The 72,089-nt window shown below is 41.6% G+C and overlaps 1 protein-coding gene across 2 annotated transcripts; it reads right to left on the reverse strand.

Annotated features, from left to right (window-relative positions):
* Positions 1-11,799: 11,799 nt before the first annotated feature.
* On the reverse strand, positions 11,800-52,580 carry fbxl16 (F-box and leucine-rich repeat protein 16). Of its 2 annotated transcripts, XR_004571111.1 has the most exons (8): positions 52,163-52,580; positions 34,267-34,975; positions 31,608-31,850; positions 29,954-30,219; positions 27,928-28,012; positions 27,553-27,616; positions 14,370-14,963; positions 11,800-14,289 (listed from the first exon to the last, which is right to left on the reverse strand). XR_004571111.1 is itself a non-coding variant. In XM_034236813.1 (7 exons), exons 2-7 carry the CDS (start codon positions 34,966-34,968, stop codon positions 14,815-14,817), a joined length of 1,509 nt encoding a protein of 502 aa, XP_034092704.1. In that variant the 5' UTR covers positions 34,969-34,975; positions 52,163-52,580; the 3' UTR covers positions 11,801-14,814. The 2 variants fall into 2 exon arrangements, 1 of the variants encoding a protein (XP_034092704.1); XM_034236813.1 differs by having other exon boundaries at positions 11,801-14,963.
* Between the last annotated feature and the right edge of the window lie 19,509 nt (positions 52,581-72,089).

Raw genomic sequence — 72,089 nt, forward strand, 5'->3', positions numbered from 1 at the left:
CAAACTGTGAAGTCCACTGAGACAAATGTAACATTTGTGATATTGGGCTATATAAATAAGCATTGATTGATTGACAAACACTTGCATCAGTAACATGTATTTATGGGGAATGAATGCATATAAAAAAGGGAATGATGGAAGCCATTAATATACTTAGTATAAATGGAAATAATCATGGTCATATAGGGGCGAAGGACACTGATGGGAGGCTTACACTTGTGTGGCCCGTCTGTCCTTCTGATGTTGACCACCACGTTCATCCCTCTGCATAGGGGGCACTGGATCCTCTTCCTCAAATGTTGTGGAGTACTGCACACACTCCTACAACCTTGGGGGAAAAGGTGTGATTGCCTTCCAGGGCCTTGAAGAAGATCCCTCTCCACCTCATCATCCCAAAAGCCCTCTCGATGACCGATCGGGCTCTGGTGTCGGTTAAAGCGCGCCTCCACTCTACCCCTCAATGGTTCCCGGTGCGGTGTAATGGCGTTAGAGGTTCGCTCAGGCATGGGTAGTGCTGCGTACCGGTACGCCGAATCGGTACTTGGACTCGCAAAAAAACTAGCACTTACGTATATTCTGGTGTCTGTGGTTATTTAAACATTCCCTGATAAACGTTATTCAGCGTCAATAAATGAGTGCTAATCCCAGTGTGCTCAGTGTACAACATCACATGTCATTTCACCTTCGATTCACGGTTTGAAAACGTAGCATTTCGCCACATGCTAATGCTTACCGGAAGTGAAGAATTTTCAGAATACAAGTATGAAGTTAATAGTGTGAACTTCCGGTTTTTTCAGAATAAAACTGATTTAAATTAAATAGTGTATTTAATTCAAAATTACGCCATATCAACATTGATTTTAATTTCTAACAGTATGTATGTACATCACTATGTATGTAGTATGTACTGTATAATGTACACATGTAGAGTTGTAGAAAATACATGGTTTACAGACAGTACAGTACACTCTGACTGTACAGTCACTACAGTGTAGCCTATACTGTATAGTAGGTGTGTAACAGTGTAATGCGTATAGTCTACTCTACACTCTACCTTTCAGCAACGTTTTAGGGATTTAGGCTGAGTCAGCTCAGGGACTGTTTGGTTACTTGAAATAAATGTTTGAACTTTGTAGTAGTTCACTGTAGTTGCTGTCATAAGTCATTTGTAGACTAAGTGGCAAAAAGCGTTTTTTTTACATTTGTACTTTGTAGAGAAATGTAGACACAAGTTGGAAGGGAGCGCAATAAACCTGATGAGTTTGAATTTGAGTTGATTATGAGTTAATTTTCAATTGATAATTAGCTCACAATAAGTTCACTTTAGTTACTCACACAACTTGACACAAGCCATGGGTTCAGGTCCGGACTTATAAATCCGGACCTGAACCTGAACCTCTGGACTTGAGTCCGGACCTGAACCTGAATGTGAGTCCAGGTACGCAGCACTCGGCACGGGTAACCTCCATCCCCCACAATGAAATGGCCAGCTGGTGGGTAAAAGCCCCTCACAAACACTGGACTGTTCCTGAGCACCCTGGTGTCTTAGACCGAACCAGGGTAACCCACACAAATGTCTAGAAATGTGCCATTGCTGTCAGAGACACCCTGAAGCTGGACAGAGTAGAATACTTTCCTGTTCAGCTAGTCCTGGGCATGGTGTGTATTGGGAGCCTTTCTCTATATAGTGTATATTTTGAACAGAGGGACATGATGGTTGGGGTTAGCGTAGAGTTTGATCCTCTCCTGTAGAAGACCAAATAGGTGTAAATAGTAAAAGGTGTAAATACATTAATATTGTGTTTTCTTTTTTAAAAGAATGATTCATATTTGTTGTGTTAGCACATGGGAGAAGATAGCCTTCAAGATAGCCTTCAAGGTTTCTAGAAATAACACAAACTAGAAATTGAGAATGTTTGTTGGCTAAACCGTAAGACAATTTACCTAAAGCCCTGAAAGCAAACTTCATCCAGGTATACGAATGAAATATTACAGAATTAATTTCACCTATACTCTTGATAGTATGTTCAATGTAATGCTCTGTAATCTATGATTTAAACCAGTTTCAGCATCCACTTACCGTTTGTGACCGCAGTCATGCTCCGCTCCTCTGAATGTTTCTTCTGTTCTTTGGCAGTGTGAGCCACACAGCAACCGCAAGCTCCATGTCTGCCATTCTGCTCTGAAACTGTGATACTGCCACCTGCTCTTATATAGGACACTAATAGGGTCATTGAGCAACATACTACTCAGTTGGGTGATTGTTGGTTATTCCTTGAGTGCAGCAGTGTTGGGCCTGTGGTCATTTGATAGTAATATGTTTGGGTAATTCACAGACTGTAGCAGCCATTAGAACTTAAAATCAATTTGAGACTTTATTAGGCAATTTTTTTATTCAACATGTTCTAAACTACAGCAAATGTGTAGGTCTAACACGCCTTTCATAAATTGCTTTGTATGTTTTGCTTATATTTTATAATGTATTACATATCTAATTATTTTTAACACACTCATGCTCATCGCAGTCATGTTAATCAATACGAGTTGCCAGGAGTGTGAGCAACAGTTTCCAATGTGACAATTTCCTTTCACTTTACTATTATATTCCAATTACAACCTTAATGAAGAATATCTTTTTCACTGTTGTCCACATTCATAAAGCATACAACAACACAATAACAGCGCTTATAAATGATGCACAGTTATCCATCCAGTTAAACCGTTTGAAAGAAAACTCCAGTTGTCAGTTTTACTGAAGTCTCTTTACTTGGTGAAACTGTAAAGACAATACAGACATAACAGTTTATTATTGACTGCCCGACTGACGAGCTAAATAAACAGAATACTTCACACAATGAGCTACGGCGCATAAACTGAGAAGCTAATCAGCCTAGCCGCTAGGAGCTTAGCCGCAAGGAATACTCACTGCATTCATACAAACATAAACATTTTACATACAACATATTCCCATGAAGCCACAGCCTGTCGGACAATAACACTCACAGACGATGTGTGAACCAGCGGGAAATACGAAGCACAGCCCATGGAGAGCAGACATCCGTTCCTGAAACAACCCAAGCTACATGTGGAGCACACTTGGAAACAAACACGTTTGGTCTCCTTGCAACAGGAATCTAATAAACCACTAGAAAGCAGCAGTGTCAACCAACCACCACAAGGTGGTGCCAAAACACAGCCAAGAAAACACATACACGACAGATATACACCAAAAACACACATCAAGGACAGAACACTCCCGCCTGGGTTTTTTAAACCCCAGATAAATCAACAAGAATCAGTCTTTGGAGACAGAAGCTGGATCACTTCTGTAACAGAACGAGAAAATATCCTTTTGATCTTGTCCTTGGAGATCTCTACCTCGATCTTACGAACCAGTCCATCCCTGGTGATGGTGGCCATAGGCCATTCGTTTCTCTGAGCCTGATTGTCTTTCAGGAGAACAATGTCCCCCTCTTGAAGGTTTGACCTCTTAGACCGCCACTTGTGACGAAACTGCAGAGTCTTGAGATATTATTTTCTCCACCTACTCCAAAAGGTGTCCACCAGGCTCTGAACTTGCTTCTACTGCTCTTTAAAGAGGTCTGCCTCTTCAAAGTTACCTGGAGGAGCTGGTGTAGAGCCTGCTTTGAGGGTTAGGAGCATTGCTGGGGTGAAGATGAGAGGTGACTCTGGATCTGAAGATACTGGAATGAGTGTTCTAGCATTGATGACTGCTGTCACCTCAGCCATGAGCATAACCAGAACTTCATGCATCAAAGAAGACTTCTTCTGTTCAAGCAGCAGATAGTCAAGAATGCGACGAGCAATGCCAATCATCCGTTCCCATGCCCCACCCATGCCCCACCCATGTGGGACGCATGTGGTGGGTTGAACACCCATGTGCAGTTCTGCGTGCTCAGGTACTTCTCTACATTGTTTCCACTGGGATCTGTAGTCTTAATTTGCAACTCTCGAGAAGCGCCAACAAAGTTAGTGCCGCAGTCAGACCGTTTTGTTTTGCTGTGACACTGATAGTGAAGAATCTCCTTAAGGCATTAATGAAGCTGCCGGCACTCATTGTTTCAATGACTTCAATATGGACTGCCCTTGTAAACATACATGAGAACATCACTGCCCATCTTTTTGAGTTTAAATAACCTCCTCTTGTGCGTCGTGAGGCAACTTCCCATGGCCCGAAGACGTCGACACCGACGTAGGTGAAAGGAGGTGCTACTTGCAGTCGTTCGGCTGGTAGATCCGACATCTGTTGATGTTCTGTCTTTCCTCTCAGCTTACGGCAGGTTACACATTTGAAGAGCACACTGCTGATACTGCGCTTTTCTCCTACCAACCAGAACCCTGCAGCTCGGACAGCTCCTTCGGTGAAGCGCCTTCCTTGGTGCTTCACTGCCTGGTGATGGTGATGGACCAGCAGAGTTGCCAGATGGTGTCAGCCGGGAATGATTATGGGGTGAGCTTCGTCTGAGCTCAGACTTGAGTGACGTATGCAGCCTCCTACTCTTAGGAGTCTGTCGTCCCCCACTACAGGATGCAACTTCCACAAATTGCTAGATGAAGCAATGTTAGATCCTGATCTCAAACATTTGAGCTCCTCTGCATAACTCTCGTACTGGACGCTCTTCACGATGCATACCTTGGCCTTTGTCAGCTCTTCCTCTGTTGGATGGCAGATGTGCCACCTATGACACTTGTCGTTAACAGAACGGGAGAAAGAGCGAGCTACATGTATCAAGCGTGCTACTGCTGTGACAAGAGTGATGTACTTTGAAAAGCGTTCGAATCGTTGAGGGTGTACCACATCTCTGGTGACACATGTCAGACTTGTTGTCACTTCAGGACAAACCTTAGAGTCAAGAACAGGGTTGATGAGGTCACAAGTTTCTTCCAACTCAGGAGGATGCATGGATGCATCCTTGAGAAAGGCTGTTCCTGTGAGCCATGTTGTATTGTTTAGGAGAGCTGGCGACACAGATCTGGACCCGATGTCTGCTGGATTGAGGTCTGTACGCACGTATTTCCACTGGCCAAGACATGGTGACTGATGAATGCACCATGAATGCGTCTTTGTACCCTGTTGAGCACAAAGACATAAAATCTCCTCGACTGGTTGTGGATGTAGCCTAGCACAACTTTACTGTCTGTAATATGTGATGTTTTCGAACTACATCCATCTCTGCAACTATCAACTCGGCGATCTCTACTGCGAGCACAGCCGCACACAGTTCAAGTCTTGGAATAGTGTGTCCAGGCTGAGTAGCCAACATTGTCTTCCCAAAGATGAAGCCTTCCTCGGTTTGACCTTCATGGCTGGTCAGCTTGATATAGGCCACTGCTGCGATTGCTGTCACTGAAGCGTCTCCGAAGACACAGAGTTCTCTTGTTTTAGCACCTGCAGTAGAAAAGGGTGCATAAGGGCGTGGTATATGGAGTTCTTGTAAGTCTTGTAGAGACTCCTTCCATGTAGTCTAGTCGAGCTCCATGTCTTTGGGGAGTGGTGCATCCCAGTCGTCTGCTTGCACGGTGAGCTTTCGGAGTATTATTTTCCCGCATACTGTTACTGGTGCGAGGAACCCAAGGCTTCTGGTCGTTTGCAATCTGAAACATGAAGGCATCTGTGCATATGTTCCAGGACAGACCGAGGCTTCGTTGGGTAGGGAGCTCATCGGTAAAGAGGTCTAGGTTTCCAACATCCTTTGAACGATCCTCAGGTGGGAATGCTTTGATGACTCTTGGGCGGTTTGATGTGACTTTGTGCAACCTGAGATTAGAGTCTGCAAGCATTTTCTGCGCTCGGCCGAGTACACTGATGGGTTCTTCTTCGGTGTTGAAGGACTTCAGGACATCATCAATGTAAAACTCACGGTCAACAAGGCTTCTTGTATCACTGCCATAGTTGGTCTCTGCTTCTTTAGCTGCTCTCCGTAGACAAATGCTCGAGGGTTCAGTTCGTATTATCTGTTCTGTCCAGTTTTTACCCTGCCTGGCTGATTTTGAGCCTTGAGTTTCCTACCTGCCCCCTGATTGGATCAGTTTGCTTGTTTGCCTGATCTCCTGGTTCTGAGTCCCATTCAGCCTTCCCCCTTTATTGGCTTTGGTTGCCTAATTCCTGAGTTTCCTGGTTTTGACCCTGCCTTAAGGCCCGGACACACCGATCTGACAACAAAGAACTGACACAGACGGACCCCGACTGTTGCGTCGCCTCGCGTCTCTGCGTTTTGGCCATGTGTCGCACTGGAACACACCGCAAAGACTTTAACCGACGGCCAAGAAGCACGTACGAACGATCTCAGATTTTGCCTTCTTAATAGTTTGTTTGGGTCCCTCACTTCCGTTTCGCTTCTCATGCACTGATTCGCTAGCTGAACAGCCAATCAGAGTGATTTATTTTGCTGACTGCCTTTTGCCGACTGTCGGTTTTCGGCCGAAAAGGCGTCGGCTCGGCTGAAAAGACCCGACGGTGCGGGACACACCAATCTGAGTAGGGTGTGTCGACGCTCATCGCCGCCGATAATCGGCCTGGTGTGTCCGGGCCTTTAAACCGACTTGAATTAAACTGACATTTTAGAACATTGTCTGTATCTGTGTTCATTTAATCAAATAATCTGTACCTGTGAACATCCCAATTGTATGACATTATTGAGTTAAATTCCTTTTTTAATCAGGCCAGGTGCAACTTTTTTAAGGAAATTATATCATTATTAGATTATGCTGGTTGCTCTCTGCTGATCTTTTTTTTGTTTTGTTAAAGTTGTAAGTGTTGGTCTGTTTGTGAATATCCTGTACACACTGCTCTTGAACACAGATTACCCTCTTCTTCCTGTTTACTGCCAACCAGAGCTAAGTTCAAGGCCTAGGTCTTTTGATGGGTAACCTGATGTGTTGAGGAAACAAACGCTGCAAATGCAATAAATGCTGCAAGAAGCTCAAAATACTACGGAAACCAGGGGACACTAAAAAGTGACGCACACTGCTGGGACCGGAGCACTTGGTGACGTTCAGGATTACAAAACTGGACAACTGTCTCTGTTGTTGGAAATTTACCTAAAATGTTTTATCGGATTATTTTAACAATGTTATCACATGATTCCTTCTGATATTACTGCAGATCTGCTGTAAGCTAGCTAGCTAACGTAGTCATTTCAGATATTCTGTGAACACTTGCCATTATGAGACAGACTAACTCTGCGAGTGTTGTTACGCCCGGCCACCGTAGATGAGAGATCCAGAAAAAAGTAATTTATTTGATGTGTACTCATTGCCTTTGTTATTTAGTCCACCCCGTACTTTACAACGTTACATTTTATTTGCTTAATACTAGAACCGTCAACGGGTCAATTCTACCCGCAGCTGTTTTTTGATTGTATGTAACTTTTTTTCAATAAAATAGTAAAGTCTCCCAGTCCGTGACTTTTCCTGAAAGTGTGTTATGTAGCACCCTCTGTTGTAAAAATTGTCAATATGAAGTCAGATATTGGGTAATATTTACCTCATAGAAATAGCAGCGTAAACATGACATGTTGCTATAGCAACGCCTTTTGTCTACTGTGGTTCCTTATAGATAGAGAGATAGATTGAGAGATAGATAGATAGATAGATAGATTGATAGATTGATTGATTGATAGATTGATTGATTGATAGATGGATTAATAGATAGATAGATTAATAGATTGATTGATTGATAGATAGATAGATTGATTGATTGAGAGAGAGATAGATAGATTGATAGATTGATTGATAGATGGATTAATAGATTGATTGATTGATTGATAGATAGATGGATTAATAGATAGATTAATAGATTGATTGATTGATTGATAGATAGATAGATTGATTGAGAGAGAGAGATAGATAGATAGATTGATTGATAGATGGATTAATAGATTGATTGATTGATTGATTGATTGATTGATAGATAGATAGATATATAGATTGAGAGAGAGAGAGATAGATAGATTGATAGATAGAGAGAGATAGATTGATAGATAGATAGATAGATAGATAGAGAGAGATAGACAGATAGATAGTTATAGATAAATCGATAGATAGTTATAGATAGAGATAGATATTTGTACCTAAACAAAACAAAAGTCTAACACCAAGCGTTTAAATCAGCACTGGTAGCTATATTCTATACCTCATGCTATCTGCACAAACTATATCATATGAAATGCTGAGAGTCCACAGATTCTATTGGTATAAGTTTCATCCCTGTGCGATCAAAACTCACTGTTCTACATGATAAATAAAAGAACATTGTACCTTGAAAATCAATAGCGGGTAAATTTGACCGGTTGGCGGTTTTAGGTATACAGCGACCTCTGGCGGTTCTAGTGTTAAGAGCTGCAGGAAAACTAATCATACATATTGTGACTGGATCCATCCTTTTTTTGCAACATTTCATCTTTCCATTAAAAATACTGAACATATGACAGCACAGCTTCACTCCATCAGCTCTCCATCGATACCTGAAATCCAAAGCACTTTGACTAGATCTGGCTCTGTCATCACTTCCTGTCAGCAGACAAGTTGATGTGATGTTATGTGACGAAGGTAACTTCGTCACTGTGGACTGACGGCTTCGGGCCTTGTACTATTGCACATGTGGTTTTATTTTGAAAAGTGTTTCCCTTTCCCTATGTCTGTTACTCCTGATTATGTTCACCTGGTGCCCTGTGTTGTCTCCTCCCCCCCCCCCACCTGTGTCTAATGGCTGATTAGTGTGTGTGTGTATTTAGGCTCTGTTGTTCTGTCTGTTTTGGGGCAGGTAGTGTGTGTGAGATCCTTGTGGCTGGTGACGGTGCTCACAAAAAAAGCAAGATTGAGGCTGTGTCCTGGGCTCGAGTTTAATAAATGCCCACACAGGGTTATATTTTTGGACGTTCTGCCTCTGCCTCCTTGCTTGGTCAGGCCGCTCAATTGTCAGCTTCACATGTTAATTTGAGTTTTTTTCAAATGGACTAGGATGTATTATCAAAGAAGCCACTGGTCATTAGTGCAAAAATGCTCTCAAAATAAGCTGCGTACAGGCACAGGTTGGCTAAACACACTGAAACTGAAAGAACACAAGTGTTTCCAATTTGAACATTATCAGTAAACTGTCAGCATTTATTTGACTGCTTACTTAAAGTTGTGCTGTAAAAGGGTTGTAACAAAATGGTGACAGATGTAGACCAAAGACTGCAGACAGCAAAAAGTGAGTTCACCTTTTAGAAAAGGTACCTTAGAAAGGTTGTTGTTAGTTGTTGCTAGCTGATAAATGCCTGTCAGAGTTCATGATATGTAAACTTATATCTGAATCCTTTGGAAGCCCATTAAAACAAAAATAGTGAAAGGGACCAGTGACCAACATTTGAGTCACGGTTTAAGAGTGAAGGAACAGAGAGTCGTGCCTGGGTCAATTATTGACATATCTGTAATATTCATATTAAAAATAAGAAGATGTTTGCACTGCTAAACAACAAAAATTATATATATTTGTTTATCTTATAAGGCCTTTAAGTCTCCAAAACCAGAACTTGGGTAGAATTCTAGGGTTAGGGTTAAGCAGAATGTTTGTCACAAAAGTTCAATATTATAGACTCACAGTGTCACACTGATCAGTGTGACACTGTGAGTCTATAATATTGAACTTTTGTCAATATTTAAATTTTCAGAGATATCAAATTTGGGGTTTTCATTAGCTTTAAGCCGTAATCATCAAAATTAAAATAAATAAACACTTGAAATAATTCCCTTTGGGTGAAATGAATCTATATCACAAAGGAGTTTCACTTTTTAAATAGAAATACTGAAATGAATCAACTTTTCCACGATATTCTAATTATTGAGATACCTGTATGTCTCGCCTAACTCTGATGTGTCCCCTGCCAGATTGTCTTGTGTGTTTTGCCAAGTGCTCGAGGGTTCAGTTCGTATTATCTGGTCTGCCCAGTTTTGACCCTGCCTGGCTGATTTTGAGCCTTGAGTTTCCTGCCTGCCCCCTGATTGGATCGGTTTGCTTGTTTGCCAGATCTCCTGGTTCTGAGCCCCATTCAGCCTGCCCCCTTTATTGGCTTTGGTTACCTAATTCCTGGGTTTCCTGGTTTTGGCCCTGCCTTAAACCAACTTGAATTAAACTGAACTTTTTGAACATTGTCTGTATCTGTGTTCATTGGTTCAAATAATCTTTAAAGATGTTTGCACTGGTAAACAACAAACATTATATATATATTTATTATCTTATAAGGCCTTTAAGTCTCCAAAACCAAAACTTGGGTAGAATTCTAGGGTTAGGGTTAGGGTTAAGCAGAATTCACATGACAAGCAGTAAAACGGCTCTACATTGCCATTTCGATGCGCAACCAATTTGTGTGTAGCAGCTCATAATGATAACTAGGAATATGCTTTGTTGGATTTAGGTAATTAGAAAATCACTATCTGGATCATGCTCAAAAGTTTTTGTTTTTTTATCCGTTTTAGTTTTACTTTCAATAGCCTTGTCAGGAATGAACTTCCATAGAATCCTTATCATAAGAGATGTGTTTAATCTCAATAGACAGTGTAAACATTACCAATGACAGAGGTCAGACTGCAAATGTTTTTATGTATATCATACTCTGTATTTCCACATTCAGGACAATGACAGTAAATATATCTTGTCACCACTGTTTTTGCCCCCCCTTTCCTTACAATGGACCCAACAGCAATACAAAGTCGAGACACACTTGCACAGAGGAAAATATATTCTTGCGCAATATTGACAATTTAAAAACTTTAAGTCTGTGTTAATGATGGTAATGGTCACTGGTGTCTAAACAAGTTAAATGTGTAAGAAGTAGATTATTTCACTCAGGGGTCTGAAATGTCAGAAAATAATAATACAAATAATAAAAATCAATGCAGAAGCTAATTCAGTCCCAAATATGAAGCAAGTTCCATGAAACAAAACCCTTTTGAAGAACCTCTCTTCAATAAATAAATCACGTAAATAAGACACAAATTAATTTAAATAAATAGATAAATAAATAAATATACTTATGTACAATGAAGAGATTCAGAAGAACCTGTAAAATGAGCCTTCTGGAAACACAACGCAGACCGACTAAAACATGCGTGGTCCGTTCAGAACACTCGGTCAGAGCCCTCGGTCAGAACACTCGGTCAGAACCCTCGGTCAGAACACTCGGTCAGAACACTCGGTCAGCGGTTAGCGGGGCCAGCAGACACATTTGATGCGCTGCTGCAGATGCATTTGGCACAACCTAACACTGTAACACTGATCCGTCCTCCTGTTGGCGTCGGCACATCTCAGGACACAAGAGGCTCACTGTACACTCAATCATTTACTGTAATGTAGGTGAACGGGAGAAAGAAACATGACTACTGGCTTTAAAATGATCTGTTTGTCCTTTTTATCTAAAATAACTTATTCAATGTTAAATAAATACTATGGTTTACGGAAGACGATTAGGGCCAAACATTATTATCTTTTCTGAGTTCTGACTTTTCTCTAAGAATTAAAGGTCACCTATTATACTGTTTTTCATCAATATAGGTCTCAGATATATACAGAGTCTGTCTCTGATTGGCTGAAACACTAAACAGATCATTGCAGCATTACCCATAATTCCCTCTGTTTCAGCCCTGTTTCCAAAGTGCTGATTCTCTGTCTGTTACTTTAGATGAAAATAAGGAGCCCCTCCCCACGCCCCTCTGAGAGAGATTTGGTTACAAAGAACTCAATGGTGCTCTAGGAGGAGATTCAGGTGATAAGGGGGGGGGGGGGGTTACCTTGGTTGGTGATTGGCTAATGGTTACACAAGCCGAAAAATCGTTATGACATCATAAAGTGGCCAAAATCTGATCATCTCATTTTCAGACAGGTTTTTATAGAAATGGATCAGGACAAAAAGAGAGAGAATCTTTGTTCCTGAAACTTTCAGAATCTCTTTCCATGCTCAGGCCCGCCCCTCCCTACACGCAGATCACGCAGACTGCGTGGGGCCTCACCTCGCGGAGGGGGCCATCATCTGAAGCGTAAATGCGGCGCAATTAAACGCGCCACAGTATCGCCGACACAGAGGGTCTCATCACATAACTTTGCGTGGGGCCACAAGTTGGCGAGGGGCAGCCCTGCACATGTTTAAGTATAAAAGACATGAAAGAGTGGATTTTGCATAATAGGTGACCTTTAAGTCCCAATTATAATAATAAAGCCAGGAGTCTTACATTAAATGTACAATTTTGACTCATTTTGGACAGAACTAAAAAAACTGTCATGTTGCACTAATATTTATTGAGTTCTGTCTTTCTCTGAATTCTGACTTGACTCAGGATTCTGTGTATAAAGTCTGAATTTGTGTGGCCCTAATCCTCTTCCATATCGGGTTATTAGAGACTTGACTTTGCCCACTTACCCAGAGTCAGACACACTTTCAGAAGCCTTTTTGTACCGGTATAGCAGTACAACGTTGAATACAAAGCTCTGTCTAGCTTAGCTCAGTTTATAGATGTGCAATCTAAGGTCTGAGGAAAATAAGAATTCATTTAAACTTTGGTTCATAATTCAAGCATTGACCTTCTACTTTTCTTCCAGATTAGTCTGACTAACTTTGTAACAGCCAGTCCGATCATCTGACAAGTAACTCTCTTTCTGTCTCGTTTGTAGCTTTTGGGTTGCACTGTCAACATTACTTGACCAACCAGGTAGAGCTGCAAAAAAACAAGACCCAAAAAACATCCTTAAGACACACAGTTGAACTTTTCAAGTAACTTCCTTCTTCACTGTGTTTCCCCAACAAGAGGCTCCATATTTAAAATGGTAATTTTGATTTAGGTTACAGGTGGTACATGCTGCATTAGCCTCTATCTACATTTAAGCTCAGGTTTGAAAACACTGTGTTCAACATGTATCTGTGGTGCTGTTGGAGAGGCTGGTTTCCTGCCAACTCCCCCATTAGTAATGAGACTAAGCACATTGTAAAGGCTACTCCAACATCTTTCAACACATATCATTACATCAAACATATCTCAGCGGGTCAGTCAACAAATAACATGGGGACAGGTTTAAAATGAATAAAAGCATTCTCCTGAACAATCGGCGCTACTATTTTTAACCTATGTTGTGTTTTTGCCTGTTTTTATATTTACTTAGAAAGGCACATTATGTTATAACAACTGCATTTTGTAAAAATATGCTGCCATTTTCTATAAACAACCTAAAAAGCAAATAGTTTTAACATTTTTGAAATAAATTAAATTAGATTTTTTGCAGGAACATTTTCTACCTTTTCCATTGAAGCTGTTGATTACCAAATGAGGCAGAATGTTACAAAGTGCAGGGGGTTATTACTTCATAAAGAGACATGTATTTCCTTTTGTCGGGTTATTACTGTAATGTATGGCTGTTATTTGATTCCATTGATTTCAATGTATTGAGTTAAACACAAAGTCAAAACATGAACATCGAACACCATTCCTAAGTTTCCCTGACTCTGGGTCAGTAGGAACAGTTAGTGGCATTCATTGCTTATAAAAGGCCCTCAGCTCCTGTTCTGCAGCAGACACTGTAAGCACGTCTTTGATATTGAATACTGAACGCCTCCCTTTGTAGCTGGAGTAACCTGGCCTTAGCTAAGGAGGGGGGGGGGGGCACACAATGCATTAGCAGCCTCATAAACATATACGCTCAAACTCAAACAATAAATATCATCAGTATAGAGGTTAATTACAAAATCAGATCTCCTCTAATTTGGATTAAATGATCTCACCAAGAGAAAGGCCACTTCCAGACCCATTCTAAAGGAAGGTATTTATTAGTTTCAATCCAGAAATATCAAGCTCTTTGTTTTCAATATGATTAATTTAGGATAGGAAAGCCTGGTACCGTCAGCAGACTCTGAAGAATGACAGTCTGGACTGTCTGAACTGCCTTTCTGTTCAAAACGTTTACAGTTTACAGCCCATCCTCCAGATCTGTAAATCAAATCATATGCGTACAAAAAATGCAGGGAGAAACGATGAGCCACTCAACGCCAACACAAAGAAATGTAAACTGTTGTTTTTCAAATTGTCTCCTTTTTTCTGATAAGACACAGAAATGGAAAAAGGTGGTGGTATCCCAAAAAGAGGGGATCCTGTGAGTCCAGGAAACACACTTCACACACAGGAAGTGGGGAAAAGAGAGGGTTCCATCCCTGTCGTTCACTTCCTGTTCTTTAGTTCTCTGTTTCCTGTTTCTCCAGCAGTATGGATCTCTCTCTAAACAAGGGAAACCTGGACCTTTAAGACCTCCTCAGAAAAGAAAATAACAGCAGATATATTACACAGAGTGATGAAAATAGAAACGTCATGGTCTGAGTTTTACTTACCATATACAGTATGTGTGTGAGTGTGTTTATAGTGTATGAGTTCCACCAGCTCAAACACCAAAGTCTGTATTTCCCTTTTCCTCTCCGCTGCTTCTAGATATGTCCATTCAGCTTAAAAAAAAATCATCAAAGTCTTTAGAGAAGCTCTCTCCCGTAAACGAAAACCTTTAGTTAATTCTGAAAAAAAGAAACCTGCTGTCAGACAAGACGTCTCCGCTCCAGCATCTTCTCAAATGAAGCTCCGCCGCCCTCCGGCTCCGACACGTTCCATCGCTCCTGCCTCTCTGTCCGCCTGGGGGCCAGTCTACTCAATGGGGGGTGGAGGAGGAAGACGGGCGAGGAAGGGGGGGCAGGAAATGAGGAGCGGTACGGTCTCCTGCACTGAAAGAGTGATGAAGAGTAAGGAGGAGGAAGGTAGGAGGAAGGTAGGAGGATGGCGGCGGTCCTACTCGATGACCATGCAGTGCGGCAGGTGCTGGGAGTAATACTTGAAGAGCTCGGCCGTGGCCCCGGGGCAGTTGGTGAGCTCCAGCTCCTCCAGCTCCTGCAGCTGGATCAGGCCCGACAGCCCGGTGGTGGTCAGCAGGGGGCAGCCTGGGGGGGAGGGGGGAGGTCACAGGAGACATGAACTGCTGTTTCACAACTTGTATGTATTTTGTATGTAAACATTTTAAACATATACAAGGCAGGGGGATAACTTAACCTTCTTTCTTAATAGTTCCCACTTTAGTTTGTAGGGTGTGTCAGGATTGTGGAAATGAATGTAAAATAATTTCTAGATCTTGACAAGTTGTTTTGATCATAAAGTTGTTCAGTTCCAGATTCCTGACTAAATGTTGTGAGCCTTTTTAGATACACTGTGATCTGTGAGTTGTAATGCACATGTGTTCATGATACACTGAGGCATTGTATTGTTGAAATTGCACACATTTTCTGAAGAAATTTAAGATTTCTTAAAAGATAGTTAATTAAATGTTACATTTTCAGAATGTACTTTTTTACACTAAAACACAGGGAAGGAGTTGTCGTTTTTATATGCTATTTGCTATGATTTTACTGGTCTGGCCTATTTGAGATCAAATGTGGCTGAATGTGGCCCCTGCACTACAATGAGTTTGACCCCCCTGCTCTAAATAAATGTCCGTAAATTGAGAAAAATTCCCATCACAACATGTCATTGGGTGTGTGTGTGTGTGTGTGTGTGTGTGTGTGTGTGTGTGTGTGTGTGTGTGTGTGTGTGTGTGTGTGTGTGTGTGTGTGTGTGTGTGTGTGTGTGTGTGTGTGTGTGTGTGTGTGTGTGTGTGAAAGAGTTCAGGTCTAGTTCCGTGTTGGGGCTAGTTTGGTTTTTAAGGGGTTCACCAGTTTGCTGTTCGAATGACCAGAGGTCGAGAGGACAACAAGCTTGAAAACTCCACAACAATGGCGGACTATGTTTGAGCTGTGCTCATGTTGCTAGTAAACTCATACACAAGTAAGATTAAATGGCAGAAACAACTTCTTCAACTTTATATTCCAGAGTGACGTGGGCGTGGCTAATGGTTTGCTGCTATTGTTCTGTAATGCTGAACCCCTGAAGAGGTTCACTGTTGGTGTTCTACCGGCACACAGCCTAAATGTCCGAATGCATCTTCCCCTTTAAGTACTGTGGCCCGATACATATTTTCCAATAAAAGCATACCTGCCAACCCTACCGATTTGGGCGGTAGTCTACTGCTTTTGACATGTTTCTACCGCCTACCGATTTAGCTGGCTTTTCCTACCGAATGTTATTCTTCCCAAATTATAAAAAATAAAAATGACACTGGACTGGACTTTTAGCGGAAACCGATTGCAGCGTGTCTGTGATCCCATCATACAAACAGTCCTCTGTGTTTCTGAAAGAGAAACAACGTGCAGAGGAAGGGCAGCGTTACCCCCAGGACTGCGGTCAAGCCAGCCTCCACTTCAGAAAACACAGTCAAGCCAGCCTGCCGCAGTCCCCCGGGACTGATAATAATCAGTCATCACTCCCAAATGAGTTTAGGGGAACAGAGACGAGGCATTTGAGTCCTGCAGGATTTCCCCGTTAATATCAGTGTCTCGAAAACACATGTTGGCGACTGAAAGACATCCAGTGTTTGGTCTTTTCCTGAAGCATCCTTCACCTACAGTGTCTCAACTGAAAGAGGACAACAAACACACAAAAAATATAATACCATTTTGAGATTCTGGGATATTTATCTCCCATTCTTTCACTTTTTCTGACATTTTCAACACCAAACATGTCGTTAATGTCTCTGTTTAGTGAACTACAGCAATCTGAAAGCCTGTACATTATTTATATCACACTGCAAAAACAAGCAGGAAATGACATTTTTAATGCAGTATTTTCTGATTTATGGCGCAACACAAAGATATATCGCTCTGTACAAACCTTTGACTCTAATATGTCAACAACATGAAACAAGAATATGAACCTGGCTTCATCCAATGTTCACACAAGAGTTCTACATCCTGACACATCCTTCATCTACACTGTCTCAACTGAAAGAGGACCAGAAACACACAAAATATAATAAAATGTGGAGACTTTCTTTTACTTTTGGACATTTTACAGACCAGCCATGTCGTTGATGTCACTGTTTACCAAACTACCACTTTTTCTGAAAAATGCATAAAATGATGAATTCATGGTTTATACATGTGATTACTGGGGTTCCATTTCTTCTGATTACTTAATTTGGGCGTGCACATTTGCCGAGCGCAAACCTACCTCTTTTGGATTTGGAAAGGTTGGCATGTATGTAAATGTATATTTATTTCAGTGAAAATCAACAATATTGGGCATAGCGCCCTTAAAAATAACTTTTATCTTTTGTCCTATTCAGTAAATGTTTAAGTTAAACATTTTGTACTTTTACTTGAGTACGATTTTTGTAGTATTTCTATATATTAGTATTGTAGTATTGCTTCTTTTACTTGAGTCAAAGATCTGAACACTTCTTCCACCACTGCCCATTGGTAAGTTTTTCCCTTCAACTGAAGCTACATAATGCTAATGTGACCTGATATTTAGTCCTGAGTGTTGTGCTATAAGAAAGGCTCGGTCTCATTTGCCAAATGCTATCACAATCTGATCATAAGAGTTTGAAACAAATCTTTAGAAAGGCTTTCGTTGGGTGTTTTTCTAGGTGCTGTATTTATTTATTAGCTATTAGACCGGCTAACTCACGTCACCACTGCTAAGCTAAAGGTGGCTAATGTTAGCATGATGACGTTTAGTAGTCTCATAGCCTCATGTAGTCTCTTGTTAGCAACCTCTGTTTTTAAGACACTTCAGAAATTCACCAGTGGGGTATTTACTGATGAATTTTATGTCTAGAACGCAACATAAAAATCTCGTCAGCTGGTGTTACAAGTCAACACAGTCTCACGGCATTTTGTGTTATAGTCAAGAAATGAATCTATTGATTCGTGTACACCAACACGATTTCGCAATTTTTTTCCTGTCACACAGAACGATTTTAAAAGCAATGTAAATAATAACAAATTAGAAGGAAAAATAGATTTAAAAAAATACAGATTTCAGTATTCTGACACAGAAAAATTGGTACCACTTTACAGACTACCCTTATAAAGGGTTTACGAATAGTTTGTAATTAATTAATTAATTAGGTTGTGAACACTTTATAAATCATTAACAAGCTTTTATAAGACATGAGATAAACAGGGCAACTGTGACCGGTTGCTTGCCAAATAGTGAGCCCACATTTATCTGTACTGCTAAGCCTTATTAGAAATGGTAGTAACTCATTAATAAATGGGAATGTGTTTCACACTTTACAATAAGGCTCCCTTTTGGCAGTTATAAATGTTAGTAACTCGTAAATAAATGGTCATAAAGAGATGACAAGAAACATCAAGATGGATGGGGGGGGAATAAACTCAGTGAACAACAGATACCAAGGATGTGCTGGCTGATGAAGAAGACGAAGTAAGCTAGGTCGCCAATATAAGGCTTAGTCATCTTGCCAAATAGTGAGCCTGTGTTGATGTATGAAAACTATGTTAGAACTGGTTTATAAATGGTTCTTAATGATTAATAAAGTGTTTACAACCTAATTAATAACCTAATTATAAACCCTTTATGAATCCTTTTTAAGGGTAGTCTTATTGTAAAGTGGTACAGAAAGATTTTAGAAGCAATGTAATGTATTTCTATTGGTAGTATGTTTCGTGCCTGCACCAAATAATAACAAATTAGAAGTTAAAAAAATGACAAAAAATACAGATTTCAGTATTCTGAGGCTCTTTGCCCCATTTCTTTCCCTCGCGGATGGCAAAAAAACTCCGACATTATACAATTTTAAATAAAAGGGATAGGGTTAGGCCAGATGTCGGCAACCCGCGGCTCTCGAGCCGCATGCGGCTCTTTAAGCCCTCTGCTCTAGCTCCCTTGAGTTTAGACAAAAATAAGAATTAAATAAAATAAAAGTATTTGTAAGACTATTTATATTTTGTTGCACGGTTGAAAATGTTTGGTATCTTGTATTATGAGGTGATACTGTGACAGATAAATAAAAAACAAAACTGTTTTAATTAGGTCAACTAAAATATGCGTCACATCCTGCTACGGTCCCGTGCTAGCGCCTTTTCTTGCAGGCGAATAACCTGACCCCCGGCACGATGAGCAAACTATGGATAAATCAAAGAAAAGTACCGGAGGAACACAGGCAGTGGCGGCCGGCCCATAGGGGCGCTAGGGGCGCCGCCCACCCTCTTCCCACATGTTTGATTGTCATTAAAAATTAAAAATAGATATTTTTAAAAAAAATGTATTTTTATTTTTAATGAACAAGGTAAATATTATATAGTTGGTATCAGTAAAATGTATAATCTACAATAAAATCTCATTTAAAATTGTTTTACGATGTCTAAAGTTACTGATAAGTCACATGTTTCCTGCCTGGCCGCAGCGTGTATCATTACCCTCTCTCGTCCGGGCGGTAGAAAGGAGCCCTCAGCCAGAGCAGCAGCAGCCAACAAGCTGACTGTTGCTATCTGTATACTATGCCGCCGAAACATAATTTCAGCCAATCAGCGTCGTCAGATCTGATGTTCAAAGGGCGCCGTGTCAGCGCCCTGGCCTGTGTGTCTGTGAGTTGTTTGGACTCGTATCCAAGGTGACGCTACAGTAGTTGTCGAGGATGGCTGCGTCTGCAGGTGGAAACTCCGGTGCTAGTGGATCGCCGGAACTGTAGATTAACATTTACATGCTTATTGTAGTTGTAAGGGCAATGCCTGTAGCACCATGGAGCATATGTGTGGGCTGGACCTGTATTTTACAGGAAAGGAGTGAGCAGAGGGTGGAGTTGTTGATTCTTGTTCAGTTTTCATCTTCCTCACCCTCTCAAACTTTGAGTTGCGCACGCTGCTAAAGAGACGCGCTACCATGGAAACCAAACAATGGTGTAGCTGTATTAAAGTCCGAGTGGAAACAGTTGTGAGTAAATCTGATTTTGTCAGAAATCGGAAGAAATATGACCCCGGGAGGAAACCGGGAGAGGCCAATGAAATCGGGAGTGTCCCGCGAAAATCGGGAGGGTTCTATTTCGTCCCTACTGACCGCCGGTGAGGCGGTGCTTTAAGCACTGGATATGTCCATCGCGCGCATGCGCAGCTCGAGTACCAATAACAACAAAGTTACCTGTGACCCACGTGACACCGGCTATATCAGCCGGTGTCGTCAGAGGATCTGTTCCTTTCATGTTCTCGCTGCGCGAGGGTACCGTGGCTACATTTTTGTAGCCTACAGCGTTCAGGTTTGAACATTTGATCTGAGGGATTGCTCTGCAAGCAGCTGGCCGCGTGCAGCTTCGTGACTGACAGTCGGAGCTACGGGTCGTTAACGCGTCCTCCAGGAGCTGTGGCCGGCTGTGCGCTGTGCAGAGCCTCGACAGACAGGTTTGTGTCAGCTTGTTGCTGGTGATGGCTGTGTCCCCGCACCCTCTCCCAGCCAAGTTGTCCTGATTGCTGTCTTGTTTTTTGTTTGGCTTAGACTTTCTGGTGACGACAGTGCCCATAAAGTTGCCCTTATGCTCTTTTGAAAGTTCTGCTTGTGGCGTTGTGCCCGAGCTATCATTAGCATTTGAGTCCCAGCTTTGGCTGTGTCCCTCATTCAATTTAGTATGGAAAGCTCAGAGTGTCATATTTTAAACCCGTTTTTCGTTTAGATGCAGAGAGTGAGGTAAGTACTTTCTATTTCTTAGAAGCTATTATCTGGTCTTAATATTTGTGTTCTGACTTGGTCGCTTGATTGTTAGCAGCAGCCGCTTGGCTAACACCTTGCTGTTAAGCTTAACCATGAACTCAGCCGGTGAGGGCAGTGCTCCCGCTCCCGGTAACATAGGGTTTGATTGCAGTAGCGCTAGATCGTGGTATTACTGCTCCTAGTACTAGACTCCTAGCACTAGGATGATATGCAGAGAACATCTTCACTGCGGGTGCTGTGTGCTCTGCATGTGCGGTTACTACTGTAACCATGGCCTACGGTTCTATGCGGGCTGTTCTCATTCTTAGAAGCTAATTATCTGGTCTTAACATTGTGTTCTGACTTGGTTGCTTGATTGTTAGCATTTAACTTATTCAACTCAGCCGGTGAGGGCAGTGCTCTCGCTCCCGCTCCCGGTAAACGCACGGTATGGTTGCAGTAGCGCTATATCGTTGTATTTACTGCTCCTAGTACTAGACTCCTATCTTCAGTGTGTGTGCTGTGTGCTCTGCATGTGTGGCCATTAAGGAGGATTTCATCCTCCCAATATTATATTATCTAGTGGGCAGCCGTTTGGCTGACACTTTTAGGCACCGGCCACAGTTACTGCTGTAACTACGGTTCCAAGCCGTGTAAGTACTGGCCATAGTCAATACCGTAACTACGGCTCTATGTTGTGTAAGTACTGGCCATATTTACTACTGTAACTACGGTTTTAAGCCGTAAGTACTGGCCAGAGTTACTACTGTAACTACGGTTCCAAGCCGTGCAAGTACTGGCCATAGTCAATACCGTAACTACGGCTCTATGCTGTGTAAGTACTGGTCATAGTTACTACTGTAACTACGGTTCTAAGCCATGTAAGTACTGGCCATAGTTACTACTGTAACTACGGTTCCAAGCCGTGCAAGTACTGGCCAGAGTTACTACTGTAACTACGGCTCTATGCTGTGTAAGTTCTGGCCATAGTTACTACTGTAACTACGGTTATATGCCGTTTGAGCACTGGCCATGGTTACTGCTGTAACTGTGCTGTTCTCTTCTTTAGAAGCTAGTTATCTGGTCTTAAACATGTGTGTTATTTGACTTGATCTCGCTTGATCGTTAGCAGCAGCCGCTCGGCTAACGTCTTGCGTGTACTGTTAAGCTTCTTTATTTTACCCAGCTAGGTGAAGGCAGTGCTCTCGCTCCCGCTCCCTCTACCGGTAATGCGGATGTAGCTACATCCCTTTTTCTGTTCGGTGAGTAGTAGCACCGCTCTACTCTTCCCGTTCAGCAGGTAGCTGGTGAAGGCTGTGTTCCCGCACCCGCTCCCGGTTACGCTGCATCTGGCATTCGTCTCTAACTCAACCAGTGAAGGCAGTGTTCTCGCCCCCGCTCCTGGTAGACGCGGAACTGCCTTGTTTATCCGTTAAGCAGGTAGCTGGTGAAGGCTGTGTTTCCGCACCCGCTCCCGGTTACGCTGCATCTGGCATTTGTCTCTAACTCAACCAGTGAAGGCAGTGTTCTCGCCCCCGCTCCTGGTAGGCGCTGAACTGCCTTGTCTTTCCGTTAAGCAGGTAGCTGGTGAAGGCTGTGTTCCCGCACCCGCTCCCGGTTAAGCTGCATCTGGCATTCGTCTCTAACTCAACCAGTGAAGGTAGTGTTCTCGACCCCGCTCCTGGTAGACGCGGAACTGCCCTGTTTTTCAGTTAAGCAGGTAGCTGGTGAAGGCTGTGTTCCCGCACCCGCTCCCGGTTATGCTGCATCTGGCATTCGTCTCTAACTCAGCCGGCAGTGTTCTCGCCCCCGCTCCTGGTAGACGCTGAACTGCCGTGTTTATTAATCCAGCCAGGTGAAGGCAGTGCTCTCGCTCCCGCTCCCTCTGCCGGTAACGTGGGTGTAATTACATCCCTCTTTATGTTCGGCGAGTAGCAGCAACGCTCTACTCTTTCCATTAAGCAGGTAGCTGGTGAAGGCTGTGTTCCCGCACCCGCTACCGGCTACGCTGCATCTGGCTACCTACAGAATGGCTCATTCATGTTGCGCCTGTATGGCTTCTTTTGAGCCCGAGGACGGCCACGACCGCTGCCCCTCCTGCCTCGGCCGCCTCTGGCGGTCAGTGTAGACGAAATGTGAGCATCTGAGGGAGGTTCTCACGGTAAACGCCTGCATGAGCTGTAGCTGCATGCCTCGGCGCTCAGAGTGGCTAAAATCACTGAGGTGGAATGTCTGGCAGCAGCCAACAGACACCTCTCCTTGTCACATCCTCCTCTAGATCAATTCGTCCGTTCCCGGCGACTTGAGGGAGCGATGGCTATGTGTGCTCCCCCCAATAGAAGGACTAGAAACAGGCTGTCCTCTAAAGTGGATCGGCTAGCTGCCGATAGGGGCATGATGAAGTCGCCTCTTGGCCCTTCAGCCTGGGCCCGGTGTAGGGGCTGCTAGCGGTCCGCCTGCCCCCCCTTCGGTTGACGCCCCTCCTTCGGTTGGCGCACCTCCTTCGGCTGCCGCACCTCCTTCGGTTGACGCATCTCTGTATGAGGACGCCTTGTCGCTGGTACAGACTCGTCGCCAGGTTTTGCTGGCCCAGTCACCACTAACGGAGGCATGTAGGAGAGTCCTCCGTAGCGTACCAGTCGAGCCAGGGGAGCTGTTTAGGTCAGCTGCCCTGGAGGCACTGGAGCGTGCCGCCCAAGCTAGGCAGACCAGGCAGCAGCTCTCGGGTCTTCGCAGACCTGTGCCCACTCCCAGCAGGCCCAGGGGCCGCTCTAGCAGCCGCACTCAGCCGCCGGATTACAGGGGTGGTCTGCAGAGGTCTTAGCGGCCCACTCAACCGCCTCCCAATGACTTTCGTGCCCCAGGTCGCCCGCCTTCCAGGCGGCCTCGTGCCCCAGAGCCTTACCGGCGCCCCCCAAGAGGTTCCAGGGGCCGGGGGTCTGGGCCCTGAAATCCCGGGGGCGGTCGTCGGCTGCTTTCCCAGCAGCAGCTCAGTTACTGGGCGGTCTGTACTTCCGTCCCTTGGGTGGTTTTCACCTTAACCCAGGGGTACGGACCGCAGCTCCGGCCCCTAGCCTTCGGCTGGGTCTGGCAATCAAGCCAGTAAGACCCTCTGCTTAGCCCAGGGGGTTCTACTCGGCGTACTTTCTCGTGAGCAAGAAAGTCGGCGGATTTCGCCCGATCTTGGACCTCAGAGGAATCAACAGATTCCCGAAGGTGCTGCCATTCTATATGCTGACCACTGCATATGCACAGGTGGAGTGGTTCTCAACCGTGGACTTGAGGGATGCCTAATTCCACATGGGCCGGGCAAGATGGTGCCTTATATTCAGTTCCTCCGGCCCTTGGGCAGACTGGCAGCTGCCTCGGCCGCTGGGCCCTTAGGCCCGCTGTCGTTGCGCCCCATGCAGATGTGGCTGAACAGCCTTCACTTGGACGCCAAGTGGCACAGGCACAGGGAAGTCAGGGTGTCGCAACATTGCCTCCACTCTCTGTCACGCTGGAGGGGCAGGGCCTATCTCCTAGTGGGCGTGCCCATGGGCGTCATCCCATCCCGCCAGGCGACCATCACCATAAGTGCGGTCTGCCCAGGAGAGTGCGCGCCAGGTCAACGTGCTAGAGCTTCGGGCTGTGCAGCTTGCACTCACGCACTTTCTACCTCAACTGGGGGGCAATAATGTGCGTGTTCCTTGGGGACAGCATGTACGTTGTTGCTTAGACAACAGTCCCTTCTAGATAGTGGACGTTCTCACTCCACTCTGAATTTATGTGGCTGCGATTTCTGCCCGACATGTTCGGGTCGACGGCGCCACGGCGGGGTGCCACAGGTCGGTGTCCCTCTTTATGAGAGGGGCTTTATGGCAGCGTCCCCCTAGCATCCCGAGGGCTCCGGCATGGGACCTGCCCCTGCTGCCGGATGCCCTATCATCTCCTCCCTTCGAGCCCCTGGCCCAGGTGGGGCTTAGGTGGCTGCCCACGAAGGCAGCATTTCTGCTTGCCATAGCCTCAGGGAAGCGAGTCGAGGAGTTGCATGTCCTCTCCATAAACAATACATGCCCGAGGTGGGACTCTCAGGCGTTGCCCTTTGGGCAAATGTGGCATTCCTGCCCGGGGTCCTTCCACAAACCCACTTCAATCAGCCTGGCCAGCTGGCACGCTTTGACATTCAGGAGTACGGCACGTCGAAGTTGCTGTGACCTGGGGGTGCCCAAAGGGCATATATCAAGGCTACTGCCTGTATACGGCAGTAGGAGCAACTCTTGATTTTGCCCTGGCGGCACTAAAGGAGGTTATGCCCTCTAACCAGTGGCTGCCCCACTGGGTTGTCGATACCATCTCACAGGCTTACGGGGCCAGTGGCCGCCCCCTGCCATCAGGCTGAGATGCCACTCTACAAGGAGCATCTCAACATCTTGGGCAGCCCTGAGGGTGGTGCCCCTGGAGACCATCTGCGCCGCGGCGTCGTGGGCGTCTTCTGGCACATTCTCCTGTTGTCATCAGGTCAATGTCGCCACTCCCCATTCTTTGGGCGTGGTCCTTTTGCCGAGCTCCGCTGCTTCCAGTGGTGAGCAAGGGCTTGGATTCTTCATGACATTGTTGGTATAAGTCATCCAGTGCTTAAAGCACCGCCTCTGGCGGTCAGTAGGGACGAAATAGAACGATAGTTACGGCTGTAACTATGGTTCTATGAGTCCCGGATGACCGCCAGAGTTCCCTGTCACTCAGAATTCTCGTGTGCTCGCGAGAAGATTCTGGGAACAGATCCGGCTGATATAGCCGGTGTCACGTGGGTCACAGGTGACTTTGTTGTTATTGGTACTCGAGCTGCTCATGCGCGCGATGGACATATCCAGTGCTTAAAGCACCGCCTCTGGCGGTCATCCGGGACTCATAGAACCGTAGTTACAGCCGTAACTATCGTTGGCAAGTATGACACACACACACACACACACACACACACACACACACACACACACACACACACACACACACACACACACACACACACATAATGTTCGTATTTAGTCTCCTGATTTTAAATGGGAATTAAATCATTTGAGTGTTCCCAAAGCACCAGTGTTCGTTCTGCAGTTTGTGTGGGCCTACTGTACTGTTGCACAGTTTTTGGAAGATTCATAGCTAACCACACTGAAGATTATGGATTATCTCATATTTTTAAGCCTCAAAATGTCCTCCCCCCCCCCCCCCCCCACCCTCTAACATCACCAGATAATTTAAGGGGTCATTTCTCTAAAAATATTTTCCACCAGCCGCCACTGAACACAGGATTTAATTCTGCGTGGACAGAGTTATCTGCTTTCACAGCAAACGATGCTGGCTTACCGGTATGTTTGATATGTAGAGAGAAGTTGTCAAAGGTGCTGCAGCCTTTACGTATCGAGGAACAACACGGGAGAGGAAGACAGCTGACGATCTTCAGTCATAATTCAATCAGTTAAAGGTGGGGTAGGTAATTTTGTAGAAACCAGCTCGAGTGCGCTAGAATTTGAAAATACACAACCGGAGAAAATCTGCCACTTCCTTACAGAGCCCCTCTTCCAACACACACGAACGCGCACATGACCAATAAGGGTACGAGATAAGTTTGTGCACAGATGGAAGGCTGACAGGCAGGTAGGCCATCCAGTTACTTTAGCCGGGCCGGCTCAGATGATTGGTCGTGCTTTTTACAGTACTACGGATTCCACAGATGAAATTTGTTATGTATTTGTTGTCAAAGCACTTTAGACATTCATTGCTATCGGGATGTTAAGAGCATTCCATGGAATATGACACAAAGTGTTTCTGAAGTGAATTACCTACCCCACCTTTAACTCGTTTTAGGGTGCAGCTATATGTTTTATATATTTCAAAGTGGGTCAATTTTAATTGTATTTATTTTCTTCAAATGCGCAGAGGACTCCCCAAGTGCTGTGTTTAATTTATTTTGCCTGTGTATAGATTTGTTGAATTCTTCTTATAAGAGTTCTTTGTTTGTTATTAGAGGTTAACAGTTTTCTATAATGTAATAAATAATAAATGCAAAAAAACTGTAGTTTTTGTCTATGATATAACAATAAATACAACTTTATAAGCTATCAAATATGTTTTGCGGCTCCAGACAAAAACAAGTGTTGGAAAAGGGGGCAAAATGGCTCTTTTGGTCAAAAAGGTTGCAGACCGCTGTGTTAGGCTTAGGGTAAGATATAGAGTATGAACATGTTTTTATGAACCCCACAGCTTCTGGTCTTCCAAGACCAGACCGGACAAAAAGACATGCTGCAGGCACGAACCATGCTACCAATAGAAATACATTGCTTTTAAAATCGTTCTGTGTGACACGAAAAAAAAAGGGGAAAATCGTGTTGGTGAACACGAAGCAATAGATTAAATGAATTTTGTGACTATAACACGAAATGCTGTGAGACTGGGTTGTGTGTTAACTGTAAAGGAATATTTTAGTCTGATGCTTAGCTGACCTGAGAAACTTCACATGAGTGACTACTCTTTCTCTGTGTGGGGGGAAGGGTTTACTGCCCGCTCAGACAGAGTTTCTTTGTCTGTTCATCTGTAATCGATTGGGGTAAAGGCCCGCGTTTCTGGGCTCCGCCCCTTCTCAGAGACCAGGTTCGAGCGCTTCCGTCTTTGTGTGGGCAGAGTTAATTTTGGCAGCTTGCATTGAACAGTGCGAGTTGCTTTGTTAATCCTCCGGCCGTTTGTCTCTCAATAAATATCAGTGTATTGACAGGCGAATCCAGTTTCCCTCATTTCATGATTGGCTCAACATTGCTGCAAAGAAGTTTTTACTTCACATTAACCACAGACCTTATTTCAGGATAACAACATGTTCCAAAGAAAGGTTGACTTTAAGACGCTAAAATGCTAACTCATATCCAGGTTTGAGGACTCACTCCTGCAGCTCTCTAGGGTGCAGCCTGTAAACATAAATCATACCTGCAAGAGACAGTAGGCGAAGACTCCTCATCCCAAACAAATGCTGCAGACCGAAATCTTGCACCTACACACACACACACACACACACACACACACACACACACACACACACACACACACACACACACACACACACACACACACACACACACACACACACACACACACACACACACACATTCCAGTTAAAGAGCACCATATGAGAACCCCAACTGTTTGTTTGACAACTTAAGAGGCAAAAACCAACGTATAACTTTGATATTAGTTAATCATTAATACTTTGAAGATTTATTGCAACAAATATGTGCATGTTGTAAAATCATTTTGCAGAATCTTGTGGAGTCATAGTGATCATTATGATATCATGTGTGTTACCTGACAGCACCAGCGTAGATAGAGGCTCCTTAATGACGACATGGTGGACAGGTAGCCCAGCCCGGTGTCTGTGATCCGCACACACCTGAAAGTACACACAATACACATGTCCTTATTGATTGATGAAATGAGAGACATAACACACACACACACACACACACACACACACACACACACACACACACACACACACACTATTTTAACAGACTGCATGTGCTCCAATTTGCAATTTTTGCTAACTTATACAGCATGTAAATATCAACGTACTCCACTCAGGGCCATGTTCATTATCTACTGTACACCGCCTCACTAAGGAGACACATCTTATTTTCTTACACTTTTAAATGTTTTGCAACTTCCATAACTAGTCTTCTCTCAGATGAGTGAAACACTTTTGCCTGGTGTGTTCTTGAACAGGATTTGCGTTGGTCTTGTTCTAAAGTTGGTCCTGACCAGAGATGGGGTCGTTACTAAAAAAAAGTAATATATTACATATTACATATTACTTTTAAAAAAAAGTAATATATTACACTACTTCGTTACTCTCTACATAAAGTAACTCGTTACTTTATTCGCTACTTTACTCGTTACTTTACTCGCAGGGCCGGCCCGCCCCTCCCTACAGGCAGATCACGCAGACTGCGGTGCACCTACAGTGTGCGCGCCACAGTTTTGCCTCTGCGAGACTCCACTTGCACCCCCAATTACTATTGCATTAAGGAAGACATAACACAAGTCTTTCTTTTTATATGCTCTAAAATAGGCTACCAGCCTACCACAACAAGCTAACAGTCTGTGAAACGTCAAGACACTAATTAATGAAACCAGTTCAAGACGAATTATTCTTATCATTCTTTATGAGGGAGGTAACGGTAAGGTATCTAATTACTTATGTATTTAGTATTCCATAACTTAGTGACAGAGATGGTCAAACTAAAGTGGTAGAGACAGAATTCCTACAATGAAGCGGGACATTGAACTGTTCACCCGTGAGAGGGCGATCAACAAAAGAGAGCGAGCGGCCCCGTTGAGGGAGTTTACGATGAAAAGACTCAGCCATGTTTATGCAGCACTGCACGTGGAGATGTGGTCTTGCAAGTCGCGCAGATTACATAGGCCTACATGTATATAAACCATAGACTGTAAACCTGCGGCGGAAACCCCTCTAGTCTGTCAGTGAGTGTGATTATTTTATAAAAGTAACGAAGTAACGCGTGTCTGGGCAATGTTAGTAACTGTAGTGTGATTACTGAATTATAAAAGTAACGCGTTACACTACTCCGTTACCAGCAACAGTGTTATTATTACAGTGACGCGTTACACCCAACTCTGGTCCTGACAACAGCCCTGCATGAACTTTGAAGGCTCACCCTGCTTAATGCAGCTCCAAATATATAGATTCACTGGCTCTAAAGTCGTCAAATATCCAAACTTGATGCAAGTGCAGAATGCTCTGAATATATTATGGCTTACTTTCATCAAATACTATTTTCACCAGAAACCTTCTTACTCTAAGTCATTGCCTTTTATTAGAGAGTTACCCCTGTTTTAAAGTCTTCTATTCGAGACTTTTACAGTTTGTGGCTTCTCACAGCATTCTACACTAATAGCATTTAGAGTTACAGTTTTAGAATGTAAAGTTACAAGTGCAGAGTTTAAGCTTCGTCTTTCCGGACAGAGGTTTGTTGTCCCAAAGTGTAGAACAAAGCGGTATACAAACAGCTGTATTCTGGCAGCTATCGCACTAATGAACAAGTTGTAGCAGAGTCACACAGATGCCTATTTATTGATTTACTTCCTTGGAATGTTGATGTTTGTACTAGTGGTTTTTAATGTGATGGAGCAGGGTGTTCTTTTTTAGAGATGTGTCTGTTGTTTGTGTTGTTTTAGAATGTGTGTCACAATGGATCCTTTTTCTTTTATCTGTAAACCAAATCTACCTATGGGTGCAAATAACTAACCCAAACCTGAGCCTATGAAATGTCCCTGTCAGTCTGCTCACAGAGAGCCCCAGCAGCACACTGACCTGTCCAGCACCAGCTCCTCCAGCTTGTGCAGGTCACAGGCGATGTACTCCAGGGCCATGTCGGTGATGCGGGGGCACCAGGACAGGTCCAGGCTGCGGAGCTTCCTCAGGTTCTCGGCCACCAGCTCCACGCCGTCGTCTGTGATTTTGGAGCAGCCGGACAGGCTGAGGGCTGTCAGGTTGGGCAGGCTGTGCACCATGTTCACCACCCCGTGGTTGGTGATCTCCCAGCAGGAGTGGAGCCGCAGGGTGTGGGTGGTGTAGCCCTGCAGGCGGAGGTTAGTTTAGTTCAAATAAAGCTCATTGAAGGCAATATGGAGCAGCTTCATTATGACCCATCACATGCCTCTAAGTGTAAATCCAGTGGAGTAAAGTGACTAAGTACATATACTCAAGTATATATACTTCAGGTTAAATAATTGTACTTTTCACATTATTGTACTTTATACCTTTACTACACTTCATTTTGTAGAAAATGTTGTTCTTTTTACTCACTTCATTTTTTATATGTAGGCTACTAGAGTATTGCTATATAATATACGTATATATAAATTGTATAAAGTAATTCAAATAAACCCAGATTTACCAGGTGCAACATAAATCAATAATTATAATACAATCATTTAAAAAGTATGGTGATCTAATGATCTATGGCGCATTCTGCAGAAAAAGTACTTTTGCTTTTGATACTTAAAGTATCATTTGATGCTACTAATACTTTTATTAGCATCAAATTATACTTTTAATACCTTTACTTTTACTTAAGTAACATTTTGAATAGTGGACTTTTACTTGTCACTGAGTATTTTTACACTGTAGTATTGCTTCTTGTGCGTACATCTGAGTACTTCTTCCACCTCTGTGTAGTTCCACACTGGACAAAAATCCAACTGCTTTTGGTGGAGGCCGCCATGGCAATGCTAACTCTCAGGTACGAGTTAGTGTGACTGCAACATCACCAGTTCCTCTCCCAGTGGGTTAGCTAGGATCATTATTCAGTGGTGGAAAAAGTATTCAGATTCTTTACTTGACTAAAAGTACTAATACCACACCTGAAAAATACTAAATGTAAGTAAAAGTACTGCATGGAGAATAGTACTTAAGTAAAAGTATTTAAGTAAAGTACTGGGAGTAAAGGTTCTTATTGCAGAAACATTTAAAAATAATAATATTTGAAAGCAAAAGCAGCAAATCTATACATTGAACTGTGAAATATTTTTGAACAAAAAACATCTTAGCAAAATTGCTGCCAATTAATGTTCAGTTCCCCACTCATGGTTTTAGTTGCTTAAATATAATGTTGGATGGTTTAATCTTTACCAATAGTTTCTCCCTAAGTAATGCATGTCAAACTCAGAATTTCTAAAGTAACTAGTAACTAAATCTGTAAATGAAATGTAGTGGAATAACAGTGCAGCTTTTGCTTCCAAATGAGGTGGAGTAGAAGTATAAAGTAGTATAAAATGAAAATACTCGGTTGAAGTTAAAGTACTTAAGTACAGTACTTGAGTAAATGTATTTAGTTACTTTCCATCACTGTAATTGTGATAGCTAATGGGTGGATGTTTGGATAGATATAGTTATTCATCTTTAAAACAGATCCCTTGATCCACACAGGTCTCTGTGAGTGGATGTGGTCAGTAGCTCTCTCTACCTGCTTGGCGGTGAAGTAGGCCATGGCGGTGTCGGTCACATGGTAGGCCTGCAGGCTGAGCTCGGACAGGTTGGGCAGCAGCTGAGAGATGGCAGCGATGGCGTCGTCCGCCACGTTGATGCAGTCGCTGACGCTAAGCGAGGTGAGGCGGGCGTTCAGGCTGGACCACAGCCCGGCCTCCGTGAAGTCGTTACAGCCCGACAGCTCCAGGTGCATCAGGCCCTGCATCTGCTCCAACATCACCTGGACACAAGATCAAATACTCAGTGACGGAGCTGCTGGCGGGAGAGAGACGGTACCTGACCAATCAGAGAAGCTGCAGAGGTCTGGGTTTTAGTCAGGGGGGAAATAGATGTCTTCCAATGGTAGGGTCAGGCGTTACCTCTGTTATCTAGCTTCTACCACTCTGTCCAATTATCCAGAGTCAGCACATCTTTGTAAAGAAAGATTTGGTTAAGCTTTAACTTTGAAATATAAAGAGGAAATGTTAAATGTATGGTCGTTTAACATCAATTGCAAACAATGTACTAAATAGATGAATGAGACAGTGATGGATGTGAGAGCTGTGAGTGTGACAGGACTCAGTCATTATACTGATACAGAGCCAGGGAAGTGCATTGTTCTCAATGTAACATGTGAGCTGTTCTAGTACAGTGTGTTTTGGTAACAGAACATGTTGCATCTGAACACACAATGATGTATTCGTCTAATGTCATCATCTTTGAGATCTTTCTGTCATTTATTATCAAATGACCCTTGGTCAGAAAGCATCACACAGTCAGCTCTGGCCTGTGTCTGGCCAGACTCACAAACTGCTGGAATAACATTTTCATTATTTGCAATAAACAGTTTTTGTAAAAAGAAGCTGGATTAAATAACATTTGTATTTAAACACTTTGAGTATACTCTCTGAGCATGGACACCTATTCTACAATACTATCAAACTAAAGCCTACATTTATTTTAGAATACTATTTTTATTTTGCTTTAATTCTTCACAAATTGAATTCTCCAGTTTAAGACGCAACAAAACGGTAGTGCACAAGCTGAACCCTGCAAAAGGGAAGTCCATATATACTGTAGATCATGCAGCTTTCACCATGGCAACCATCCACTCATCCCAGAATAGCAGCCTAGCCTAGCAGGTATGAAGGGCCATCTGAGAAACACTATCAAGCCTCTGTGTTTCCAGCAATGGAATATGAAAGCATTCATTCAGAGACTATTAGAACAAAGCTGAACCAAAACTCTGACTGACTGAATGTCTTCCTCGGACCCCCCCACTAGTGAAGACCTGACCTGGAGATCAGTTCATATTGTGTTGAAATAACCTATTGAATTGTATCTTTTTGGCTCATAAGGAACATTTTCAACAGCTGTGAGTCCATTATTAAAACAATCTCTCACGGTTTGTGTTCACACTAACACTTTTCAAATCAAATAGTGATTTCTTCTTCTCTTGCAATACATGTATATCTTGGCTCGGTGACACTCAAAACAATATATTAGGCCTATACTGAAAAAACTGAAAGGTTGAATTTAATGAAATGTATTATGTAAGCAGATTTCCCATAACTATATTAGGTTAGTTGAAAGCAATAATATTAAGTTGAAATACAAATGATCAGGTTCAACGTATTAGTATTGCTTCCAAACTAATACAGTTATGTGAAATCTGTTGACATAATACACTTCATTGAAATCAACGTTTCAGTTTTGTTTGTAAGAAGAAACCGAGGCTTGTTTAGAAAGTGAAAGATAATGGACACAAACAAAGTAATAAAGTATGGAGCATGAGTGAGGAATTGTCTGTGTGAACAAGTGAAGCTAGGGCAGCAGAGAGACATGATGGAAGAACTGCCAGAGCACTATCTGTTACCAACTGCAGTATGGGTTCACTAAACAGATGTGTTCTTTCAGAGCAATAATAAGCTGGTACCTGTCACGGCTGTCATTGCTCTCATGTTACTGTTTGTACAGCGTAAGAGTCTTCTTTAAAAGTGCCTTTTTCTGCAGTCAAGTCTTAGTGGTCATCTCACCTCTCTGTGAGCCTTTGTACCATAGCACTGAGAGAGGTAGGTGAGTTGACTTAAGGTTATTGTTGTTGATTCCAACAGATGGCCTATTATCTATGTATGGTGTAGGTACTCTCACTTATGTTCTGCTCAATGTCTGTTTAAACATTTGTTTAACACATTTTCAAACATCAGACCCGATAGAGTAAATAGAAATTATACAACATTTTCAACCAGGGCTGCTGCTGTTGCTATTTATATATAGTCTATGCTGAGGCCTCACAGAACAACTGAAATGTTGACTTTAATTAAATGTATAATATCAACAGATTTCACATAACTGTATTAGGTTAGTTCAAAGTAATACTATTAAGTTGAACTTAATATTTTGTATTTAAACTTCATAGTATTGCTTTCAACTAACCTAACAGTTACGTGAAATCTCTTGACATACATACATATATACTCTTTATATACAGATATACATAATACATTTAATTCAAGTTTCAGTTTCTCCAGTGCATGTTCCTGAGACTGCAAGAGGGAATAACATCCCAGGCACTTTAAACTACCCACAATGCAATTAGAATGATGTCTAAGATCAGGATAATTCTCATGCATTAACCTCTTCCTGTCCGGACTCACCTCCAGCCCTGCGTCGGTGATGGTGGACCTCTTCAGGCTGACGGAGCGGACCCCCTTCTTGGACAGCGGGTAGTTGTCGATGAACTCACAAATGTCCAGGTCTGAGACGCCCACCAGGCAGAAAGACTGGAAGCCCCGCAGAGCGAAGGCCTGCAGGCTGACGAACTCCTTCTCCCCACTGGGTAGTAGGGTGTACAGCTCCTTGGCGTGCAGGATCGGGGTCACCCCGTCCCAGAACTTTGGCTGGTACAGCACCTTGCGCCATGTCTTGCAGACCTGCGCCAGCACGCACTTCTCGGCCGTGGTGAAGTACCAGAGCAGCCGGTTCAGCAGCTTCTCGTCCAGCACCAGCTGGCGCTCCAGCAGCAGGGGCTTGGGGAGGGTGAGGGGGGGCAGCTGACGGAGGGACGGCTTCAGGCCCACCAGAGGCTTCCCGGGCTCCATGTCCAGCAGAGAGGAGGCTGGGTGGGGCAGGCCGGGGCCGTCCAGGTGGTGGTGGTGGTGGTAGGGCAGGGAGGAGGGCGGGGGGGGCAGGATGGAGGGTACCGAGGAGGACTGGCACAGGCGGTTCTTGGCGGCGGGGGTCCCTTTGGTGATGCTGGCACTGCCCAGGCCGTTGGGCTGGCTGGGGGGGAGCTTCACCATGCCGTTACGAGTCACACAGGGAGACTTCAGCTCGCTGGGGGAGGACATGTTCAACATCGGGAACCTGGGGGGGAGAGGAGAGGGCTGTTACACACTGAGAACATCTGGACCAGGACTTATTAAGAGGAGGGGGGGTGCTTTGGCACTATGACAACACTAATAATATACAACCTAACATGTAGCTTCCTATCAATGACATCGCAGAGAGGCTCTGGGATTCATCCAATCAGATGTGCCCTTCTATAATGTAACCAATAATGAGGAGCCAGCATTACTCCCTGTTCTTATGTGTGTGAAGAATACACATGTTGTAACTGTGGTGCACAACTGATCTAAAAACAGCTGGCTTACATTATTTTGTAACGTTATCAGTTTAGCAAAATGCTGTTACTCATTCTGATCATGTGTTCAATGTGAAGCTGTTGTTTCCATTCATAACACACGGAGGCTGTGGCGCATTGGTTAGAGCCTTGGTGTTGGGGTCATGGGGTCACTGGTTCAAACCCCACTGCACTCAGCATGTCGTTGTGTCCCTGAGACACTCCAAAGTGCTCCTGTGGGCATTGCCAGTATTGAGTAAGAAAGTTGCTTTGGATGAAAGCGTCTAACAAGTGACATGTGATGTAATAACAGTTCAAAGGGGTCTAGATGTTGAGTTCTTCAAATATAACTTTTTGTGTATGATTATTTGATCCACCCTTTTTCTATTGTTGACTTTAGTGCAATAGAAAGAATCATACGATTCTTATGTTACCCAAGTTGTAGTCTAGTAGAAATAGGTATCTCTAGGCAAAATGAAGAGATTTTTCTGCTTTGTCTGATAATAGAATGTCATTTTTTAAATTGTATTTGACCTTGTACGGTTATGGTCAAATGAAATGATGTTCTTATATATAAGCTAATTCTTGCCATATTATATACCCAGAGAACTCTTACTTTATATTGGTTGTTACCCATCCTCCTGTTACACTGCAATAGTCCAGGAATGCACTCCAGCTGTTTGCTTTGTTCTGCTCTGTCATGGTTTTGCTTTATTCAATAATGGACTAAGCTACAACTGCATTTCGACTGCCCTGTGTTGCACACTGACAAAACCTTCAGTTCCCTATTGCAACACAGTTTGCTAATAACTATTTTTTGGAAGCATCTGGAAGATTTTATACCTGGATCCATATTTGAATATACATTTACATGATCATTTTTATCATTTGGATTGTCAGTGTTGTAATTTTATTATCTTTGAATCTGTACACACCACAATGATTGCATGTCTGTTGCTCTCCCTGAGGTTTCTTAGGGTCTCTGCAAGGGTCTGTCACATACTATACACACCTTAAAGCCCCCTGAGAACATGTGTGATACTGAGCTATATCAATCAAATGTGATTAGTTGTTAAATGAAAGATAAACACACATAAAAGGATTCGGGCCCCATGTGAATTATTTTTGGAGACTTGACCAAAAGTTATTCTGAATTTAAACTTTCGATCGTTTTTTAAACTTTCTCTACTTCAGATCTAGAAGAAGAACTATTCACACCTGGCCCTAATCCTCTTCTGTACAGTTCAGACTTTGTCATGTTTTTATATTTCCCTAAACCTCAGTTTGAAGCCCCAGTTTGCAGTCGGTGAGAACACATGCCGTGTCTGTCCTCAGCTTGCTGTGTGAATGGAGGGCTTCTCTTTTGTTGTATGTGAGTGAAGCACATCATGGTGTAACTGAATGGCGTGGCCTCATGGAGTGTTCGCTGTGATCTCTGTATCACCAGCCGTCACAGACTCACTCTTATGTAACATGCTGACTACAGGGCTTCACACACAACAGCCTCTCTCTGTCCCTCTCTGCTCACACCACAAAGTGCACTCAGAACACACGCTGCTACATCCTTTTACACATATGGACAGTGTGTACAATATATGCAGATGTAAGATATTAAAAGCCCTGTTCGATGTGAAGGCATCCGTTAGCATTTCACATTTGATCACTTCCAAGTATTTGTTGTCGGCCCCTAAGCAGATGGAGCCTTGCTCTGCCTCGCTGTAGCATCACTGAGGCTCATCCATTACATCATGTAACAATGATATAATAAAGTAGACCGGCTACATGTTTGAGAGTAAAGTAACCCACCGGGGACAGATGAAGAGAAGACTGACTCAGATGTCACACGCAGGTTAAATACGATGCTGCAAATTCATTCTGAGCTAATGATTCACAGCTAAATCTATATTTACCATTCCTCCGTCTGTTATGTCATGTGGCTGCTGTGTCTCTGTGAGGGGGGGGTGCTGAAGTATCTGCAAGCTCTGCTGCATCTGATCCACCAGCAGCACCAACAGGAGACCTGGCTCTTCACAATAAAACCCTATCAGCACATATGTAACAGTCCACACTGAAAAATACACACTTAGAATGTTTCCATACGATATGCTGCTATAATAACTATGAAAAGTTTACTACTAAGATATGAGGGAGGCTGTTATGTGTCAGGTGGTCTGCTTTCTGCTCCATTTCTGAGCTGGGAGAAAAACTGCTATTATTTTGTCTGATATTGCAATTCACAACTTTGAAGTGATTGATCCTTTCCGCATCATAACTGTCATCATCATTGCAAACTATTGTATATTAACATGATCACGTGTGATCATTAAGAGGATCTGTATCCAACAAATATGTTTCGTCAAGGCCGGGATATCTCTGCTGCTCCACAGTACATTCAAAATGGTATTTGAACACATAGTTAGCAAATATTACCAAACAAATACTGTGCTTTGTGTAATTTGAATATTGCAGGAGTCCTTTGGGATTTATATTTTTGTTTTGTTTAGCTCGACTGAGCAGCCCAAACCATGATGAAGATTAGGATCTGCTTTGAAAGACTTTTTGTTTGTGGCCCATCTCAGATCTCATTTATCTTTAGCTTTATTTCTCTTTGTTGTTTTTGGTAATAAAAACTGTTTAACCTCTTTGTCAGTAACACTCTTCCATAAACACTAAAGTGTTTTTTTGAGAGACTGTTTTTAATAAATTCTTTAAGGCTAACGTGTTCAAATAAAGAGAGACACAGTAATAGACTCTTAATGAAAGTGTGTGTTAAGAGGTTCTGACATACATGGTCATTTAGGCCCCATTTACACGGGAACGGAAACGAAAATGAACCTTAGTCGATATCAAAAAAGTCTTCCGTTCACGCAATCGGCTCAATAAACGTGTGCACTCACACGAGACCGCTCGACCCGCTGGAGACACTGTAGTACATATGCCGGGCCTGTAAGTGGCGCTGTACTTCCACCACAAAATACACCAAAAGCAGCGAAGAATACTTCCGAGCATTGTTGCCCTTCTGTTTATGCCCCACGTGGATTTAGCAACATGTAGTTCATGTAGTTCTCCATGTCCACTTGTTGCTGATGGTTGTGGTAGAGGAGCTGTAGATTTTGCACTAACATCTGTAGCATGGTCAGACAGTAGCTACTGACCATGCTACAGCAGTGAGCAGCAGAGGTGGGGAGAGGCGGCGCTATGGCTTCATCGTTATCAGGAAATTATCACAGAGCCGTTAGGCCCCCCACAGCGTTCCGTCCGCAGATCTACCCACCTTGGGACCCGTTATCGTTTGAGGGGTCCGTTTCCGCGGTTCCATTATGGCCTCGTGTGAACGAACGGGCTATACGAAAGAGAAAAGTAGCAGATACAACACGAACCGTCTCAATCTAAACGGGGTCTTAATGTCGCTCGACTCAATGACCAGACCAACAAAGACCATACATTGCATCTTACAGCATGCGTGCTCACAACATAATGTATAAAGTGTTCAAACCACATGAAATGGATTTTCTACAGATCAAGGATTCCAGTACAAAATCATTGAGCAAACTACAAGTCAATACATTCCCGATAAATGCAGGATTCATACAACTGCACCATAATGTACAACTCAGATGTTCATCATGCCAATTATTCAGCGTGTTATCATTGGTATTTCTGATGATGTTTCTGCTATTTGACTATAATGTATGTGCCTTTTTAAATGCATTTTGTGAATTCTCAAATAAATAATAATCAGTTCATTGTTGTTCATTCAAAATCACCATCGGTGCGTTTATTGCACCAATTTTTAAGATGACCTCATCAACACAGACTTACTACAAAAACTGATGTGGGGCAAAGACAACACATTATGTTCAACAGAGTCGGGAGAATCAATCTGGAGTGTAGGACTCAGAGAGCTGCTGGTAGGAGGAACCAACCCTAACCCTTATCCTAACCTTAGGGTTAGGGTTAGCGCTAACACACCAACTACAAGTGACTCTTCAACCCACCCTGTACCCAGAGACCTCCGTCTGACTTGGTGTGGCTCCTCTGCTCTGCACGTCAAAGGGTCACAACCATGACACTGACCCCTGATGGGGGCCAGCAGCGTGTGTGTGTGTGTGTGTGTGTGTATTAATGAGCCGGAAATGTTATATTGCTTTGTATAAGTTCTCTAAATGCAATCCATTTAGTATTCTATGCAGGTAATTCAACTACTACCTGAGTTTCAACAGTCACATTAAAACTGTTACTAAATCAGCCTACTATCACCTAAAGAATATATCTAGGATTAAAAGACTAATGTCACAGCAGGATTTGGAAAAACTTGTCCATGCTTTTATCTTCAGTAGACTCGACTACTGCAATGGTGTCTTCACAGGTCTCACTAAAAAATCTATTAGGAAGCTGCAGCTGATTCAGAACGCCGCTGCTCGAGTCCTCACTAACACTAAGAAAGTGGATCACATCACTCCTGTTCTGAAGTCTTTACACTGGCTTCCTGTGTGTCAAAGAATAGATTTCAAAATACTGCTGCTGGTTTATAAAGCACTGAATGGTTTAGGCCCAAAATACATTTCTGACCTCCTGCTAAATTATGAACCATCCAGATCTCTCAGGTCCTCAGGGACTGGTCAGCTTTCTGTCCCCAGAGTCAGAACTAAACATGGAGAAGCAGCGTTCAGTTATTATGCTCCAAATATCTGGAACAAACTCCCAGAAACCTGCAGGTCCGCTGCAACTCTGACTACTTTTAAATCAAGGCTGAAGACTTTTCTTTTTGTCGCTGCTTTTAATTGAACTGTTAATATCTTAGACTGCACTGTAACTTTTATCCATGTACTTTTTCTTTTAATGTTTAATTTATTATCTTTTCTTTTTAATGACTGATTTTAAATGCCATTTTCTTAATCTCTTTCATTTGTTGTAAAGCACTTTGAATTGCCTTGTGTTGAAAAGTGCTATATAAATAAACTTGCCTTGCCTTGCCTTACTATCAGCTGTCTCCAGTGGTAACTAAGTTCATTAACTCATGTACTGTACTTCAGTATTTGTACTTAGTAGTTTTGAGGAACTTGTACTTTACTTGAGTATTTCCATTTGTTGCTACTTAGTACTTCTACTCCACTACAGTTCAGAGGTACATGGTGTACTTTTCCTCCACTACATGTATTTAATACCTTTAGTTACTTTACAGATGTGGATGAATGATGTGAAATCTAATCAAGTGTTAAATCAGACTTTAGTTCCACCTGGAGTAAATCCACCAGCTACCCTGCAGTATACAAAGTCATTCAAACTAGCTGCACCTTTACCAGCTTTGAGAACACTTTCATGATCAATCATTATAAAACATATCATATATATTATTCGGAAATGGACCAATCTGCACAATGACTGCTTGTACTTTTGGTACTTTAAGTATATTTGATAATAATACTTGTCTACTTGTACTTGAGTAACATTTTGATTGCAGTATTGTACTTGTAACAGAGTATTCATACACTCTACTACTTCTACTTTACTTAAGTACAAGATCTGAATACTTCTTCCTTCTCTGGCTCTCTGATTACTCTAATTGTCACTTTCAAACACTTTAGGGTTCAGGGTCTTCATCAAAGAAACTAAAGCTGTGGAGCCAGGGACCAAGCCCCTCAAATGAACTCATTCCTGTACAAAACACCAGAAGCTGGATAATGTGTTTAGTACGTTCACTTAAAGTCTGTCAATTTGTTAAAGTATTTTTTTCTCTTGGTCCCGACTAAAATGGATTTTCCTCCTCCATCATGTTGATTTAGTCAGAAACCAGTGTTATCATAAAATGATGGTTTAATCACAGCTGATAATGTCTTCTGGATGGTGTGACAACGTATTGGCTTTGTTACTATATGAAGGAAATGATGATTAAAACATGTACCGGCTGTAGACTTAATGAATGCTTCGAGGTTGCGACTGCCAGGGAAAATGGCAATAACACCTGAGTTCTGCCTTTACTTCTGAAAGTAATAAAAACAACACTGAGGCTCCGTAGTCTGATCAAAGATGGAAGGCTCTGTCTTCCCCCAGCGTGGCACTAAAGCAACATTCTTTATATTCTGAACTTTCAAAATAAAAGCCCTAGACATATACACCCGATCACTAGAGCATTTCACTAAGGAGAAACTCAACAAAAAGCTTACAGAAGCTATCCCAGATTAGTGAAAACAACTGGAGTACTGTGGAGTTTGGGAAAATAGCTCTGGTGAGGGAGGAGGCACAGAAGGCAACGAGGCACTGATATTCCTTCTAATAAGCTTCATCAGTAACCAACAGCACCTGCCTACTCATTCATACTTCTGGTTGACTTAGTATTAATCATAGCACTAAGGTCAGGGCTTCCAGTTCTTTGGAATTCCTACGGTTATTGCTTTGGGCGATAACTTGGCTGCGAGGGAGTGCGGTCGTCTTTCAACAAGAAGGTTGTTGGTTCGATCCCAGCCCGTACAGTCAACATGTCGATGTGTCCTTGGGCAAGATACTGAACCCTGAGGTGCTCTCGATGGCCAATGGAGTGTGAGTGAGTGTTAGCTTACTAAAGCAAGTGGCACTGCTCTGTATGAATGAGGTGTGAAAGTGTGAATGATGACATGTAGTAGTTAAAGCGCTTTGAGGGGTCGTAAAGACTGGATAAAGCGCTATATAAGTCCAGTCCATTTATCATTTACCATAACAATAGTCAGGATGCTAATAGTAGCCGTGATTTAAAGATATATTTACGGGTATAACAATCTTTTTGTTCAAATCAACAAACAAATTGCATTGTTGCTAGTCGTGTTGGTAACTGTCTGCACTGAAAAACTTAAACGTTGACTTTAATTAAATGTATCATGTTAACAAATTCCACACAACCATTAGGGTTAGTTGAAAGCAGTAACATTAAGTTGAACCTAATATTTTATGAAGTTATATTCAAACTTCATATTATTGCTTTCAACTAACCTAATACAGTCATGTGTTGAACATGTAGTATTTAGGATATGGAATCAAAAAAGTATCTTACTCATTGTATTGTTTGACAACATACCCAGGGGGCAAAGTCATTTCACAGACATGGAATGTTGTAAAAGGTTGTCCACCAGAAATGATATCTAGGACCTTCAAGGATCACAACCTGGGTGGACAACCCGGTCAGCTGCTGGAAAGCTACAGTGAGGGTCCAAACAATGCAACCCATATGAAAAAAAGTCACACATTCTGTCTGGATCAGATGCCATCATTCTCTTTCTGATTGAATATCTCTGTGACAGTTCATGGTAAAGACAAATTAAGCCAACCTATTGAAAGAGCAGAAAATAAGCTTTCAGGTGATGCCTTGGTTAAGCCTGTTCTCAATAAGGTCACTAGATGGCGCTGTGCCAGAAACAGAAAGATATCTAAATGAGATCATGAACATGTCTTTATGAAATCACTGAGCCAGGATTACAAATCCGTCCCTGGACAGAGAAACATCTGTCTCTGCACTCACAGCCGGCTGAGCAGCCACTCTACTTTCTCACATCTCTAACTTTCTCTGTGAGCACACATGTTGTTAAAGCTGCTGGGATCAACTTGTGTTTATCGTCGGGAGATATTGTGATGCAGTTTTTTATGCCCGGTTTATAAAAGGGCAAAGAAGAAACTATTTGATATGTTGTTCCAAGGTTTCACTGAACAAAGGTCTCTATTAACCACAACTAGAAGAACCGTTTGGACACAAGATGTGTCCAGGCTGTCTTTGCACAAAGTTGAGAGTTATCAACTTCCAGTTAGCTTGAAGCAAATAGCTGTCAAAACGTGGAAATAAAAAAGAGATTCAGAAGTGGAACAAACCATTTTATCCTCATTGTTTTCAGAAATACCTTTTGTTTAGACAGAAAAAGAGAACATGTTTGCTCAGTTAGCCATGTTGGATTCCAGTTTTAAAGGGAGAGCAGAGAACCAGGGACCAATCAGGCGCCACCCACAATAGAGTATTTCACAAATGAATTTTGGTAACTTTTTGATAATGGTGTCAATTGAGTGGAGCTTTTGGCCGTGAACTGTAAGACCCTCATCTTTTGTTGAAAGCCTTTAGGGCCCCGATGGTTTGGGGCCAAAGGGCAGTTTCCTGCTTTGCCAGAATAGTCGTTTGTCCTGACAACCTCAGTGTTCATAATGCATAATGAAAAGATTAAGATGTGTGCCTCTTGTTATGAGTAGAACAGAACAAAATGGTGAAGACGATGAAACCACTAAGACCCAATGAAGAAACATGGGAAAACTATTCTCCTTCAAACAGTGACTGACCATAGGATCGTTTTGATACAAGACCCGTTATGCAGTAGGTGGAGATGGTTCACTGTGCTGTGTGATCCTCTCTGTATCTTCACACGGTGAGATCAGTGTTGTGCTGCTGTGGGTGTCTGGCCTTCATCTGCATCAATACATACAGTGATGCTATAGATATCTCAACCTTCAATAACACACCACAAAGGTGCATGTTTGTAAGATGACAATGTAAAATGTGTAAAACTAGAATATGTGTAGTATTGACATGAGATGAAGAATGGCTGGAGCTAAAATGATGCAACCAAGCACCGTGTGTAGGCACGAGGCTGTCAGTGTCAATCACACAGGGGAATACATGCAGAGTTAAATTAACAATCAACTGCACAGGTTCAGAAATAATTCAACTATATGTGTATTATGTAACAGCCAACCAAACACCACAGAGAATATCTATATATATATGATGTGTAATGTTAACTACTCATGCAAACAACACACAGGATGCATCAGAGACAGGAGAGGTTTCTCAATACTCTAATTTCCCCTCCTCGTCTCCTATCCTCGATACTTAGTCCCGCCCACAGGAGATGCGAGCTGAGGAGGGGAACCGAGGAGAGAGGAGGGGAAGCAGCAGGCGGTTAGAGAAATGAGAACTCCTCTCCTCTGAGCGGTCATTTTAAAGAGACGTCCATTAATGATGACAGGAGGCACAGCAGCCCTCTGTCTGATGGACAGATGTGTTCATGACCACTTATATATTTACTTTGATTCATTCACAGTGCGGTATAATGAGACAATAACAGGCTACAGATGCGGACACTCACACACACACACATATATTTATATAAATATATACAATTTCAGAATCAAACAAGTATGAGAGCACTCTCATAATAACGTAACACAATCAGAGACTGGTTGACCTCTCTCTGGTCGCTGAAATGGGGAATTGAAATTACGGGCCAAAAGTTGTATTTACAAGTATTAAAAGTAAGCATAGGACACCAAACCAACTGAGTCTGTCCGCCACATCTATACGCACACACTGTACCACACACACCTACACACTGTACCACACACACCTACACACTGTACCACACACACACCTACACACTGTACCACACACACACCCACACACTGTACCACACACACCTACACACTGTACCACACACACACCTACACACTGTACCACACACACACCTACACACTGTACCACACACACACCCACACACTGTACCACACACACCTACACACTGTACCACACACACACCTACACACTGTACCACACACACACCTACACACTGTACCACACACACACACACCTACACACTGTACCACACACCTACAGCTCCTAAAGCATAATCAGGCTACAGCCGTTGTGTATTTTATTATGTGAAGCACTATATGGTCTTAGAAAAATATCGACTGTTTGTTTGTAGATATCTACTAAACTAAAGCAAATAAAGAGAGTAGGCCTGTTCTACTGAGTGATATATATATGTTACACACTGCTCTGCTTTCTGCACGGACCTCACAGCTGTTCTCTCTGGAAACATCACATCGCGATGAAAGCAGTTAATAATATAATATCCAGGGGATGCATGCAGAGCTGTCATTGGCTGAGATAAGTCCGGCCGTGCGTCACGCCTCCACTGTTCCCGGAAATGCATCCGTGGAGGAGCCGTGGAGGAACCATCAGTGTATCCTCGGTTATAGCTCCTCCAGAGAGCCTCCTCGACGCTCGGTCCTCGGTCCTCGAAGTGCATTTAGAGAAATGAGATGTCCTTCAACATGGCGCACTGAAATTCATTTCCAGGTCACTACCAGAGGACCGAGGAGTCGAGGAGGGGAAATTTGAGTATTGAGAAACCTCTAGGGCAGGGGTGGGGAACCTCCGGCACCCGGGCCGAATACGGCCCGCGAGACAATTTGGTACGGCCCTCGAGGTAATTTATAAACACACGCAAAAAATAAAAAAAATAAAAAAATCTAGACAGCAAACAAATTAAACAAGCGAGTACCTGTTTTTCCTGGCCACGGTCAGGGTCCATGAACACAACACGAGCCTAACGTGTCATCACGTGGATATATGTCTCGTCTGACAGGGGTGCAGTTCTGACGGAGAGCACCAGAACGTGGCTCGGCACTTCAGATAAGGAGCCGTACACATGCCGCAGTTTCTGCGTGGCTGTGTCTTTAGTTGAAAGCCCAGTGGCGATCTGTTCATCTGTCATCCTGATCATACAGTCAATAACTTTGTTGTTATTAGCATCTGGTTAGCTAGCTATGCTAACGAATATAAGAAGCTTTTTCTACAACCAGTGAGGTAAAGGCACATCTTTATATGATCATTATAGTTATAAAAAAACCAGAGAATAAAGTACAGGTATAAAATACTATATGACAGTAACAAAAAGTTGTTATTAATAAACAATAATACAGTTTGAGTGATTTGTAAATTATCCATAAAGAAAAAGTAAATATGCTTACAGTTTCATCTGGGTGTTGAGAGATGTATCCATAGATCTCTTAATGTTGCTCTCAAAGTGCACCAGATTGATGCTTTTAACTTCAACATTTAAAAACAAATCTTCCCGGGGGAGCATGCCCTCCGGACCCCCCTAGAGGAGGTTAGGTCCCACCCCACTTAAATCATGTCCACATGGATAGGAAACTAAATACATTTGCACTCATCTTGTGTCCATATCTTTCTGTTTTGGTGGTCATGCCACAACCGTGCACGTGCATGCATGTGCGAGTCATGGTAAAATATTTGGATTAAGAGGTTGCTTTTTCTTTGCACAGCATGAAAGAAAGAAGAAATAAATGGGCTGTGATTTTAGTATTTTTAAGCAGAGGTCAATAATTTGTACGGCCCTCGGAGGATGTTGAAAACATTGAAATGGCCCTTGAGAGGAAAAAGTTTCCCCACCCCTGCTCTAGGGTCTTGCAACGTGTAATAATCAAGGGAAGGCTTCAGCTGCCAATATTTTACAGTAACATCATGAAGTGATTGCATTACATGATGCATGATTGTGAATATACTGTATATAACAGGCACAGACTTGATCATTACTGCTAGACTTTTTACATCCTAATGATATTGCAATTGCAAACCTTCTGATCATTATCATGTATCATCTCTAGAAACTGCCTACCCCCTAATTGTACCCTTTGTTTCTTTACTCCATTTATCATAATACATTGTAAATCCGACCCCAGTGTCTGAATGGGAAGCTGCCTTCCCTATTGATCACTAATCTGTTTACATACTGTCGTCTCACTACCTTTAGACACTTCAAGAATGTAGCCTACTACTAGCCAAGTCAGCCAAGTTATATTTCATGTTTATTTTTGTGGGAGTTATTCGGTTAAAACAGTTATGTCTGGACAAACTAAATATTTTAATAGCATAATTTAGCTCGGATCGGATTTGGAAATGTGGCTAGGAAAACTACAGTCTGTGCTTGTTTGCAGCAGAATGGGTGTGGCATAAGTCATATAGTAGACTTATAAATTCATTTCCTTAAACATTTCAGACTTCTTTGGGGAACGCTACTGCATCTTGAACGTTGTCACATTTAGAACTGAACCTCTAAACTAACTAACTATTGTCATGACTCTTCCTTTAGTTGGATTGAATACATCTTCATTTCCAGAGCAACTGTCGTCCAAGCCCTCCTGTTTAACAAACTGGTACTCTTGTGCTATACAAAAAGAATATTAGTATTTATTTTAAATAATAGTAAGAAAGCTCTATCACGAGGCCACACAGGAAAACACATTAATAATAATACACGGGACTTACATAGCGCTTTTCAGGAAACTCAAAAACGCTTAAATTACATTACCAGGTTATTATGAACTATGTCGAGAAAAACATATATATTATGCTTATACACAATATATATTGTTAAAAAAGATACAGTTTGAGCTAAACTGAGGTGAAGAACGATGAATGACATGGATGAGTAGACAGGTTGTAATATGGTCCTAGCTTGCTGAACACACTGAGTACAGCAAGCTTTTGATGATATTTGGAGCCGTGGCCCAGATGGCAATATATTTTAATGTAGAAATCAGTGAGCTGCTTATTCAAATTGTACTCAAAGGTAACCCATTTATTGTTGCTTTGTGTTGTTTACGGTCTATGAAACTGAAGATTAGAAGATGTCACTTTGGTGTATGTTTGCTGTCAGATACAACACAGGTAAATCTACAAAAAGGATATGTTTGTATTTGAGTCAAAATGAATCGCACCATCTAGTGTACAACAGAAAGCATTTCTCCTGGGTCGGGACTTTTGGACAGCTTTATCTGTCCAGATGCAGTTAAGGTACAATATGATAAACCCTTAACAATCCCGGGCTGAAATATCAGTGTCAAACCACATGAATAATCAAAATACAATAATAAGTATCAATAAGGCGAAAGTAATACACCGAGTATCTGGCCCTAAATGTCTGGATGTTTAAATGTATCCAACTGAACCATGATTTGCTTTGCTTCTAGTGTGACAGCATGTGTAGTGTCTTAGCTCTGTTTAGGGAACAGATTCATGCTTATGTTCGTAGCGAGTGTGTGATAAGGAGAGGTGAATGTGGAGGGCACTCTCAGCAGAGATTACATTAATGGTTACAAAGTTATTTTAACAAAGGTTGTCAATTGGTGGTAAATACAGGCTCAGGTATTTATCTCCTCAGGAGGATCCATGTTAAGTTCTGTTGGAAATATTCAAATGCTAAACGAGGATGGGAGAGCAGGTCTAACAACCAAAGAATAAAGAGACACCGCTTATGTAGGTTATGTAATGACGACAGGACGGATGGCAGGGTTCCATAGTGCATTATATTATCATTATTGCAGTACACAAACCATATGAAATGTTCTGCCTTGTCTTGCCTGGATTGAACCTTAAATAAAAGTGTTTTCTGTTAAGACTATCTGTCTCCTGCATTGGGTCTCCTGCTCCACTTTCCGTGACAGAAACAAGAGAAAGCATTAGCCTGAGACTCAAAGAATAATAGCATCATGTAACAGTCTGCGCAGGTTTCCTATACTTGTTCAAAAGCAAGGCAGGCAGCTGTCCAGATTTAGAAATGTTACCACCATCTTGACTTCTAAGTGCTTTGAATGTAAAAGCTCAGAACTATCAGAATACCATTATTAAGTAGTATTGTAAGGTGGTCCAAGAGTACAACTGACACGGAACAGTAATACAGGAAAAGCAATATTAGAAATGCCCTAACCTACATATATTTTTCAAGATTAAATTCAAGATTCAAAGGTTTTAATGTCATATGCACATAAGCTACAGTGTAAAAAAATGGCAATGAAAATCTTATGACCCGAGCTCCTCCAACGATACAATATATATAATAAAATACAAAAATACAAATAAATATATTTACAAAAATGTTTCACAGGTGAAGACTTTTTTAGGAGTCATTTATGATTTATTACTGACAATGGATCGTGGAATGGTGCTGCAATTGCACAAATTACTTACATGTGTGACATTGGATTTGGTTTAGCTGTGAATACATATTACAGGGAGGATGCACAGACGTGTGCCATAGCATCATCTAAATGCAGCTGAGCTGGTTTCAGAGTCGTGGGAAGAGCAGTGCCACAGATGCATTTGATTGATTTGGCTAACTCATAACTTATGAGGCAATATATCTCACCTCCAATGAGAGGCCTAGCCCTTCGTATGTTTTGCTGTATGTGGCCCTTATTGTAGTTTCCCCACGGCATACGCACAGAAATAACATCTGCTGGCCCATCATAAATACGTTGACCAGTGTATAAGAGGTCAGATTCTCTTAGCATCACATTCAGTCCTGATGAATTCTCCTTAACTTCTTTCCTTAACCCCGTGACACCTTTCTCTGAGGTTAAAGAATAGTGGTTAGAAGAACACATCAGATTTTTATGAACGTTTGACCGCAACCGTAGTGTCATTGCTTCTCTCTGACGTGTTGTGATAGTGAAGGCACAGCATGGCTAATAAAGAAGGAGCAGACCAACATCATCCGTCAAATCAATCTGTCTGATGCTACAACTGATCAGACATGACAGACTGAGGCTCTGTCTTCCTCAGAGGGCTTACCTGTGTCAGCAAAGCTCAAATGCATCATAAAAAGCAAGAATAAAGCATTATGGGAGATGGAAGCAGCCGTTTCTGCTGCGTTCACTGTCTGCCCCGCTCTTTCTAACCTGTTAACCTACTAACAATAAATCAACATGACACAATATTGATTATCTAGTGCAGGTGGTTTCTGGTGATGTCAGAAGATCCCACAGTAATCCACCTTTTAGGCTTCAAAGTAACGCATGTGTCGTAACAACCAGTGAGCAGACCACATGTTAAAAACAACAATGGCAAAGAGGTTTGTGTAGATGCTGCTGTAGCATCAGTTATATCCAAACTGGACAGTATTTCTTCATTAAAAGAAAAGTAAAGAATGGCGTTGAAAATATGTTTTTGTTCGAATGGTTTACAGCAAGTTCGATTGACCAAATAGCACATATGGTTTAATGATCTGATAGGTTAAAAATAGCCTGTCATGGATCTAACTCAGATCTTTACTGAGCGTACGCTTGGATCCTGTCATTGAGGATTTACTGTAGGTCCATTCTAATTTCACTGGCAGACACAAGCCACGCTCACCCACCAGCGTGTTATATGTATGTTTTTGTTATATTTGTTATATAACACATAGACATTGTATTTATAGAACACAATCACCATGCATTTGCCTCAAGGGCCCGTTCAGCCAAATTACAAGAAATAAATCCTTGTACTCTGGATAATGTAACGATATTGCCAGAGAAGCACACCCACCCCTCAGGTTAGCTCTGTTAGCTCTGTGCCCACTGTTGCAGGTCAATGCACTGCTGGTGCTGTTAGCATCGTTAGCTGCTAGCCACCATTCAACCCACTCAAAACAAATGAAATGTTTAAAATGGTGACCAATTCGTTTTTTACTCAGCAACACAGTGTCAATAAATTAAAAGTGTTCATTCTTCCCTTATAATGCTATGAACAACAAACCTGAAAGTTCATGTTATGTTGTTCATCTTGTCAAATGAACACCTTTCAGAAGCGGCCATGTTTATTTCACAGTTGAGAGTTCTTCAGTTGATCAGGTTTGAATGCATACATGTATGTTTGCAGCTGATGTTGTTACAGTTACAATAGAATCGCTCAATTATTTTCCAAATGTCCAAACTTTGATGGTCTGTTTTATAAAACAATATTCTTTAGCAGAAAGTAACCAACCCACATTTAGTTCTTTAGTATTCATACAATTGAATCAATCCACAATCCAATGTGCATAATATTATTTTAAAAAAGAAGTTTAACTTTAAAGCTATTATAGTAAAGTATAGAAAAGGTTAATTTTCAAAGGACAAAATGTTTGTTTCCAGTTTTGTTATTAAACACATCAACATCTCCTCCAAAAATGATTCATACATATTTTTTTATCTCTAAACACAAAGACACTATTATTACTGGTACTATTTCTAGTCTATCATCTCCTTGTGATTTCCCAGTTATTATGAAATACCAAAAAATCAAAAGCTCACCACAATGTTCTAAACACTTTTCAGAAAGGTATTTTTCAATCCTCCATTGAATGTTTCAATGTGTCTGCTAAACTCAGACTTATCTTACATAAGTCACTATAAGACATGTCACCAGGGTCATCTCAGTTTGGAGTTGGAGACATTTATCACAGAAGGCTAGCGTTATAAACAAACAAGCTTTGAATGTGTGGGTATTTACTAAAAACACTATCAAGATGCATGGGTAAGTGCACCCCCCACACAACCCTGCCCCCACCCCCACCAGGAGTGTCTGTCATCACAAACTTGAGCTTTGCAGCCAAACACTGTTCAAATGTTCAGGACATCTACAGGGAGTCCCAAAGTACACTGACAAAACAGTAACGTTCACTTTAACTAAAATAATGTCAACAAATGTCACATAACTGTATTAGGTTAGCTGAAAGCAATAATATTAAATTGTATATTAGTATGTTCAACTAACCTAATACAGTTGTGACATCTTTTGACATAATTCATTTAATAAAGTCAACATTTACATGTTTACATTTTCAATGGAGCTCAACAATACTAAGATGTTTTTGATATCCTTAATGCTGTGGGGGGGGGCTATAACTATATGTGAGGTGGTTCGGTGAAGAGCATCAGGCTAAGTCTAATGTCATGGATCACATGTCATGGAGCAAAGAGACTAAAAACAGCTGACAGAGCATCAGGGCCGCATCACAGCCCGGACACACCTGCACCCAAAAACAGACTCAACAATAAATACATCTGCACAAATGAGCACGGAGCAGATTGCGTCACTGAGAGACGCTGACGTCATGGTGTTTGTTAATAATACGCAGCTCGATGCGGCTGATCGGCACTCAAAGGCCCCGGAATGATGCACACAAAGAGCCGGAACACCCAGCGCCTCCAGCCGCTCCACCCTCACCGCCCCTCCGCTCTGCTCTGCAGGGTGGATGCTGCTCCGTCACCCAACCCCCCCCGTCCGTCCGTCCATCACAAGCACAGACACACTCTCTGCACCCGGGGACGCAGCCTCCTCCCCCGGCCTGCGTCTCCTCCGCAGCATCCCTTACCTCTCAGATGAAAATCCTCTCGGGCATTAATCCATGGTCAGCCCGGCTGTGCTCGCTGCCTGTCGGTCACCTTCCTCCCGACGTTGCGGCGCGGAGAGAGCGAAATAAATAATGATCAGAGCCCTGCCCGTTGTGTCCTATCGGGAGGCGAGGGATGCGCCCACCCAGCCCGCAGACACGCGAAGCTTCCGCGGGTCCGGAATCCGAATCAGCCGCAGAGAGAGGCGACGCTCAGCATCCTCTGCAGAAAAACGCTGAAATCGAAGCGAAATATCCTCTGGTTTGTGTTTCCGATCGCCTGTTCCTCCTCCACAACACAGTGGCCCTCTCTTCCTCGTAATGTCTCCTCCACACACACGCACACACACGCGCAGAGCGGAGCAGCTCTGTCTCATTTAAAGAGATAGGACCGAGGAGCCTTTCTGTTCTTATGTAACCTGAGTCTCTCTCTCTCTCTCTCTCTCTCTCTCTCTCTCTCTCTCTCTCTCTCTCTCTCTCTCTCTCTCTCTCTCTCTCTCTCTCTCTCTCTCTCTCTCTCTCTCTCTCTCTCTCTCTCTCTCTCTCTCTCTCTCTCTCTCTCTCTCTCTCTCTCTCTCTCAATTATGATATCAATTTGTGTTTTAACTTAGAATTTGGCTTTGGAAATTGTTAGCTTAGCATTTAGCTTTCAGCCATAAAACTATACTGGTCTGATTGTAATTATCCTTACACATAATTTGTTTATCGGCTCCATCAGAGAGAGAAGGTAATTGTATCTTATGGTGTGGCTTAATGTTGGAAATATATGGACAAACAACCATCTAGATCAGGGGTGGGAAATTCATTTTCTAAAGGGACCGCATGAGAAACTGGGACTGTGGTGGGGGCCGATCCAATTATGCTCAATACCAATGTATTTCTTTATATAAAAGCAGTATATTGTAAGGATTTGAGTAGTGTCGTGGAAATGTATAAAAGTGTCATTCAGTTAACTCGATTTGCCAAATCAACCAACCATCTAGAATCTACGGCTGGAAGTGGCGATTGCTGCTGTTATGGAAGCAAACAAGAGACAGAAGTATTTGAATTTTATTAGACACCGAATTTATAGCATTGAAAATAATTACTTTGAAAATCATGTATCTGAATTTTTCACTTTTCAATTCAGATCCCAAAAATTCAAGTGAAAAAAATGTGAATGTACAATTTGGGTGTATAAAATTTGACGTAAAAAATGTCGGTGTATAAAATTCAATGTCCAAAATTGCGATGCAGCATCATCCGGGCTACTCAGACAGGATAAGCAATCGAGACCGAATGCTATCAAACCCACTTCTGGCCTATCAGAGCACGGCTTTGTCAGTCACGTGATCACAACAACCCGGGAGAAAAATGACGGAGCATATAAAGAAAAGGGTAACAGACCATGTGTCAGTATACACCACAGAGTTGTTGGCATTGGTACTGTCATTGAAATGGATAGAGGAGAAATAAATACATAACAGTGTAATTGCATCTGATAGCTTTTCAGCATTATCGAGTATACGATCAGGCAGATCTTCATTTAGAATGGACATAATAAATGAAATATTTCTAATTTTATATAAAATGCAAATCAAAGGCATAGCAACTCGTTTCATCTGGGTTCCTGCTCATGTTGGTGTGGAGGGTAATGAACAGGTGGATATTCTGGCCAAACAAACACTCAGAAGTATGAACATAGACATAGAAGTTCCACTCAGCAAAGCGGAGGTTCAAACATTCATACAGAAATATGCACAAACAACATGGCAAGATCATTGGGATCTTAGTGATACAGGAAGACATCTTTATAAAATGCAAAGATATGTGGGGGATGGAAGGAAGGTGGGGTTTAAAAGAAGGGAGGAAAATGTCATTTCTCGGATGAGAATAGGTCATACAGGTCTCAATCATACATTAAGTATAATCAGTGTTGTTACAGTAACGCGTTATTTTTAGCAGTAACTAGTACTCTAACGCATTACTTTTTAAATTCAGTAACTCAGTTACTGTTACTACATGGTGCGTTACTCCGTTAGTTTTATTATATAGTCAACAGCCAGGCGAACAGAGATGAGAACTGTACTTAAGTACAGTACTTGAGTAAATGTACTTAGATACTTCCTGTGTCACATGCGGAGACGGGCTGTGGGCGTGTTTGTGTTGTTTACTAACAAGACTATCATGGCGGCGGCGGAGCTCAAGTCTAGTTTCTCCACCTGGAGATATTCTCACTATTTCACTTTTGTCGAGCACAAAGAAAATAACGTTTTAGTTAAATGTAAGTTGTGTCTTGGCGGGTCAAAGATCCTATCTACTGCCCAAACCAGTCATTCAAATCCCTTAAAACATCTGCAAAAACAACATGCTGGGACGAAGCTAGTAGCTAAGACCACAGAGACTCAGCCGACGCCACTCCACCTCCACCTAAGCAGCAGCGGCTGGATTTTAACCAAGGGACTGCTAGCCAGGGAAAAGTCGATAAAGCCATTGCACGGTATGTTGTAGAACCAATCCAGTCTCACGGCATTTCGTGTTCACCAACACGATTTTTAATCTATTGATTCGTGTTCACCAACACGATTTGCCCCTTTTTTTCGTGTTGCACAGCACGATTTTAAAAGCAATGTATTTCTACTGCCTGCAGCACGTCTTTTTCTCCGGTTGGGTCGTGGGAGACCGGAAGCTGTGTGGTTCATAAAAACATGTTCTTACTCAATATCAAGCCACAATTATTGCTTTTATTTTAAATCGTATAATTTCGGACTTTTGTTGCCGTCTGTGAGGAAAAGAAATGGGGCTCAGAGCCTCAGAATACGGAAATCTGTATTTTTAAATCTTTTTTTACTTCTAATTCGTTATTCTTTTCAAAATAACACACTGTTATTTACTCACCAATAACACACAATTATCCTTGCTTTTATTTATTGGTTTAATTCCATAATCTCGGGCTTTTTTGGCGTCCGTCAGGAACTGAATTTCAAAATAAAAATAACCGGAAACAGACGTAGGCCTATAAGGGACATTTCGAGCATCATTGCGATTGTCAACATTTCTGAGTTTAGGATGGCCGAAGACACTACACTACCCATAATCCCCAGCTATCGTTTAGGACTACAGTCCCCGTAAGGTTACGCAGAGCGTCAAACAGCTGTGTGAAATGGAACGAAACCACGCCAGACTATCCAAAACTGGAATTGAACGCCCCCCCCCCAGAACTACACATGCTGGCTATTATGTTTCGCAAAATGTTCTATGGGATGTCTCTACTGAACGTTTTTGTTTTTCCCACAATTAGAAGTTGTCAGTATTAAACACATTGGTGTTATCAAATGTAAAACATATCATTAATAAATGGGTGAAAATCGCTTGTGTCCATAATGCGCAGCATTAATATATACCCACATGACAGCTCATTGTTACTTTGTAATTCTACTCCACTACAATTCAGAGGTTAACCTGGTATTTTTACTCCACTACATTTATTTGAGTTACTTTGCAGATTCTGATTAATGATGTGAAATATAAACAACCCTTAAATCAGACTTTAGTTACACCAGAGTAAAATTCAGGTAAGGTGATTGTCAAGTGCCAACAATCAGGAGAGATATTTGATAGTTGGTGCTTGAGAAGACTAAACATGTATCTGCAATTGACATGAATGGAAACGAGTAATAAAGTATATTCATTACTCGTTATTCTCTACTAATAGTTCATTAAAGACTGTATATTATTGTTTGTTTGTAGCCTTTATTTAACCAGGTGAAGCCCCTTGAGATCAAAAGATCTCTTTTTCAAGGGTGACCTGCAGGACATTAGTTACACATGTAACATAAAAACAACAGAACAACAATAAGGATGACATACAACATAATGTACAGGGTACAGTTTACAAACTCTATTTACAGAGACAGGTACCATGAGTATCAAACAGCATGTCACCCAGCTGAGTTTTAAAATGATGCAGGGGAACCAAAGTGCTCAGTTTTAAACATGTTTGCAGACTGTTCCAATTTAGTGGAGCTGCACAACTAAAAGCTTTCTTCCCTAAGACAGTCCTAGCACTTGGCACATTTAATAAAACAACATCATGAGATCTCAGGCAATAAGTACTTTCAATTCGTCGAGAGATCAGAGAGCAGATATAAAAAGGTAGTTTACCCAACATGGCTTTGTAAATGAACATGTACCAGTGACTGAGCCTCCGTACAGTTAGTGAAGGCAGACCTGCCTTGGCATACAGGGTACAGTGATGAGTAAGTGCTTTACAGTTAGTAACAAATCTCAGGGCACTGTGATAGGCGGCATCTAACTTTTCCAGGCAATGGGCAGGTGCATTCATATATAACAAATCACCATAGTCCAGCACAGGTAAAAAGGTCACAGAGCCTTTTCCTGGCTTCAAAAGAGAAACCTAGTCTAACCCTCAGCTTTTTAAGCAGGTTATTGACATGAAGTTTAAAAGTAAGACAATCATCAAGCCAGATACCTAGGTATTTATAACTGGTAACCACTTCAAGTACTTGTCCTTGCATAGTAACAATATCCAAAACAGGCTCTGGTGTCTTTTTAGCTTTTGAAAATAGCATTAACTTGGTTTTATCAACATTTAAAATAAGCTTAAGTTCAGCAAGCTGAGTCTGAATAATGTTAAAAACAGCCTGTAATTGAACACCAGCCTCCTTAATGGAGGGACCTGCACAGTACATAACGGTATCATCAGCATAAAAATGTAAAGTAGCATCATCCACATTTTCACCTAAACTGTTGATATATATGGAGAATAAAAGTGGACCTAAAACAGAACCTTGAGGAACACCATTAGCAATGTTTAACCACTCAGAAGACAGCCCATCAAAGTGAACACATTGGGACCTTTCAGAGAGGTAGTTCACAAACCAACCCACTGCATGGCTGGATATGCCGATACTGAGTAGCCTCTGCTTTAAGATGCGATGATCGACGGTATCAAACGCTTTGGAAAGGTCAATAAATAGAGCTGCACAACTCTGCTTATTGTCTAAAATACTCGCCACATCATTCACCACTTTCAATGTGGCAGTGATGGTGCTATGTTGCTTTCTGAAGCCTGACTGATGTTTAGACAGGATATCATTTTTACATAAAAACTCCTTTACCTGTTCACTCACTAGGCGTTCGAGCACCTTCGCCAGAACTGACAATTTAGAGATTGGCCTATAGTTATTTAAAATAGTTGCCTCCCCTCCTTTTAGAAAAGGCAAGACATAAGCTGACTTCCATACTTTTGGAATTGCATTTGTGCTGAGGGAGAGGTTCAAAAGAGTAGTAAGAGGAAGAGCAATAAAATCTGCAGCTATCTTTAAAAAGAAAGGTTCTAAGTTGTCCGGGCCAGCCGGTTTCTTAGGATCTAGCTTAGATAAGGCTTCATGAACAACATTGACAGTAAAAGGAGTAAAACTGAAAGGGTTTTCCAGACCACATTGTTCAGAGTCACGGATTGGTGTGTTCACAGAAGCAGCCTATGGCTATTTTGCACATCCCTTTCAAGATTTTCAAAGGTTTATTGACATATCATATACACAACTACGGTGTAGTTATGCAATGAATGAAACACTTGGGTCACAGGTTCCTCAACAGTGCATTACAAGACATCTATCAATATGTGTGAACCTCCACCATTAAACTGTCATATTCTGCAAATTTCTTATTCTATCTACATACATAAGAGTATAATTCATATGTATAATATCAGTTAAAAATAAGTGCTTCAACATAGTTAACATTGCAGGAAAGCAATATATTAGACGTTAAGTACTTTGTCAGGCTTAATATTTATCTGTAGATAGATACCCCCAAAGTTTTTTTCTTATTTAAAAGAAGACCTTAATCTGTTATTTAATGTTTAAATAAAGGTTAATTCGTTTTTCTGTTTTGCACCTCCTCCTATTAATATCTTTGTACATTCTGCACTAAACTGTTTTATTGTAGAGATCACTTAGAGTATCTTCTTGATTTTTTACATTCTATATTTATACTTTCCCCCTATGAAAGTAGGGATTACTCTTAATATTTTTTTAATCAAATATAACAATAATTCAATAACGTGCTTTAACCACTAGGCGGTGCACACAAGGTACACACAGCCATAATAACTTTGTATTATAAATGTAGGACACTTATGTTTTCGTACAACATCTGAAGATGTGTAGTTTTATTCATGCTTTCACATAATTTTACAGCATATTGCTATACTATTTCAGACTCAGTATTTACATTCTTACATTAAAAGAAAATCAGTAATATCTTTAAAAACTACAGTCCTTTTATATCAGCTGTGCACCGTTATGGTTTAAATATAACCTATCTGTGAATTAGATCAAATGTAAAAGTCAGCCGAATTAGTGTTGATACTGCAAGGAGACGTATTGTGTGAAGATAAATTGAAGATGTTGTTTAATTGTTGAATATATTTATGATCCACGTCAAGTATTCAGTTTCGGCGGCATTTTCTCAGTTTTTCCAAAGGTCTTCTCATCAGGGCTCTATAAATAAAGAACTACGGCAGATCTGTAATATACAATGCAGCCGAACCGTGTATTACAATGCCGTTATGTGATGACTTTCAAAGAGAAAAGCAAGAGCGCTCGGAATTAAGTATTATTTTATTCTTTTAAAATGTTTTCAGGATTTCATATCATATAAACACCAAATCCCAGCATGCATTGCGGCTAAAACATCCAATAAACGAGCTTAAAACCATAGCTGAGGATCTTGGGTAATCGCTCGAAATGCCTACGTCTGTTTCCGGTTATTTTTATTTTGAAATTCAGTTCCTGACGGACGCCAAAAAAGCCCGAGATTATGGAATTAAACCAATAAATAAAAGCAAGGATAATTGTGTGTTATTGGTGAGTAAATAACAGTGTGTTATTTTGAAAAGAATAACAAATTAGAAGGAAAAAAAGATTTAAAAAATACAGATTTCAGTATCCTGAGGCCCTGAGCCCCATTTATTTTCCTCACAGACGGCAACAAAAGTCCGAAATTATACCATTTAAAATAAAAGCAATAACTGTTGCTTGATATTGAGTAAGAACATGTTTTTATGAACCACACAGCTTCCGGTCTCCCAAGACCCGACCGGAGAAAAAGACGTGCTGCAGGCAGTAGAAATACATTGCTTTTAAAATCGTGCTGTGCAACACGAAAAAAAGGGGCAAATCGTGTTGGTGAACACGAATCAATAGATTAAAAATCGTGTTGGTGAACACGAAATGCCGTGAGACTGGGTTGGTAGAACACATGCAGGCTATTGCTACAGTGGAGTCACCCGCTTTCAGGGAGCTAGTTAGCATGATAGCATGTCCGGGCGGCACACGGCATATGGGACGGAAAACTTTTTCCAACTACCTGGAGAAAGAATATACAAAAATGGAAAGCCAGCTAATATCGATGCAATCCAGATTGCATATAATGCATGTCAAGCTGATCAACAGATTGTATTATTCTCCAATGCAATAACAGTACTGAAATGAAGGCTATCCTTATAGCCTTCATTTCAGTAGGCCTACTGTTATTGCATTGGAGAATAATTAATGGGAGCCCTTTTTTTTCAAGTAACTAAAACATTACTTTTCACAGTAACGCATTACTTTCGGGTGTAAGTAACTAGTAAAGTAACTGAGTTACTTTTGAAATGAAGTAACTAGTAATGGTAACTAGTTACTGGTTTTCAGTAACTAGCACAACACTGAGTATAATAGGAAAGCATCCAACCGGAAAGTGTATACACTGCAGCCAGCCAGAAACTGTTGAGCATGTTTTACTGCTTTGCAGGAAATATAGTACTCAGAGAAATGTGCTTTTCCACACACTCAAGAAAGCAACATTCCATGACTTGTCGCTAACAGGGCTGTTAGGGAAAAAATCAGGCAATATATATTGTGAGATTATTACGTTTCTAAGAGAAATTGATTAATTTAAAAATAATTTAGAGTTTTGTTTCTTTGTTTTGTTTGTTTTGTTTATTGTTTTCTGCATAGTCTCTTGTCCACACTCCAGTCCAGTTGGTGGCGGTAATGCACCTACAAGTTGGTTTGCCAACCGCCAATAAACACTAAAGAAGAAGAAGAAGAAAATGACGGAGAACAGTGGGGCTCACCCATGGATGTATAATAAGAACTAGATACAGCGTGGGAGGCGGGGCCTCATTCATTCCTATGAGAGCTGCTCATTAGCGCATGATGATAAAATGGCCCAACTTTTGAGAGAGTGAAACGTCACAGATTACCCAGCATGCCTGAGAAGTACCCATATGTGCGCTCATAGCGCATGCGCAACTTTAACCAAAATGCTCGTTCATATCAAGCACGTCAATTTGCGTACACGTAACAGCACCGCGCGTTCATGACAGCATGGTAATGGTTGTTGTTATCATGGATTTGATATGAACGAGGCGGCAGTTAGCAGCTAGCGGCTAGCTAGTAATGATGCTAATGTACACATCAATCGTTATGTACTTATATTACGTTGTAACAGGATCTAGTGATATCCAACAGAGCTTCATTTAGCATGAAATAATTATTGCACTGTATATATACACACACAGTGCAATACGCTTCTTAGTGCAATAATAAGCTACAGGGACGTTAATCTAACGTCGGTAATATTAACTTTATTCAATACAACATTTACGGTACAAGATTTAATCATACAGCCCATGTAGTATAACATTTTACAAATGATGAATTACAGCAAACATGTGCAATATATATCCATTATTACAGCTCCGTGGGATGGCAGTAAGGCGATATGGGTCCGTTGTTATTGTGCATCCATGGGTAAAGATAAACGCATGTAGTGCTGAACACGTAACTTGAACGTGCAGGGGGGGCGCGATCCCGTGGGTTAGATGCGCGTTCATAATGCAGAGGGAAATAACTCTCAGAATGTTTTTAATAAGGGCTATACAAGTGTTCATACTGGGTAGTTTATGTAGTTTCAAAAAAATTATCCAACGTGTTACAGACCACTCTTTCCCAATGTAAGTCAATGGGAAAAAGTGTTTCCGGGCCTGGCAACCAAACGGATGTGCAGTACCGCCGTTTGGCCACCACGAATATTTTCATCTGAGTCCGGCGCACTTCCTGGGGGCTTGGGCTCAACCCTCTTATTATACATCCATGGGCTCACCGCTCGGGTAAGTAGTCAGTTTGTGGCAGAGGTGGGGACTCGAGTCACATGACTTGACTCGAGTCACATGACTTGACTCGAGTCACATATTTTTTGACTTGAGACTTGCTTGACTAACATTGATAACATACTTGACTTGACTTTGACTTGGTATTCATGACTTGAGACTTGACTTAAGCTTGAGACAGATGACTTGAAAGGACTTGACTGTAGTGATGGCGAGATGAAGCCTTATGAAGCTTTGAAGCTTTCCAGCCAATTGGTTCGCAAAAGGGTTCATCTCATGAGGCTTCATCATGGGCTTCATTTGAACACAAACCCCCCTGTTGGTCAAAGTGTGTAAAACAGGCAGATTGGACATCTCAACAGTGTGCTCTATCTCATACCGTGTTCCCAATGAGTAAAGCCTTAGAATAACTCTAAACAACGAACATTAAATCATATTTTCATGTTAACAATATTGTTTTTATTCCAGTTTAATGATTGTGATTGAAAAGCCTAAGGAGGCTGGTAAACATTGCAAAGAGGGATTTGTATTTCTTAACAATATTCGTAAACTTAACCATGTTGTAGCCTGAGAAAGGCTAAACCATATCAAAGAATACATTTATTAACTACATTATCTCATTTAGCTGTAGCTTTTATAAACAAAACAAAAAGACACGTATTGACCAGTCGTTGAACCAGGTGGTCATGAGTCAACTGCTTTCCAGCTGAGCTACAGCGCACACACTGAATTCATCTGAAAACACTGCACGCTATTTATTCCTGTATTTATTCATTGATGTTTTTATTCCTACTTTTATTTATGGTTTTATTTATTTATACTTAAAACATGTTCCGACCTCTATATAAGAGGGTCTGAGCTCTCTTAATTCCATCGTGTCACCGGCCCGGGTACAGGAGGGGTAATATGGTTATTATTATACATCCATGGGTAATATGAGCGTTGTGGTTCAACCGATCTAAAGCCTTTTCTGCTTCCAGCAAATCGGTTCACTAAAAGGTTAATCTGAGGCTTCATCATGGGCTTCATGTGCACACAAGACCCCCTGTTGGTGAACAGGTATAAAACAGACAAATATTATTTGTAATCTTTGACATACTAAAAATACTGGAAATAATGATACAAAAGTGTAAAAGATGTAAAATGTATTTGTAATCCTGTATTAGGGTTAATTACCTGGGGTTTCTTAATAGGTTGAGATGTGGATGGACTTTCTTGGGGCACGGCTTTAGGTGTTCGGATCAGTGCACCACATTCAGTCACAAGCCTTTTTGTGGCTTCTGCAGCTTTTAAAGGGCTAAAAAATCAGATCAGTTTGAACCTAGGATTGCCAATGACATGATGCTCATAGATTGGAGTGTGTGGAGCCTCTCTCTTAGCTGCCTTAAGAGGTGTTCTCCCATTTATTTGGCCACTGCTACTGCCGTTTTTGCCATCTCCTCATGAAGCATTTGCTCCAGCATTTTGAGGAGGGGCACAACCTTGGAACCAGATACATTTTTCTCCTCAGAAAGCTCAATGATCATCATTGAATCCAGACAGCAGAGAGAGGCACCCCAGAGAGAGGCACCCACTTATGCTTAAGCTGGGTTAAGAATGAGTATCTTGTAACTTTCTTTTATTTGCATGATAAAGTGAAGTTAACATGGTTAAATTATAAAATATATTATTCCAAAATATTAAATGACAAACCTTTAGCAGGTCCACCTCCATGTCCCTCCTTGTTCTCATGTATGGTACGATAATGCCGAAGGAAAGAATGAAGTATTGTTATTGTATCCCAGTTCCCTGGAGCACAATAAACACTTCACCTTTGAATGAAATAGAAAAAGTAAAAAAATGAACCATACAAAATCTAACATAATACATCTGTTGTAATATACTATGTATGCAACCTACCTTATTGGGTGAAATCAGATCAAAGTGTTCCCACACAGGGGAAGTCCTTCTCTTCTTTGCTGGCTCCATTCTAACGAGTTGCAAAAATATCATACAACCAAAACTGGCAAACGACAGTGTTCTCCACTCACAAGGTTCACACATCTTGATTCGAATCCCATGGGTTTTTATCTGTCAAAAGCAGGCGCCAAGATCTGAAGCGCTTCCTGAAGCAGTCACGTGGTATCGACAGGCAGCAAGGCTTCGTTTGTCATCGATGACGTCACTGGCCCAAAACGATACAAGCCTCGATTCTTTCACACACAGTGACGTCACAGCTACCCACAATGCAACGCGCGCCATATATTCTTTTTATAAAGACGCCATTTTTCTGGAGGTGCAAAAATCCTGGCAATGCTAATATAAACAGCTAGCTAATGTTGCCAGGCAGAGCGCGCTAGGTTTTTTTTCTGATTTAACGACCGAATAAATCGCTGCATGTCTTTGGATTACATCTCTGGACTTGAGGGGTGTGCTCTAGGTCGTTACCAGCGTAAACTAGAGCTGTGTGGGTTGTTGGATGTACAATGTATGGAATTACGACCCTCAAAAGTGGCCTTCGGTCGATTTTGGCTGCATCTACGTCTATCTTCTGGAAACACCAGGTGAATACCCCACTTGTCACAATAATATTATCATGCCAATGCATATATGTGGTATTTTAGAGTTGACTATATTGATTAAGGCAATCGACTATGATATTCTGTATGCACCTCGCGTGAAATGGTTGATACCGGAAGTACGGTGTCGCCCGCGGCCCAAAACCCGTATGTGTGTGTGAAATAATACAGGCTTCACAAAAAGCTTCGGGGATTACTCGACACACGCTCCGAAGCCTCGGCGCAATACGTAACATCACTACTTGACTGTTTAAAATTAAATATTGGCGTTTGTTTTTGTAGTGAGATATTACGTTTAGTTTTTTCGAAAAACGTGATTATAGCGCCATGCGCGCAAACCTGGCAACCCACTAGAAGGCAGGAGTGTCAGTTAACATGGCAGCGGCTAGCTTTACTCCACAAATAGTGAAGTTTGGATTCAAGGATTATGTTGTCGATGACGGTAATAAGAAGAGAACAGCGGTATGCAGGGTCTGCAGCATAAAGATCAGTGACACGACCACCACAACATCCAACTTCATTCGTCACTACAAAAAAAACCACAGAGAAAGGTGCGTGCATGTGTTGTGTTAGCTAGAATGCTAACGTTAAGTTTAAGCTACGTTAGACTTGGTTTCAAAACGATTAAGCATTGCAAAGAGAAGACAACGGTAAATGAACACTAGAACCTCCAAGGGATTCATTTTTACTAACCCTGATACTGACGGGCTGTCAGGAGAGAGAGGGAGAGAGAGGAAAAGAGATGCCTCGTTTATTTCCCCTGTTATTATCAGAAGTTACAGTACACTTTTGAATAATGTAGTTCTTCTACTTTTAGTAGTTTGTTTAAATGTTTTAATTATGTCGTTTTTGTTTGTAGAAGTGCATAATTCCTTGATTTATTGTAAAATGAATCTGAACTTTTTGATCTGTTATGATCATCCACACTCTGCAGCTTTGGGGAGAGAGCCTTCTCAGTGGCAGCTCCTTGGCTCTGGAATTCCAATGGCTCTGAAATACTACCGTAGGACGTAGTATTTCTACAAAAACGCCTCTGAAATTGTAAGATCCCTACGTTTTTGTTCACCATTCATTCCAATGGCTGGCGTCTGTCACGTGATCTTCAAATTTCTCCCTGCAGAAAAAAAAAACATGGCCGAACTTCGTTTTATTCTCGGTGTAAAAAATGCCTATTTTAAGGTTAGTTTGGCCATTAAAATGCGTTTTGATGTCATTTGATGCGAGAAATATGAGTTGTTATTTCAGATTATGTGTGCAGTGGATGTACATGATCTTTAGTTTGCTAGTTATTACGAAGATTACTTCAGGAAATGGTGTCGATACAATGACACCAAGGTGGTTGCTAGGGATGCTGCTATCGATATTATTTCTGTTATGTTGTGTAACTGTTTAATGGTGTAATCTTTATTGCTACCCCCTTCCCCCTCAATGTATAGTGTTGGAACACAGAGCAAACATATTATTTAACAAAATCTGCATCTAAAATTGTGGCATAGATACGTTATTTTCCCCTGTGCAATTCTCCATTTACTCAACAATAACACATAATTATCCTTGTGTTTATTTATTTGTTTGATTAATAAACACACGTTGGAGTCCGTCAGGACCGAAGCTCGGAGCAGCTCATTTGCTTTACAGAATATTACACCCGGAAGTAAGTATTCTCTCCGCTTCGCTTGACAAACCCCATGATAGTCCTCAAGCTCTGTGATTGGAGAGTGTGCCGAGCGTCGAACAGCACTTGAAATGGGATGGAACCACGGCAGACTGTCCAAAACTGGATTTGAACGTGTCCACCCGGTCCCCCCCCTCCCCCACCCCGTCCCCAGAACTACACATGCTGGCTATTGTGTGTTTCGCAGCATGTTCTATGGCACGTCTCTACTGGGAGTTGTAGTTTTAAAAGACGTTTTCGTATTTCCCATAATAAGAAGTGGCCAGTATTAAACTGTGTACATCCCTGGAGGTTTAGGGGATAGGAACACTCAAATGTAAAACATATAATTAATAAATGGGTGAAAATGGCTTGTGCCCATAATGGGCAGCATTACCCACATGCCAGCTGAGGTCAGAAGAGCTTTATTTAACAGCTGGTCTTATGTCTGTGACCCCTCCTGTTGTTCATTTATGAGTCTGAAACATGCACTTGTCAAGGTTCAGAGGCACATTTTGCAAATATGGCAGTAGCCATCGATCAGCTTAAGATAAGATATACTTTATTGATCCCAAGTTGGAAACATTTGCGTTACATCAGCATGTGTAACAGTTGTAAATATGCAGTGGTGTTTATTTGTAAATCATTTAGTATAATCACACAAATTCTGTGTTTTATATTCAACAATTCTGTGTTCTTTATTTATTGATTGTTCAATACCTGACAAGGTCGGAGATGAAAAACTTGGGTCGCATGTTCCTCAACAGTGCATTACAAGACATCTATCAATATGTGTGTACCTCCACCATTAAATTGTCGTATTCTGCACATTTCTTATACTATCTACATACATCTTATAAGAGTATAATACATATGTATAATATCAGTTAAAATAGGTGCTTCAACATAGTTAACATTGCTGGAGGTATACACAAAGTTTTTCATTCATTGCATAACTACACCGTTTGTGTTGATGATAGATCAATAAACCTTAATCTTGAAATCTTGAAAGGGATGTGCAAAATAGTCATTATATACAGTCTTTAATTAACTATTAGTAGAGAATAACGAGTAATGAATATACTTTTATAGGGATCCTATTAATATCTAATAATACAAATAATGAAATTCAATAACATGCTTTAACCACTAGGTGTCCCTTTATATCAGCTGTGCACCTTTATGGTGTAAATACAGCCTATCTACCAATTGGATCAAATATAAAAGTCAGCCGAATTAGTGTTGATACTGCAAGGAGACGTATTGTGTGAAAAGAAATGTAAGATGTTGTTTAATGGCTGATATATTTATGATCCACGTCACGTTTTCAGTTCCTCATGTTTGTCTAGAAGTCTTCTCATCAGGGCTCTATAAATACAGAACTACGGCAGATATGTAATATTTAATGCAGCCGAACCGTGTATTACAATGCCGTTATGTGATGACCTCCAAAGAGAAAAGCAAGCACACTCGAAATAAAGTGTTTTCGGTCTGTTTCCGGTATTTGTTTATGACGATGTGATGTGAGATGGGAGACTGGAATTACACAGGGGAAAATAACGTATCTATGCCACAATTTTAGATGCGGATTTTGTTAAACTAATACGTTTGCGCTGTGGACCAACACTATACATTGACGGGGAAGGGGGTAGCAATAAAGATTACACCATTAAACTGTTACATAACATAACAGAAATAATATCGATAGCAGCGTCCCTAGCAACCACCTTGGTAACAATGAAAACGTTGTATCGACACCATTTCCTGAAGTAATCTTCGTAATAACTAGCAAACTAAAGATCATGTACCTCCACTGCACATATAATCTGAAATAACAACTCATATTTCTCGCATCAAATGACATCAAAACGCATTTTAATGGCCAAACTAACCTTAAAATAGGCATTTTACACCGAGAATAAAATGAAGTTCGGCCATGTTTTTTTTTTCTGCAGGGAGAAATGTGAAGATCACGTGACATAGACGCCAGCCATTGGAATGAATGGTGAAAAAAAACGTAGGGATCTTACAATTTCAGAGGCGTTTTTGTAGAAATACTACGTCCTACGTTGTGGACCAACGTAGTTATTACACGTTTTTTTATGAGACTGGGTTGGGAATTCCCTCCCCCAAGATCTTCGTGACTCTGAGTCCCTCACAGTCTTTCAGTTCCGCCTCAAAACACATATTTTCAACTCTGTCTACCCATAAGCCCCCCCCCTCTCAATCAACTTCCTCTTGACTGCCTTTTTATTTATTTTTTATTTATTTTTACTATACTTACTTGTTTGCCTGTCCTTGTTTGTCTACCCTCCCTCATACTGTAAAGCGTCTTTGAGTTGTGAAAAGCGCTATATGAATAAAAAGCATTATTATTATTATTATTATGATGATAAACTGAAGCAATTTCTAAATTAACCCAATTAAGTGAGTTTTAAATATCGTCCTACTTCGTTTATAAGGAAATTATGAAGAGGAACAAGTTAAATGATTTGAAAATGATATCTATGTAGGTGCTGACGCTGTTGGCGGTTCTAGTGTTAACAGAAATTTAAATAAAATATGTGTAAAGGCAAATGCCATATATGATTTTCTTACCTGGAATTCTGCCTTTTTGAACAGACTTTTTGAGTCCTAGCTATATTGTCTGCAGTTCTAGGGTTAATATGAATCTAATATGATTGTCATCGGTCTAAATTAGATTTCATATGATTAACTGTGTATGTAATGAAGATCATAGTGTGGGTTAAATCCATTTTCATAACCACTGTCTTTTAACTGATTTAAATGCGGAAACTGGGATTATTCATCAGAATGTCGTTTGACTTGACTTGCTTGACCTGAGCAATGACTTGACTTGACTTCCTTTACTCTCATCACAGTGACTTGGGACTTGCTTGATACTTGTAGGTCAAGACTTGAGACTTGCTCATGACTTACACATGTAGGACTTACTCCCACCTCTGGTTTGTGGTCTTTATTTTACAAGCAGTGAGGGCTCGACAGCATTTGTATCTTACATTAGCTAGCTAAATGAGTGAAGTAGCCTTGTGCCTTGCTGTTAGCAAGCTCCGTAGTTATCATTAATTGAAGTTAATCACAACGTTACCGTGTCCTTTTGTGTGTGTGTGGGGGGTGTGACGGTTTGCAAAGTAACGTAACGATCACTTCGGTTAGATAAGTCAAGTAGACCATGCTACACTATACAAATACTCTCTTACAAAAGCCCTGCAGTTAAACATGTTAATGTTACTTTAGTAAAAGTATGCTAGCGTAATTAGGAAAGTGTTGTTAAAGTATTTAAAGTAGACACAAGTTATATTATATCACGTTTTATTGTTATTACCGATGCACGAGTTGACTTAACTGTCAGGGTTCGTACGGGTGCTTGAAATCCTTGAAAATGCTTGAAATTTGACGTGGTGTTTTCAAGGTTGGGAAAGTGCTTGAATTTTGTGAATGGTGCTTGAAATTGAGATAAAGTGCTTGAAAATGTAAATGCTTTACTTTTACAATAAATTGCTGTCTGACTGAATAGTTCGCTTTTTAGATTAAAAGAAAATAATTGCTTCGCTTCTACATAAAAGCAGCTCCGCTGCACCTTCCCGCGCTATGCGCGCGACCTGCAAGTGTTTGTGTTGCGTGTGACCTGGGCATTCTGATGAGTGATAGATGACTGTGTGCCAGGAGGTTGCCGTTTCAACGAGCGTTGGCTAGCAGAAGACAAATACAAGCCATGGCTAAGACGAGGGTCAAGCCCACGAGTAGCCTCCTGCAAAGTTTGCAAAAATAACGATGGGAGAGTCTGCGCTGACGAGCCACATGAAAGGTACGCCGTAGTAGAGTATTTTAGATTAGGCTAACGTTGCATGTTATGTTTGTTTAAGCTAACGTTAGCGAGCTGAATAGCAACTCGATTGACGGATAATAATAATTGCAGGGGACAATCATTTCAGAGGAGCGTACCTATGTGTGCGTTACAGTCGCCATCCTGTGGTGTTCAGAGGATGAAGCACTCACGGCATTTCGTGTTATAGTCACGAAATATAATCTATTGATTCGACCCAGAGCGATTTTGAAAGCAATGTATTTCTACTGGTAGTATGTTTCGTGCCTAAACCAAATGTGACTTGCTCTATCGAAATCAGTCACATTGACCCGAAGACACATTTTCGTTTGTATTACTGGTCTGGGGGAAGCTCGCGAGTGTTTGTGTGTGTATTTTTGCGTTTGTTTCCCGGGGAAACACTCACAAGAAACACCGGCGGCTGTTATGCCTGCTGTGATGTTACATTAGTCCGTTCTCTGCTTGTAATTATGCCGAAGCTTCAAAGTTGTATTTATCATCTGAATTTGCTGAAACAAGTTTAATATTCTGAAAGCCAAGACTTTGTTTATTTGAAAACAGATGAAAACAAACTGTCTTTATATAAAATTGAAGTATTATACAAGTAAAACTACATGTTGCTTTAATCCCATGTAATTGTAGAATGAACACAGTCTTCCTTTGCAGATGTATAAGTCAGGTGTCTTGAGTAGTCAGCATTACCTACAAGTCATTGGACACATTTGTAAATATTATTTTCCACTTGTTACCATTGTGAGGTTATTTTTATGCAGCTCTGCGTGATTTTGTGGCTACAATTCAGACTAATATACTACCAGAGGTGGAAAAAGTACTCAGGTATTGTACTTGAGTAAAAGTATAAGTACTCAGATCTTGTAGTGAAATTATAAGTACTCAGATCTTGTACTTAGAAAAAGTAGAAGTACCAGAGTGTAGGAATACTCTGTCACAGTAAAAGTCCTGCATTCAAAATATTCCTCAAGTGAAAGTAGAAAAGTATTCTCATCAAAATATAGTGAAAGTAGCGACAGTAAAAGTAGTCGTTGTGCAGATTGGTCCATTTCAGAATAATATATATGATATGTTTTATAATGATTGATCATGAAAGTGTTCTCAAAGCTGGTGAAGGTGCAGCTAGTTTGAATGACTTTGTATACTGCAGGGTAGCTGGTGGATTTACTCCAGGTGGAACTAAAGATTTAACACTTGATTAGATTTCACATCATTCATCCTGATCTGTAAAGTAACTAAAGGTATTAAATACATGTAGTGGAGTAGAAGTACACCATGTACCTCTGAACTGTAGAGGAGTAAAAGTACACCATGTACCTCTGAACTGTAGAGGAGTAAAAGTACACCATGTACCTCTGAACTGTAGAGGAGTAAAAGTACACCATGTACCTCTGAACTGTAGTGGAGTAAAAGTACACCATGTACCTCTGAACTGTAGTGGAGTAGAAGTACACCATGTACCTCTGACTTGTGTTTACTGCCAACCTAAAAGTACCTCAAAAATAGTAATCAATAATGTATTGAAAAGTTATTTGGCTGATTGTTTTATATTGGCTCAGACAGGTTATATGGGACGTACAGATGGGTCACTCATTTTGAAATATTAAACTTAGTTTTATTTTCTTTAATTTTTCATCCTTGTGTAGAAGGCTATCACGAAACACACATTTGGTTGTTTATAACATAAAGAACATCTGATTTAATGTGAGGTAGGGAAATAATCATTTGAGTATGTGTATATCATTTACAACAGCTGTAAGATGCTTGAAAAGCTGGAAAATGCACCTTGAAAATGCTTGAAAAGTGCTTGAATTTGACTTTGGAAAAGGTGTAAGAACCCTGAACTGTTGTAGTTGGAGCTCATAGACCAGTCCGGTTAAGATCTATGTCAATCTTCCACTGCCTGGATCACTGAGATGTGTGAAAGTGTCCGTGTTTTCCTACCTGAAAACACCAGCTCCGTTTCGCCACTCCACCTGCTCTCCTTCTGATCCTCCCGGCTTCACCTGCCTAGCTCCTCCAACGCTGCCTCCACCCCGTTCCCGGACTTTTCAAAACGTGTCCTGCCTTTGGCTGGCCTGGACCCCTCTTCCGTGGACTACCTGGAGCTAGCTGCCTGCATCTCTGCAGTCATCAAGCTGCAGAATACCCGCTAGCTGCTAATGCTAGCGGCTGCCCGGCTCACCTGTCCACTCAACGCTCCGTCTCTCCTGCCTGGCATGGCATTGAGGTACTCCGCTGCGAGACTTCTACAACTCAACAACCATTCCACACCGTTATGCATCTCTGCCATCAAAAACCACGAACTTCTAAAACGAACCAGATACATCCATAGAGGCTCCGGTCGCAAGTTTGTTTACTTTCACACAGGTCACTCCATCCCCGTACTCTGGTCAGCTGAGCGCACACCCACCTTTCGACTACGTCATCACAACAATACAGACGTGCGCGCCCCCTGTCTGCAAGCCCTGGCAATGACACCTGAGTTAATCCTCACCACACAAAGCAATATGAAGCTCACTCTGTTCAATACCCGGTCCCTCAACAATAAAGGCCACATTCTCAACGAATTCATTCTGGACAATAAACTGGACTTTCTCTGTCTGACAGAAACCTGGCAACAACCTCTGGATTATCTCTCACTCAACCTCACAACACCCAATGGATACTCATAC

This window comes from Gymnodraco acuticeps, unplaced genomic scaffold (assembly GCF_902827175.1).
Source record: "Gymnodraco acuticeps unplaced genomic scaffold, fGymAcu1.1, whole genome shotgun sequence".
Taxonomy (NCBI): domain Eukaryota; kingdom Metazoa; phylum Chordata; class Actinopteri; order Perciformes; family Bathydraconidae; genus Gymnodraco; species Gymnodraco acuticeps.

Excerpts from the sequence above, each read along its gene's own strand:
- fbxl16 (XM_034236813.1), bottom strand. The coding sequence starts at position 34,968 with ATGTTGAACATGTCCTCCCCCAGCGAGCTGAAGTCTCCCTGTGTGACT. Across the intron at positions 31,851-34,266 it reads TCACCGACGCAGGGCTGGAG|GTGATGTTGGAGCAGATGCA; the intron begins GTGAGTCCGGAC and ends TCTTGTGTCCAG. Across the intron at positions 14,964-27,552 it reads TCGCCTACTGTCTCTTGCAG|GCTGCCCCCTGCTGACCACC; the intron begins GTATGATTTATG and ends CCTCCCCCCCAG.